Source organism: Aulonocara sp. 'chitande type north' Nkhata Bay, linkage group LG22, assembly GCF_057382095.1.
Source record: "Aulonocara sp. 'chitande type north' Nkhata Bay isolate Kocher_YH1m ecotype deep benthic linkage group LG22, A_spYH_male_GT1.1, whole genome shotgun sequence".
Classification (NCBI taxonomy): Eukaryota; Metazoa; Chordata; class Actinopteri; order Cichliformes; family Cichlidae; genus Aulonocara; species Aulonocara sp. 'chitande type north' Nkhata Bay.
In genome coordinates this window covers 26,754,760-26,826,339 of record NC_141364.1, presented here as the reverse complement: position 1 = coordinate 26,826,339, position 71,580 = coordinate 26,754,760, and the positions used below count along the sequence as shown (strand labels likewise).

Genomic DNA, 71,580 nt, shown 5'->3' with positions numbered 1-71,580 from the left:
GCATGTTGTCTTACCCCAAGCTGTATAGGCTCGAAAGCCTGCTACCAATTAAGCATATTAGGTGATGTGCATGTCTGTAATGAGAAGGGGTGTGGTCTAATGACATCAACACCCTATATCAGGTGTGCATAATTATTAGGCAACGTCCTTTCCTTTGGCAAAATGGGTCAAAAGAAGGACTTGACAGGCTCAGAAAAGTCAAAAATAGTGAGATATCTTGCAGAGGGATGCAGCAGTCTCAAAACTGCAAAGCTTCTGAAGCGTGATCATCGAACAATCAAGCGTTTCATTCAAAATAGTCAACAGGGTCGCAAGAAGCGTGTGGAAAAACCAAGGCGCAAAATAACTGCCCATGAACTGAGAAAAGTCAAGCGTGCAGCTGCCAAGATGCCACTTGCCACCAGTTTGGCCATATTTCAGAGCTGCAACATCACTGGAGTGCCCAAAAGCACAAGGTGTGCAATACTCAGAGACATGGCCAAGGTAAGAAAGGCTGAAAGACGACCACCACTGAACAAGACACACAAGCTGAAACGTCAAGACTGGGCCAAGAAATATCTCAAGACTGGTTTTTCTAAGGTTTTATGGACTGATGAAATGAGAGTGAGTCTTGATGGGCCAGATGGATGGGCCCGTGGCTGGATTGGTAAAGGGCAGAGAGCTCCAGTCCGACTCAGACGCCAGCAAGGTGGAGGTGGAGTACTGGTTTGGGCTGGTATCATCAAAGATGAGCTTGTGGGGCCTTTTCGGGTTGAGGATGGAGTCAAGCTCAACTCCCAGTCCTACTGCCAGTTTCTGGAAGACACCTTCTTCAAGCAGTGGTACAGGAAGAAGTCTGCATCCTTCAAGAAAAACATGATTTTCATGCAGGACAATGCTCCATCACACGCGTCCAAGTACTCCACAGCGTAGCTGGCAAGAAAGGGTATAAAAGAAGAAAAACTAATGACATGGCCACCTTGTTCACCTGATCTGAACCCCATTGAGAACCTGTGGTCCATCATCAAATGTGAGATTTACAAGGAGGGAAAACAGTACACCTCTCTGAACAGTGTCTGGGAGGCTGTGGTTGCTGCTGCACGCAATGTTGATGGTGAACAGATCAAAACACTGACAGAATCCATGGATGGCAGGCTTTTGAGTGTCCTTGCAAAGAAAGGTGGCTATATTGGTCGCTGATTTGTTTTTGTTTTGTTTTTGAATGTCAGAAATGTATATTTGTGAATGTGGAGATGTTATATTGGTTTCACTGGTAAAAATAAATAAATGAAATGGGTATATATTTGTTTTTTGTTAAGTTGCCTAATAATCATGCACAGTAATAGTCACCTGCACACACAGATATCCCCCTAAAATAGCTGAAACTAAAAACAAACTAAAAACTACTTCCAAAAACATTCAGCTTTGATATTAATGAATTTTTTGGGTTCATTGAGAACATGGTTGTTGTTCAATAATAAAATTATTCCTCAGAAATACAACTTGCCTAATAATTCTGCACTCCCTGTATGTGTTAATAGACCTCTCTGCATTGAATCATATCTGTTGTTAACCTCTGTCTCTCTTTCACAGCATGTCTTTTATCCTGTCTTCCTTCTCTCACCCCAACCGGTCGCAGCAGATGGCCCCGCCCCTCCCTGAGCCTGGTTCTGCCGGAGGTTTCTTCCTGTTAAAAGGGAGTTTTTCCTTCCCACTGTCGCCAAAGTGCTTGCTCATAGGGGGGTCATATGATTGTTGGGTTTTTCTCTGCATCTATGAAGCGCCTTGAGGCGACTTTTGTTGTGATTTGGCGCTATATAAATACAATTGAATTGAATTGAATTGAACTTTTTAATATGGAATTCTTTATCAGTTGTGACCTAAAAGGAAAAATTGAGAAAATGCTATTTTTTATTCAAAATTCATGCTGGATTAAACAAATATGTCAGAATCCTGTCTTCTCTAAATAGAATAAAAATGTGAAGTTTCTGATCAGCTAATAAAATGTTTGCTAATTCTTTTAAAAAGTGAAAAATAAAATAAAGAATTTTGTAAAGTATGTCTTTATTTTCAGAGCCTGTCGTGGGTTTTTGAGTTTGTTTAGACTTCTTGTTGCAGAATATTGAGAGAGCCTCTGAGTTTTGTTGAAGTTCTAGTTATTAGTTCTTGTTTAATTTCATTCCCTTTTCTTGTCCAGTCTCTTAGTCCTTCCTCGCTGCTCAGCGTCCAGAGTGTGTTGTCAGTCATGTATGTTTACATTTAACCCGTGTCTGTTGGCCTCGTCATGTGTGTGGTTCTCATGTTCTACTTTGGCTATTGCTTGCTTTAATGTCTGTTCCCCTTTTCGTGTCCAGTCTGTTGTGTGTTTCCATGTCTGTTATCAAGTGTCCTAGTGTCAAGCACGTCTCAGTGTGCTGGCCACTTCCTGTTTTATTTTGATAGTCCCTCATCTCATGTGCATTCCGTTTGGTTTTGCTTCCTGTGTTTCATTAGTTGGATTTCTTCCATCTGTGTTTTCCACCTGTTGCCCATCCTCTTTTTATCCTGTGCATTTAGGCCCTTAGTTTTCCCGTGTTCCTTGTCACATCGTCATCATTCCTTCCTTGTGTGTTTCCTATTTGTTCTGTTATGAACACAGTAAGTTCTAGATTTCAATTTAAGGTGTGTTTCTTGTTTTTTTTGTATTTTATTTTGTGAACTGTTTGATCTGTTTAAGTTCTTGTAAACCTGCCAAGTCCTGCATTTTGAGTGCTCTCTCTGCCTACCATACACCCTCACGCCACAGACCCCTTTTTTTTGTTTGCACATTGAAATCTGAGGCCATAACTGAAGATGAATATCAAAATCTATCACAAATAAAACCCCAAATTTTCCCTGTTCTTTCTTACAATCAGAGTAAACCAGAATCTGTCATTTGGGACACATTCATCAACAACTGTATGCTATGTTTGTGTTTTTTGATGAAATACGCATGTAATGAGTTTGTTAAAAAAATTGACCTAAACATGCACTCACGTAGAATACACAAGTGGTTTCACTGCATGCGTAATCATCAGCAGTTTATCCACTCATGATGACGAAAAAGATGTGCCTCCTCTTCCCTAACTGTATCTCCCTCTTATGTTCCTAATTATAATATTTTTATTAGCTTTTACCTCGTTTCTGTCAGTTACAGCCGTCTGATTTGCAGCCCCTATGAGTCAGATTTGATGAAAAGAGTCCCATTTGCCCCTTTTGTTAAATTGAAGAGAAAAAAAACCTCATACTGTTTCACATTTACTGCACATGAGTCCGTGTCTAAGTATAAGTGTAGGAATAAAGCCATCTCAGATATCTTTTCGCTGCTTGATGCCGCTGTTTGCTCAGTCGGAGTAACCTACAGTATATCCACTGTCGTCTGTCAGCCGTGACACACCACAGGATCATTTATAATTCATTGCAGAGACCAAGTAGAGCCAGAGGAGCCATACGGATAGCTTTCCTGCAGACAACGCCGCAGCCGAGAAACAACCACCATCCTGTCGGGCTCCTCTCCTCTCCACCCATGTGTGCCGCATGTGTAAACACGCCGTGCAAATTCGTTGATGACATTTTAGAGCTTTTAGATAAATACCGGGAGGACTGACAGTGGGAATCCATGTTCCATGAGAGAATTAATAAGGTTTCAGCTTACCCCATCTTCTTCCATAGGCCTTCACTAGTTTTTGTCACAGGCTGCCTTTCCTTCAAAAGCTTTGTTAATTGCTTTGGGTTCAGAAATGTGGTGTCAATTAATGAAGGCTCATCAACTTAATTGGATGCGCACGATTCACATACAGTCAATATAGCAGCTGACTGCACACATACAGATAAATGTGCACGCGCACATACTGTACGAGTTGAATGAAAAAGTGCACGATAACATATTTGCGTCCTGATTCAGGCTTTAGCCGAGCAGCTAGGAGGAAAATTTATTGTACAGGAAATAGTTTCTTAATGGAAGCTGTTCCTGTTTTTGGGAAGAAAATCCAAAAAAGCCATCATTTCAGCTGGAAGCCTTTTGCAAGCATTAATGAGCAAGTTTTCTCTAAAAGCCATTCTTCCTCTAAAGAGGCAGATCCATGCTTGGTATTGCAGGTCAGGATATCTATAAAAAAACAAAAGGCCTACTTATTTCGACAGTTTTCTCTTCTTCTGGGCTTTATCCCTCGACGCCAGTAGTTTTCTAAATAAGAAAAGTGATGCTGTTATATAACAAGTCCTGAAGAGGAGATGCCAAAGATCAGGACACGAAGGAACAGTTTGCGAGAATATAGCTGAGGGCAAAAACCTGGCTTCCCAGTGAAATACAAAATATGTTTCTGTATCTACATGTTTTCCTGAACGATAATGACACTAAAAGCAAGCAGACTGTTACAGCTCTGCTGCATTTTACATCCTAGGTTGACATGAGGTAGTAGTCACTTAAATAGATGACCCCATCTCGGTACAGTCTCATTACCCACCATTACTAAATGTGGAAATCGAGTCAGTTTTCCCACTTTTCCCTGTTTGACATCATGCAATTTGACTTCTGCAAAAGTCACAATGACACATTTAACACTGTTTGCAGTTCAGTCTACAGCAACAAGGTGACTGAATAATAAGAAGTGTCGTGTGTTCTGCCCTAAATCAAAAACGCCTGCCTCTGTTGTGCCAGGCTTGATGAAACTGATTCAGATGTTGTTGAGGGCAAAGCTATAAAATAATGTTGGCTGTTCTTTACTTTTGACTTGACCTGAATCTGGATGGCCTTCAGTATCACTGTGAGGAATCTTTGAGTCGTTTTTGACCACGATATGTCCTTCAATGTGCACATGAAAGAAATATGTAGGACTGGTTTGTTGCATTTGTGCAGTCTCTCAAATTAGAAACTTCCTGTCTCAGAGTGATGCTTATTGTGGTTCATTATTATCAGGATGTCCTAAAACCTCCCTGTTAAATTCAGAATCAAATGTAAAATCCTTCTCCTCACGTACAAAGTCATAGCACCGTATCACCTCATTAGAGGACGTCGCTGTTTTTGTGCTTCCTGGAGTATTTAAAAGTAGAATGGGAGGCAGAGCCTTCAGTTTTCGGGCCCCTCTTCTGTGGAACCAGCTTCCAGTTTGGATTTGGGAGACAGACACTATCTCTACTTTTAAGATTAGGCTTAAAACTTTCCTTTTTCATGAAGCTTACAGTTAGGGCTGGAACAGGTGACCCTGAATCCTTCTTTAGTTACGCTGCAATACTCCTAGGCTTGGGGGCTTCCCATGATGCACTGAGTGTTTTCATCACTCACCTTAAGTTTATACGTCACTCTCTTGAATCATTAGGTATTATTAATCTCTGGCTTTTTTCCACAGTGTTTCTTCTCATGTGTCTGTTTTTCCTTGTTTTTTAATCTGAATTTTAGGTTGATCAGATATTTTCTCATGTTGCATTATTATAAGTTGGACTACATGTTTGTACTTTTCTTATTAACCTCAAGCAGTAAAACCGTAAGTTCTTTTAATGGAGCTACGGGAACATAGCAGGAGGAGTATTGTTGTTTAAAAAAAAAAAACAACTTATAGTTCATGTGCCAAATCATGCATGTTTTGATGGAGCTGATCATTCAGTGTATGCTCATTGTAGAGAACCACATGGGTACGCTGCCATGGCTTATTTGGTTGGAGATGATGTAAATTTTGCATGTTTGGACTACCAAATAGAAGCAAGAGTCTGCCAGCTCGCTGGAGTTGGCTTGGTTTTTGTGACATTCACAAATTAGTCCCGAGCTGATGAGATGCAATTTAGCGAATACAAAACTAACTTGAATCTTTAGACTGAGAGGAAACATAGTCTTCTCAGTGAATACAAAATATAATGCCTTTTATTTGTATGGAAATGAAACATGCAAAACACAACCCACACTGAGTGTACTCTACATAGACTGATAACCACCGGCGTTTCAAAGTTAAATATGAGAAAAAGGCTCATTTACTACAAATCGCAGAGGACCAACTATGTGCTGCTGGAACAATGTGTTAACAGATGAGCTTATCATGAAATGTGAAAAGTGGAAAAATGAAAGCGCAGATGCTCCTGGAAGCCACGAGCTGCCTTAAGCTCTGGCAGCAGAGAAGCTTTTCAAAAAGCAGGTGAAACAATGTTTTCATTAAAGTGAATCCATACTATTGACCACCTGAACATCTTTTAAATAACAGCTAAACTATACCTGCTGTTAATGATTCCTTCCTTCCTCTTGTTTTTTTTGTTTGTTTTTTTTAATCTGAGCCTCTTCCTTTTGTCTGCTCTTTTCTGCTGTCTGTTTCCCCTCTTTTCACTCCTGTCGTCAGTTTAATTTAGAATAGAAAATGAACACCACAGAGGGAAATCAAAAATAAATTAGATAGCCAATATATTATATTAATTTCTTCCACCTAATACAGGGAGTGCAGAATTATTAGGCAAATGAGTATTTTGTCCACATCATCCTCTTCATGCATGTTGTCTTACTCCAAGCTGTATAGGCTCGAAAGCCTACTACCAATTAAGCATATTAGGTGATGTGCATCTCTGTAATGAGAAGGGGTGTGGTCTAATGACATCAACACCCTATATCAGGTGTGCATAATTATTAGGCAACATCCTTTCCTTTGGCAAAATGGGTCAAAAGAAGAACTTGACATGCTCAGAAAAGTCAAAAACAGTGAGATATCTTGCAGAGGGATGCAGCAGTCTCAAAATTGCAAAGCTTCTGAAGCGTGATCATCGAACAATCAAGCGTTTCATTCAAAATAGTCAACAGGGTCGCAAGAAGCGTGTGGAAAAACCAAGGCGCAAAATAACTGCCCATGAACTGAGAAAAGTCAAGCGTGCAGCTGCCAAGATGCCACTTGCCACCAGTTTGGCCATATTTCAGAGCTGCAACATCACTGGAGTGCCCAAAAGCACAAGGTGTGCAATACTCAGAGACATGGCCAAGGTAAGAAAGGCTGAAAGACGACCACCACTGAACAAGACACACAAGCTGAAACGTCAAGACTGGGCCAAGAAATATCTCAAGATTGATTTTTCTAAGGTTTTATGGACTGATGAAATGAGAGTGAGTCTTGATGGGCCAGATGGATGGGCCTGTGGCTGGATTGGTAAAGGGCAGAGAGCTCCAGTCCGACTCAGATGCCAGCAAGGTGGAGGTGGAGTACTGGTTTGGGCTGGTATCATCAAAGATGAGCTTGTGGGGCCTTTTCGGGTTGAGGATGGAGTCAAGCTCAACTCCCAGTCCTACTGCCAGTTTCTGGAAGACACCTTCTTCAAGCAGTGGTACAGGAAGAAGTCTGCATCCTTCAAGAAAAACATGATTTTCATGCAGGACAATGCTCCATCACACGCGTCCAAGTACTCCACAGCGTGGCTGGCAAGAAAGGGTATAAAAGAAGAAAAACTAATGACATGGCCACCTTGTTCACCTGATCTGAACCCCATTGAGAACCTGTGGTCCATCATCAAATGTGAGATTTACAAGGAGGGAAAACAGTACACCTCTCTGAACAGTGTCTGGGAGGCTGTGGTTGCTGCTGCACGCAATGTTGATGGTGAACAGATCAAAACACTGACAGAATCCATGGATGGCGGGCTTTTGAGTGTCCTTGCAAAGAAAGGTGGCTATATTGGTCGCTGATTTGTTTTTGTTTTGTTTTTGAATGTCAGAAATGTATATTTGTGAATGTGGAGATGTTATATTGGTTTCACTGGTAAAAATAAATAAATGAAATGGGTATATATTTGTTTTTTGTTAAGTTGCCTAATAATTATGCACAGTAATAGTCACCTGCACACACAGATATCCCCCTAAAATAGCTCAAACTAAAAACAAACTAAAAACTACTTCCAAAAACATTCAGCTTTGATATTAATGAGTTTTTTGGGTTCATTGAGAACATGGTTGTTGTTCAATAATAAAATTATTCCTCAAAAATACAACTTGCCTAATAATTCTGCACTCCCTGTACATTCCCATCTCTGTCATATGAGACGGGAGGAATAACATGGACCAAAAGAAAGAAAGAAAAAGCTTAACAGGAAGAATTTCTGAGCAATTCGCACTTGATAATATGTGTGAGCATGTCCATCATAGTGGGTCCATTGCTGCGGTGAGACGAGTTCAGTCTCATCAACCCATGTGTCAGAACAATTGATGGGAAGCAGGGTGTAATAGGTCTCCTTGTCCTGTCCGTGCTGGTGCTCCATCTCCTGTGAGATTCATTCACACGAGACGTCGCCTACGGTCCGCGAAGGAAAATGGAAAAGCTTCATGTGTAGAAATGAATCCTAAATGTCCAGCAAAGGGATGAATAAAATCTCTGTTTTAATAATGTTTCCAGTTTTTTTCACTAGATTTCTATAAAAGAATTGATTTAGATATATGGTCCGTGTATGGTAAGCTAACAATGAGATTGAAAGAAACTGAGATCTGCATAAGGATGCTGAGAAATGAGCTTTTACTATTCCCTTTTGAGTTTGTAATGGATGCAGGATTGGATGATTTCCTTCCAGGTATGCGCGTCTGCTTGTGTAGGTGTGTAAAAGGGAGCGCGGGGGCTCCTTCCTTGTCTAAATGCAGCCGAGTGCCCAGGTGTCTTTTTCATACTGCACTTGAAACTGAATTCATTGGGACTCGAGTGCTGCTGGACCACCTCAGTATCAGCACATTCATCCATAATGTAAAAGTATGTGTGCTTAAGCTGTTTCAGAGCAAACCTGCGGGCATACACCAGTGGGTGGTTGCTACACTGTTGTGTTGCTCTGCACTTGAACTGAGGTTGTAGCTTTACGTCATAACACACAAAGGGTTACTGAGAGCTGATGACAAGCACTGGATATGTAGTGTCATCTGCTGTTGTCCAAGACAATTACCATTATTCGTTATTTATCGAAAGTTTTATTGCAAAAAGCATAAGAGATGAGTCGCTGTGACTCATCAGTCAAATAGGATTATACATGGCTATGACAGATAACACAGTCTGGAACAAGACTTACGCCTTTACACATCAAGCACGCTGCGAAAAAACAGCTGGATTTAAATTTGTCATGTAACGCATGTGCCACATCATTTCTAACTTGCCACAATGACAAAGCTGTTATCACACAAACACTTTCGGAAATATTGTTGGAGGTTATATTTTTCCTTCTTCTTATTGACACTTTGGGCATAATTTGGACATTTTCCCTTAGCAGTATACTTACTTTTGTTGCCAGTTGTTTAGACATGTGTTGAGTTATTTTGAGGGGACATCAAATTTACACTATTATACAAGCTGTGCACTGATCACTTCACATTGTATCAAAGTGTCATATCTTCAGTGATGTTTCATGAAAAGATTTAATAAAATATCTACAAAAATGTGAGGGGTGTACTCACTTTTATGCGATATTGTATGTAGCAAAGAAAGAAATGATAAATAACTCTAAAATGTCTTATATTTTAGACTCCTGAAAGTAGTGACAGTGCTGCAAACCCTTGGCCTTCACAGGTGCGTCAGGATTCATTTGTGGAATTTCTTGCCTTCTTAGTGGGGTTGGGACCATCAGTTGTGTTGTGCAGAAGTGAGGTTGGTACATAGCTGACAGCCCTATTTGACAACTGTTAAAATTCACATTATGGCAAGAACCAATCAGCTAAGTAAACAGAAAGTCCATCGTTACTTTAAAAACTGAAGGTCAGTTAGTCCGTAAAATTGCTCAGACTTTGAATGTGCCCACAAGTGCAGTTGCAAAAACCATTAAGCGCTACGATAAAACTGAGGACACATGAGGACCGCCGCAGGAAGACCAAGAGTCAAAAAAGTTAACAGCGCAGATTAGAGCGCAGATAAATGCCCCACAGAGCTACAGTAGCAGACACATTTCTACATTAACTGTTCAGAGGAGACTGTGCGATGGTGTGGGGGTGCTTGCTGCTGACACTGTTGGGGATTCAAAACTGAAAGCACACTGAACCAGCATGGCTACCACAGCATCCTGCAGCAACAAGCCATCCCATCTGGTTTGCATTTAGTTGAACCATCTTTTTTTTTTCAACAGGACAATGACCCCAAACACACCTCCAGGCTGAGTAAGGTCTATTTGACCAAGAAGGAAAGTGATGGAGTGCTGCACCAGATGGCCTGGCCTCCACGGTCACCTGACCTAAGCCCAATGGAGATGGTTTGGGATGAAATGAGCCTCAGAGTGAAGGCAAACAGGCCAACAAGTGCTCAGCATCTCTAGGAACTTCCTCAAGACTGTTGGAAAACCATTTCAGGTGACGACATCATGAAGCTCAATGAGAGAATGTCAAGTGTGTGCAAAGCAGTAATCAAACCAAAGGGCGGCTACTTTGAAGAATCTAAAATATAAAACATGCTTTGAGTTGTTTCACACATTTTTGTTTACTAAATATTGTTCATTCAATATGTTCATTCATAGTTTTGATGCCTTTAGTGAAAATCTACAATGTAAATAGTCATTTAAAAAAAGCGAAACCTAACATAACCTTTCCTAAAAAGCTGATTCTGTTCATCTGGACGTAGCGCTTTCAGTGGGAGAAACGTTTCGTCAATCATCCAAGGGACTTCTTCAGTCTCAGCTGACTGCAGGTTTCCCCAACCTTAGAAACAGTACTCATGGTCATGACAATTTGCATATTAATGATCAAGGAATTGACCTCACTGTCCATTGTTCCTTCAGTGGGCTGGTTTCAGTCATTGTGCAAATGTACTGTTTCTAAGGTTGGGGAAACCTGCAGTCAGCTGAAACTGAAGAAGTCACTTGGATGATTGACGAAACGTTTCTCCCACTGAAAATGTCCAGATGAACAGAACTAACGTTTGGGATTTACTTACCAGAATGATTGAGCATAAATCAAGACACAATGACCTAACCTTTATTTTTCTTTCTTTTTTTTTTTTAAAATAAAACAAAAATGAGAAGGTGTGCCTAAAGTTTTGACTAGTAGTGTAGATGGCTAGTCTCTAGGCATGTCCATAAAATACCACTAGGCCACTGTATTCAACATGGCTGTTTCCATAAACTGCCACTCACACCTATTTATTTTTAATGGGTTTACTTTAAGTATGAGAAGACATGTAACCAATGCATATTTATCAGTACAATATCTTTTCCCCTGATCAATAAACTCAAAAATTGATTGACACTACCTTTAAAGCATACCATGTGAAAGTTATGTTTCTGTGTAAAGAGCTGCAGCATTGTTCGGATGAACTTGTTTTTTGCTCTTTTATCTTATCAAAAAAGATCAAGAGCCTGACTTCTTGGTTTGGTCGGTGTATGAATGCTGAGCTTGATTGTAACACCTGGGAGAACAACTACATTGATCATGTAATTGTAGAAAAATCTGGAACATTTTTACCTCTGATAGTGCCTCAGTCTGAGTGTGTTTGTTGAAGAACTAGGAAATAGCTTGTTATGTCAGGCATAACAATTAGCACCGTTGCTCTGGTTACGTAGTTGGAATAGTTATTTTTAGGGAGCTAAAGGTGGGGTTCATCTGTTTTCTAGAACAAATCATTATCCTTTTTTGTATTTGAATGACCTCTTTTTACTTGTTTAGACCTTAATTATGCAAACAAATAACTCCAGTTTGTCATGATCATGGCAACAGCAAAGCAGTGTTGCTAAATATAGTTTAATATTTGTTTTGGTTATTTTTACTCAGCTCATAGCCTCTCAAACAAAACTTAATACTGCATGTATATACCTGTGTAGAAATGATGGGTGGAGCATCATTTTTATGCTCATGCCTACAGTGTTAGAATCTGTAGTTGCATGCAAACTCATGTTTTAATTTTAATTGAAGATTTCTGGTTTAAAAGTCTACGTGGGATGAGAAATGTGAAATGAAAACAGTCATATTTTACCATGCACCATTGCATTTAAACCAGGGGGGTCAAACCTAAGGCCTGCAGGCCAGAATCCTCCCTGCACAGATTCTTATCGGGTACACTGGAAAACTTTTACAGCAGTTTTACAGCTTTTTCTGCTGATAAAGACCTCCCCCATGGCAATTTATACGACACCAAAGTAATTAAGTAATAGATCAACAATTAAATAACGGGAAAGTTCATGTTTCCCCCTATCTACTGTTTGTGTTATGTGGATCATTGTGCAAATTAACAAAAACTTTCTGTTTTATAATTACAAGACAGTCTGTGCCATGAGGTACCTGAACCTTTCTGTAACTTTACACAGTAATTTCTTACTACTTAAGCTCAGAGAGTCGTGCTGACAGATTTATTTATTAGAGCAGTATTTCTGTATCATGTAGAAAAACTGTACTGTTGAAATTCTTTGTCTTATATTAGGATAGCTGAGCGATTAAATGTGTAGTTAAACTTATTTACAGTGAGGTGACTGAGGTGGCTAAAGCACAGACTTTCTGTACTTAAGTAGAAGTACAGATGTTTTTCTTAAATAATACAACTTCTTCACTCAAGCAGAAGTGAAAATGTAACAGGCTCTGAAAGGTAGTCAGAGTAAGAAAGTAAAAAGTAGCTCTCTGAAGGACAATTCTACCTACCATTTTGGTACAAAGGTAACTGAACTATGTGCTACATTTCAATATAATAATTAAATAATATTACATGAGAATGCAAATATACGAATCTAAATTCTAATACAGTTGGTATAAAGTTGATATTCTAAGTGTCATTATCTGAAATCCAAATTCATTTCTGCTACCCTTTAATCTAACTCTGACCATGAGCACCACAGCTGCTGCGCACCAGTCACACACTGTGCTATACAGCAGTCCCCAACCCCCGGGCCGTGAGTCGTTTGGTACCGGCTGCGAAAGTTGAAGCTCACGCGTGAAATTTATGGTTTTCAGGGTTTTTATTATTAACTCTGTCTTATTTTGAAAGAAATATTTACGCGTTACCATAGCGACCAGAGAACATTAAGGGGTAGAGAGGAGGATGTTACTCTCAATTTTGTTGGCGCATTTCAAGAGGACACTGCTAATAAAGTTACACAATTACACAGTGAATTCACGTTTATTATTATATTTACAAAAAAACACAGATTTTGTCTTGGCCGTATCATTTTATTTTGTTGTATTTATCCGCGACACCTTAAAGGCCGTGAAAATATTGTCGGACATTAAACTGGTCCGTGGTGCAAAAAAGGTCGTGGACTGCTGCTTTACTATACATTTACCACATTGATGCAAACTAAATTGTTTATCCTGGACAAAACTACCAGGATTTTCTTGCAACATTTGAGCTGTTGGAAATGTTGAATTTGAAATTACCTGCCCCTTAAATTATGTCATTCCCTTCATGCATCCTGCTCTTCTGCAGCGCTAGCTAGAATCTGAAGTTCCTCAAACATAACTTACGGACACCTGCAGTCCTTCCGGCCGTATAAACCCTATGAACCTAAAGTCTGTTTTGTTAGAAGTAGAAAGTACAGATATTTACGTTAAAATTTAGGGTGTAAAAGTTGTCAAAAAAAAATACTTAAGTAAAGTACAGATACCTAAAAATTCTTCCCACCTCTGATACTGACAGATCAAAGTATGTGGCCCAAGGTGTAAAATGAGTTTGAGATCCCTGAATTAAGGTTTAAGAACATGTGAGGTGCAGGAGTGCGTCATTCATCCAGAGTGTATTTTCCTGCTGTCTGGCTATGCTATGGTCTTCGGCTTTTGTGATGTCATTGAATTTCGGTTCCTGTTTTATTTTTTTGTCTTTCAGTGGTTTTCTTTCTTGGTTTCCTTACATCTTGTTTCATTTTGTACTACTTGTCTACCTTTTGCTTTCTCCCTAATTGTTTCCACCTGTGGAAACCTCTTTTGTTCCCTCTCTGAGTCCCCCCTCTGTCAGATCATTGGTTCATCTCCAGTGTTTGTCCTAATTTGTCTTTTTTTGTGGGGGATTTATACAATAAGCTAAATAAAAGACACCTTTTCATTTCTTTTGTTTGGCGGATTTCCTGCATTTGTGTCCTCTCCACACCACACCCTGACAGATTAAGGCTGTGACTGTGGCAAGTATAGCATAATAACAATGTCCAGTCAATCAACAGAATGCCATTTTAGCCTGGAAGCCACTATAATTGGGACGTGAAGTAATGCAGAAGAAATTCCTTCAAGCATCTGTGCAGTGACTGCACAGAAAAAAACAAAATATTTTCAAAATGCTTACATGTTGCAGTTTTTCTTTTGTTCATGTGTGTATATCTGTGTACATATGTGCGTACATATAGATATTATGTGGACACTGAGATAATAACTACCAAATAACACTGAAAGGCATAAGATTGCATAAGTTTATATTTTTTCCTACTCCTTTTTCAGTATGCAAATTGTGCCGTATTTCTATTGGCTATTTGTATTATATTATTTTTGCTGACATCTTCGAAATCAATCAATTAAAACTTGCATAATAAAACACGTAAATATGTAAGCCATTTAATCGTGACTGCTCTAAGACGCTTGTTTGAGTGGAGCACAATGCTACTGAGACAGATGCATTAATAGATCTATGCATTATTTAGTGTGTTTACTAACTATATACCAAAGCTGTAGCAAACCCCTCAGTGAGGGGTCTCTGCCAGTTGTCTCTATAATTACGTGCTTTAAGAATAGTTACTTCTGGAAATCTCCTTCAGCGTCATCAGTTAAATTCTTCATTCGAAGCAGTAAAACCCGCCTGTCAGGCCAGATGTGTGCTGCAGATAGATGCTCAGCTCTTGGAGTGCAGACTTTTTGCTCACTTCCACTAAAACTGAGAGTGAGAGCAACAGGTTGCCTCTTGGCTGCCATCTCGTCTGTCCACATCCCAAACACACATACACAGCCCAAGAAGAGACGCCCAAAAGCAAGTGCCTGAGACAAACATGCACGCCTCCCACACCGCATGGTTAATCAATTCTAATTTGAACGACCGTAGCCTCACCTCCTACACTCATGCCTTCTGATGGTTCCTGGAGAAAATGTCTCAGTGATCTTCAGTGAGTGGAAAAGACGAGCAGAGTGAAGCAAAAGCATGAATGTGAAAATAGAAAAAAATGTCAGGGGGAGGTGATGTGATTGGCAGATACTCATTGTTCCTGTGTGGTGGCTGGGAGTCTGGCTCAATGTTTTAAAGGCAGCTTTGCAAGTGGCAGCCAGAAGTGCTAGCTTAATTGGATTGAGATGGTCATCAAATGTGGTGTTAGTTCTTGGAGGATACAACGTCAAGCTCGGCTGCAGTCAGTGCTAGGACACATCAGCTGATGGTGCAAATTTACACAAGTGATATAAGGTGCTTTACTTTGGCTGCTTTAGCCTGGCCACAGTCTAAGTTCAGAGAACTGAAGAAGCTTCTCGGATGAGAGGTGAAACGTCTTCAAGCTACTTAAAGAAGTCCAGACGCTTTTCTTTGCAAGCTCCTTTGACTACGATGACCTGGATGACTGAGAACCTTCACAGACATATAGCCTGACCACAGTTACTGTGCAAATGCAAGCCACTTTACAACCCACCGACCAAAAGCAAGGAACCCACTAGCTTTTGGTCAATCCATCCATTTTCTTCTGTTTATCCAACTCAGGGTCACGAGGAGGCTGGAGCCTTTTGTAATTATGTTCTAGCATTTCGTTGTTATATTGATTTTGAAAGTGATATACAAATAAATATTTGACTTTACTTACTTACCTCCACACACACACACATTCCCCATCCCCATGCTGTATGTAACTTAATCAGTGTTGTACATGTTGCCACTGATGCCTGATGTTCAGTGCTGACTTCTCGCCGCCTTATGAAATCCATGTGTGCACAAAAAAAGGTTGGGGATGTCCCAAAATGAAATCATGTTGCCACATAGATTAGATAATATTACAGTACATGGAAAAATCAATCTTCTTTTAACTACAGTGGTTCTCACTGAAGTACCATAATTTTTTTATGATGTCAGTAAACAGTTTACAACAGTTACACAACCTGGTGAGGTTATGATATCTAATGCAAATTATATAAAACATAAAACCTGATATATTTTTTTGGCTGCTTGGGGGCATTGATGTGTAAGGACAAGAAAGAGCTAATTCATTAGTTTGTGTGGAAACCTCGTGGCGCTTTTGTGGATCTATACCTGTAGATGAAGACTGGTGAATCACACTTTTTTGTTTATGTTTATTTCCTTGATGTACTGTAAGAAGTATTAGTGTTTTGAGTTTAAAGACTAACCACAGTGCGCCTAAAAGAGCTGTGAGAGATTGTACAAATGAGTAACGTTGCTCCATGTATATACATTTGCATCAGTAAAGGCGAAACTCACAAAGCTACACTGGTTTTGATTCATCTTAATCCAAGTGTGCAACAGATGAAAGCAGAAAACACTGAGAAATATCCCAGCAGTTGGTGCTGAATAATGACTTTTTTACACATCCAGCAGCTACATTGGATTTCTGACATTTACTTAGATTCATATTAATGTCCATCTGACAAATGTGAGGCCAGTTTTTACTCTTCATTTTGGTGCATTATTAATGCAGTTAAGACAAATAATATTGATGGCTCCATGGTTAATATAGTTAATGGCCCCTCTAAGAAGTGTGTGCTCCAGTGTGGGAGATTTGGGTATCTGTGTCTGTGCGTTGCATTGTGTATGGATGCATCTCGCTTACTAGCAAGCTTAGTAAGCTAGCTTATTAAGCCACTGACCAAAAGCAAGGAAACCACTAGCTTTTGGTTACATCTGGCCATTTTTTTTGTTTATCCAATTCAGGGTCACTAGCAAGCTTGGTAATAGAATAGAATAAAATTCAACTTTATTGTCATTGCACATGTCACAGGTACAGGGCAACGAAATGCAGTAACTTACTAAAGCTAGCTAGCTGATATGTTAGCACTGCACCTGTTCAACCAGATACAACCAACCAACGTGGCAGCTAACTAACTAAAATGCTAACTCTGGGGGTTCAAAATGCTCAATCCAAAACCAATAGCTAGCATCATGATAGCTACGTCCATGGTGGGATTTATTGGAGGTGTTGGGCTCCGTTCATCTGTTAAACCATTTTCATTCCTGGTGGGGATCAGTATTTATATCTTAAAACAGTTTACAGATCACACAACACTAAAACCAGGAACTCTCTTGGGATTTCAGCAGATGATGATGAGTTAGATTTATTCAGCTTTTTATTAAGCTACCAAGCACTGGCGTTTCAGAGTGTGCAGCTTCTTCTGTTAGCTATAGTTCTTGCAACATTCTCCAGGTAGAAAACCGTGTTATGAAGGATGTCTCTGAAGACATTACCCGCACAGTTTGTTGGCTCTGCAAATGATAGTGCAGCTGCTGTGATGAGCTGATATAGAGTAGCAGCCACCCTGCTTAATGAAAAGATAAACCTTAACCTGTCTGCCATTCACTTAATCAGTCACAGCTGGAACTCGGGCTCCATTAGACTGAGAGAGTCATTTTCACGTATTTATTGACTCTCCAACTCCAGAGGTTTGCAGCTGATCTCAGTAAATCGAGCACTTTTGTCCTCCTCTGATGCAGATGTGGGTTAAAGGGAGGCAACTCGCTGCAGGTGATGTTATGCAAAAAGCAGAAAGAGTACATCGTCAAAGTGGACTGTTTTCTAAGTTTGATATGTAGAAATTTACTCTGCAGGGTGATATTTATATATTTGTTTCTTTGGTTTTGAACCGACAGCATTTTGTTCTGGTGAAATATTAAATGCATTCAAGTGGCACAGCTGACCAAATAGCAACGAAGGAAGTGGGATTTAATTCAATTTTATTCATGCAGCGCCAAATCACAACAACAGTTGCTTCAAGGCGCTTTATATTGTAAGGTAGAGCCTACAATAATACATACAGAGAAAAACCCAACAATCATATGACCCCCCTATGAGCAAGCACTTTGGCGACAGTGGGAAAGAAAAACTCCCTTTTAACAGGAAGAAACCTCCGGCAGAACCAGGCTCAGGGAGGGGCGGGGCCATCTGCTGCGACTTGTTGAGGTGAGAGAAGGAAGACTTTTATGACTAATATGTAATTATTTAAAGCACACAGGATACAGTGAAATGAATATTGGTACTGATGACATATTTATTTCCTCCTGGGTCTTTGACACTGCGAGTGACCTCTTTCATATTGAACACTGATGATGTAAGCTTTCATCTGGTGCAGCTTTGCATATTTTACAAACCTTTCCACTTTGCTAATGCAAAAATATCAATTCAAACATGGTATTAAATGTGTGAGAAAAACTGCAGCAATTTTCTAATCTCTCTGTTACAGGGTCACACCATTAATACAGCTTCTATTTGTGACTTGTGGCTTAAATGCAGCTAACTCTCAGTGTCTTTATATATGTCTGGCAGTACAACTTCTGGACAGGACAGGTTAAAAATAAATAAATAAATGTATATAGGTCTACATTTAAAATCTTCATCTTTTAAACAGTGGATGGTGTCTTTAAAGAGATTTTTCATCTGCACTGGCAAAAAAAAAGCAAAGTAAAGAAGTTAAATGTCAAGAACAGCTATTGCTTTTAACAGAAACCCCTCAAAGAATCTTGGAATTGTGATTGTTTTTCACTTATTTGACAGCAAATAACCAATAATCCATATTTCATGGAGATGTAAGCATACTGTAAACTGTAGCTGCTTTGAAACATTGCTCAAGTACAGCTTCAACGTCCCCTCCATTTCAGACCCGCCACTCATGTTTCTCCAGTTCAATTGTTCACTTTAACCTTATTTAACAGCCTTATTGACGCTATGTTATCTCAGCAGGTAAGAAGAGCCCCGGCGCTCTAAGTCGTCCACCAGCATCGGAAAAATCAGCCTCATTAATAAAACTGTTAACCCATAACAGCTGATCCATAGCAATCAACCGATTTGCACCTGCATGATCAATGAGGCGGGTTAATACTGCGTGGTTAGAGAAGCAGAGAGGGTGGGGGGAGAGAGACAGTAGGTGGATGGTGAGGATGTCTCACTTCAAGATCGGTCAACTGTTAAATGAGCAAAACCAAAGATTCTCATTTGTGCTTCCGCCCACTTTTTAAGCAGCCACTGACATCTAACACATATGTGGGTGTGCACAAACACTCACACCTACGCATGCCTGGCCAAACGGCCCCCACTCACACACACACATGCACGTGTGCACACACACACACACATGCATTATGAATGTCCTCGATTTTCCTACATGGATACTGTAGAACTTCTCAACATTTAAATAGCAGTTTGAGGCTTTACTTCAGATCAGAATGATTCAATGTCGTGTGCAATGTTCACAGATACGTTCACGATTAAACACGCACACACACACACATATAACGCAGTGTCACTGGATGTCAAACAGGCAGCTCTTGACGTGGAGTTTTATGATAAGCTAACAAACAATAAAAGTGAAGCTCTCCGTTGTATCACTGTAACGAGCACGCTTGCGCACGGCTCTCAAACATTCAGAGGGATACACAGGATGCACACTCAAGGCAAATCACGCACACGCAGACACACACTCTGAGGGCGCTGAGCAGGGAGTATAAAAGGGGCATCCTTCCCACTCAGCGCAGAAGTGCTCTCACTCTCACACACTCCTATAACGCGCTGAAGATCTTTTCTCAAGGTAAGCTTTATTTGCTTTGTGGCAGGTGATTTGAGGCTTTTATGAGGATTGTTAAACTAAGAATTTCCTTCTTTTTTATTATTCTTTTGTTTTCTTTATAATCATTTCAAAATTCAAACACAGAGTCTTTTCTAAAACAGACAAAAAGTGAGGTACAGAGGATAAAATCTGATATTTTTGTGCTAAGCTTTAATTCTTTGAAAGCTACACATGCTCCCTCCTTATTTATACAATTTGATTAATATGATTTGACACGAATTCATAAAACAAATTCCAGAGACGTTTCCCAAAATCAAAATGGACATTTTTGTCTGCAATAAAAATCAAGTCACTTCCACCTGGTGAAGCTGCATTCATGATATCTACCCTCAGTTATCTAATGTGGCCAGAGTGTGTTGCGCGCGGGTGACTGTGTTAATATGCTGCCCTCATTAATGTGTTGAGTCAGAGTAATTTTCAGTTGTGAAGGAGCGCTTGTCTGGCAGATGGTCCAAGCTGTCGTTTCTCACTCTGGACTGCATCTCTGATTCCTTCTCATTAAACTTCTGTTTGCTCCTCTCCCACCGCTCTCAGATGAATGCTGGGCTGTGTGTGTGTGTCGTGCTGGCAGTCCTGTGTGCGAGCTGTTTGGGGCTCCCCTTCTCCTCCCAGCCATTAGACGAGGGCCAGCGCCCCATCTCTGCTCTCTCTGAAGGTAAAAGTTGCGACACGTTTCTCGCCATCACAGTGAGTTTTTGTGCCTGACTCGTGCTTTTCTTGCCTGTTTTGAGCAGCTCTCCTTGAGGCTGACACCCACACCTTGGGAGATCTCCACCTCCGACACAGGCGCTCTGCCCCCCAGCTGAAAGCTCTTCCTCTGGCTGAGGAGGATGCAGACTCCCGGGCCAATCTCAGTGAGCTGCTCGCTAGACTCATCTCCTCCAGGAAAGGTGTGTTAGTGAGTGTGAGGAATGTGGATTTAGGTGGCATCCTTTCCATGCCTGCAGCCTTAAATGATATATGTGTTTAGAGAAGTGTCTGTGTGCATGTGAGTGTGAAACGAAAAACATCTGGCAACAGTAGTATTTGGAGCGCAGTGCTTTTTCCTGCCTTCCCCCTCCCCTCAGTCATGCTAATTACGGGAATTAGTGCACAACCAGCTTTGTAAAATGAATTAGTGGCTCTGAAAAGCTCTTGTGGTTTGAAAGAGCACGTATTAGTGTGTAGAGCCTTCCGGCCACTTGCCTCATACCATCTTATTTCACTTTTGTTTTCCCCCTATCTGACTTCACATCACTTTTTTTTCTTTTTTTTGCTAAGGAAACAAACCCTCGACCCTGTCGTAGATTATAACGTCCAGCACTCACATCTCTTGGACAGCTGACCGGACAGGGGAAAACACACACACGCACAGACACACTGTCAGAATCAGACTTTTCCACTTGGCGTCCAGATACTGAAACTGACTCCTTGCGTGTCTCTTTGTAGGACAGTTTGTACAGACTGAAACATTTTGCAGAGCTACAGATGGACAGTGAAATCTTTTATTTCGGCATCAGTGGCTTTAGTGAGAAATCTGGATTTTGTTTTTACCCCGTTCTTTAGCTCATTTTTTCAGCTTAAATAAAACACAAATATGTATTTGAGTTACAGCCGTACTTTTACTTTGCTGTTGTGTAATATCGATTATAAAAGTTCCCCAGACTCAGAAAGCGTTGGGCCAGACAGTGAACACTCTAAAATGTCAGAGGGCGCCGTGAAACTCATATGTAATGCCTCGGGGAATGTGTGTTTCTGTTAATCGTGCGTGTGCGATTGTGGGTGTCTGTGCTCATGTGCATGCTGTTCACTTGCATGTTTTGGTGTGGGAGGTGTCGTTATCGAGTCTTTCTGCAGCCAATCTTCTCAGCACGCCAGGGAGTTGAAACGCAGTGTGTATGCATGTGCATGCCGCCGTGTGCGTGTGTGTGTGTGTGTTGTGTGGGAGGATGTGGGTGGAAAAAAACTCCATCTCTGTGAGCGTCCAATTGATTACCAAACGGAGAGCAGTTCTGCTCCAGTTCACTTGGAACAGAAATCAAAAGATCGGAAGCAGATGTGTTCTACAAGATCTGTGTGTCTGTGTGTGTGTGTGTGTGTGTGTGTGTGTGTGTGTGTGTGTGTGTGCGTGTGTGCGTGTGTGCGGTCATTTCTCTGCAAAGCACACACAAATTTCTGCACACATGCACTGATACAGCGATCATGACACACAGGAAGGGAGGCTAATGGCACGCTGTCAGGCTAGACTTCAGCCGTGTCTTTAGTGTGTGTGTGTGTGTGTGTGTGAGAGAGAGAGAGAGAGAGAGAGAGAGAGAGAGAGAGAGAGAGAGAAATAATGACGATGTGAGCTCAGAATCACTACCGGGCAATTACAATGCCCAAAAGACACCCAGTTTACCGCAAAGCGCTCACAAAATGAAGCGAAGATGAGAACATTTTTTCAAAGCCCAGCTCACCAGCCAAATATCCTCAGTGCGGAGAGCCAGTTTTCGAATATTGTGCGCACTTTTTCTTCTAGAAGGAACAAATAAAGAATTAAATTAAGCTGTAAGCTGGTAATGAACACAGCTAACTGCCAAAGTGCCCTTAAGTGCACAAAATGTGCCTTAAAAAGTTGGAAAAGAGATGCAAATTTAGATATTCAAAAGATAAATCCCTGAAAATGAGCTTTTGTGCAGAGTCTATAAACTGCTTGGTTTATGAGAGCACTTATTTGCTCAGCGTTTCCCACATTTTTAAATTTCCTGCATGTGCGAAAAACCTCTCTGCCCTGCTCAAGCTTCTCGCGGAATTAAAAGTCTGATTCATGTCTCTTACTTTGAAAATCAGAGCGTCTCTATGCAAAATAAGAAATCAAAAGTAAGATTTCACCGCAGAGAAGTTCTCAGCTTCTCTCATGCTCTCCTCACTCAGAGGAATACTAATTTCACTCATGCTCTTTTTCTCTCCTCCACCCACGCTTTTTTCCCTCCTCCCCTCCAAGGTTCTGTGCGCAGAAACTCCACGGCAAACAGCAAAGGCGTCGGACCGAGTGCCAACCACCGGATAGCAGACAGGGACTACTTAGGCTGGATGGATTTCGGCCGCCGCAGTGCAGAGGAGTATGAGTACTCCTCATAAGGGGAAGTCATGGCTCACACAACCACCACCATATGGGCACAAGATAAAAAGAAGAAAAAAAAAAACCCTGCGCAAGCTGTCTCACAATAAGAGTCTATTTATGATGTATTTGTTGTACATTTGTTTGTAAAACTGTAATAATGCAATATACATACAGTATGCCAAATTTTGCAGAAAAGCTCTCACTGTCCAACTTTCTTCGTTTTTTGGATTTCTCTGGTTTCTTTATCATTCAAAGTGGAAAGGAGTCGGATGGTGTCAGGGCTTGTGGAAAGTAACCAAATAAAGATTTAAACTATCGCTCTGCAGAAGTATTCTTCCAATGCACGCTGCTTAAAGTAGATGCATTCACATTCAACTGCTGTTACGTAACATGCGTGCCGAAGAACCAGATTATCTGAAACACTTAATTTCTAGTGCAATCATACTCTTTTATATAGCAAGGAGCCGAAATGACAACATAAGCATGGACAAATACTCAGTACATATTTACTTTGGTGACAGTTTGTGAGAGTAGACGGCTTGTAAATCAAAGGTGGCAGATAAAACATCCCAGTCAGGGTTAGGGTCTACTTTATTTAAGTGTTTCTACATCTAGGATTAACAGTTAAAAGGCACATTTGAACCCAGGATCTTCTTGCTGTGAGGCAACAGTGCATACTACTGCACCATTTAATTACTTAATTTGCCTAAATAAAGTAACCTATTGCCTCATTTAAATAAAGTTATATGTTGTAACTGCTATCATTTATTTTGAGTCCCGGTGATTAAAGTAATAAAACCACTGGCTGTATATAAAAAATGGAAGTTGCCCTCTGGTTTGTTGACTCACATTTCTAAAACCTTAACATTTTGGCTGCTGCAGTTTATTTTGAAGTCAGAAGTTGCTATGTTTAGATTAGCAAGTTATCATCATCAGTTAACGCTAGCTACTTTAAATATCAACATCTATAAACTCTACATGTGCAACACAGAGACTACTGCTAACTGATGTTCTTCAAAAGGCACAAACACCTCAAGAAATTATGGTGTGCTCCAATTCAGTGACCAGTCTTTGTGGAGTGAAACATTGCAGGCACTGATTTGCCACAGTTGCCTCTTAATCTATATATCCTTGCCTGTCAGTCCACAGTTTTAATAAGACATCACTCTCTGTGTATTATAAAGGAGAAAACTATCCATAGAGATCCTGATCGCTTTGAACATGTTAATGTGATACTTGAAGGTTGGAGTCTAACGCTGCAGTCTGTGGGGAAAGACTGGTTTTTCACATTAGCCTCAAGTGTTCTTTAAAGGAAGTGGGGATTTGAGCTTTTCCATTTTGAAAGAGCCAAAGGTTGATAGTTGAATAAAACTCAAACTTAATACACTATTCCAAAGTAAGCAAGCTCTGCTTGCATGTTAGTTTAGAGTTTAAGATAAATCAACTCAGAAAAATGTGATCATGAAAGGTTTTATTTATTTACTGTAGAAAGCTAAAAGTAGTTAAATGAACAACAACATTACAGATCAGTTGACAGAGATGTCCAACACACTGCACGGCTAGTGCAAACACTATTTTTATTAACATTTGGACATCAACTCAAAAGCAAATCTTTAATCTCAGAGTCCGAGAAAATCTCAGAGTCGTCTTGGTCATGGTCACTAACTAAACCTTATCCCTGCTCATGGCCAGAACTTTGGAAACCACATGATACATTCACTACAATTAAAGTTTAAAGGCACAGTGTGTAAAATGTCACCACTAGATGCTTGTAGATTGTAGACTGCATTCTCCTGAATTCAGTTTTCTCACCCCTCCCATTTTAAATCCATAATTCTAGCTATGGCGGTCACTGTAAGACAAACAACTGTGGCTGTAGTGATTGTAGACTGTTAGTCTGCTGTTTACCTCAGCTGACATTATTTACTCTGGAGGAGTCAGATATGAGTCGATGAGTCAGTGAAGTTCACTTCTGTTCAACTACAGCAATAAAGAGGTGAATTTTTGAGGATATCCTGAACTTCTCTGTCAGTAAATGCTGTTGTTTTCGCTACTGTTAGCATCTGTTAGCATCTTTTAGCTGCCTTTAGTGAAACTGTCGTTATTGGACCTAATATTGTTGAACTTGGATGCTTAGAGAATAAACTCTCATACAATATAAGAATGTAATCAAACTGCCTATCAGAGGGAAAGTGTTATTTTTAGCACACTTGAGCCTGACATTAGCTTCCTTAATGTTAGCTGTTGTTGTTGTTTAGCTGGCTTCCTGTCAGTTCATGTATGAAGCGCCTTGAGGCGACTTATGTTGTGATTTGGCGCTATATAAATAAAATTGAATTGAATTGAATGTCAGGACAACATGGTGGCTTCCATTAACTGGCGCCTTCTCCTTTGCATTTTTAATGGATTCTAAGTTTATGAGAACACGTCAATGTGTTGTAATACATAATTATGTTATATCTGTCAGTACAATACTCTTTTTTTCTGTCAAATAACCTTAAAAATGACTGACTGCAACTTTAAATTGGCATTGTAAAGCGCTTTGGGAGCCTTGAAAAGCGCTATATAAATCCAATCCATTATTATTATTATTATTAAATGCTGCATATGTGAAATAACATTTAAGAAAATCTTTATGTAAGGTTAAAAAGCAACATTACAATTATTCTTTTCAGTTGTCAGTGTGTAATTGTATATATTTAGAAAAACGAGTTATTAAAATATTAAATGAAAGTAGGTATGCAAAATGTACATGAGCCTGAGCATAAGAAAGCAAAGTTTAAATATTAGCATAAACTGAGCTAAAAGCACTAATTTGTTGCAAGCAAGCTGTTTATTTTCATTTATAGTGCATTTTTAGTGAAGCTGAACCTTCAGGATGAAGTACCGAAAGTGAGTCCCTTGGAGCTAGTGATAGAGAAAGACAATTACTATCTGATTCTGCCTAAAGAATAAAGATACAGACCACAACTGGACTGTAGCCATGGCCTTGGTGTGACGGGTGGAGTAAATCAAAGCTGGGAGTCTGGGGTCTGTCATTCCCTCCAACACTGAATTACCATTTCTGATCTCAGTATCTGCAAACATTGGCTCATCTCTTTTACTAATATATGCTTTTATCATCTGACTTTTCTCCTCACTGTACTGCTCTCTACTTTTCTTCTTTTTCATACACATGATGAAACTGTGTGAATAAAGGCCCGCTGCAGTGAAGTTGCTTGCACTTGCAAGAATATTATAACACTAATCCACTGTAAGCAAGTACAACTAAATGGTAAGAAACTACTGCTAATTGCATAAATTATATATGCAATACAGCATATATAGCGTACACTTCACTCAGACTTGATGTCCCCTAATAAATCAAATATAATTGTTGACTGGAGCCCATGCTCACCATTTCTGGTCCTTGGGAGAATGTGTAGCTAATTTGATAACTAAGATATGTTAGCAGGTGATAGCAGTAGATGACTGGTTTGCAGCCACATGTTTTCAGGAAAAAAAAACTTTCACTAAGCGGCCAGCTGGAACTACTGCAGCTCCTTTAGTGGCCATTTGAAGCTGGCTTAAAAATGAGCCGATCCCCAGAGACTGTTAAATGTTAAAATACACAGCTTTACAAGCTTTACAGCATGTTTACACCCTCATACAAAAACAATATTGGTCTCTATTGATGGTTTCTCCCTGGTGATTTTGTAAAATAACTACTCCTCCTGATTACTGGGAGATGGCAAAATGACTGCTTTGGTTAGCATCATTCTGACATAGGCAGCTTTAGCGTCAGCTGACAGCTGTGTACTTGCTGTTACCTTCACTAACTGGATGTTTCCACCATGTTTGTAGTGTTAGTGCCTTTTAGAGCATTTTAATTGAATTAAATTAAATAACATAGTCTCCTGTGTAGTTCAGACCATTGTTTGTCATCCAGATTGGACTTCGATGTCTATCTGAAAAATATGCATTACCTGACTGGTTGTGAGTTGTTGTTAACAATAACAGAAATTGCTGAGGGCCCATAGGTCTAGAGACCAGTCAGTGACTCACTGGTAACTAGGCAGACGTTTTTATTCTGCAACAGGTTGGCAAGTGGTTGGCAGAGGTTGCTGGCAGACTCTAATGTGAAACTGGTCGCAAAGAGGTATGTGGTGCTGCACCAAAACCTCCTTGCATTTGCTTTTGTCACAAGCAGGTTGCCGCAGTCAGTAATAGCATGCGTGCAAGATGCCAACCTGACTGCAAACACTTGCCAACTACTTGCAAAGCTGCACTGAATCTGTAAAAAGTATAGCGCCAATTGAAAACAGAGAACGTTCGCCTTCAAAGTAAAAGTTGCATATTTTGGAATTTGTTGGTCACAGCGACAAGACATGACACTTTTTTTGTTTCACTTCTCATTTGCACTGCACTCTTTCAAGTTTCACTACAGTTTGGTGGACAGTGATTATTTATTAGTATTTTGTTAAAAAATCTATAACATCAATCTTATGTTAAAGGGAAAGAGAAGTGCGTTGCAAGCATTGTATAATCACGCGAACACAGAGGTCATCCTACGCAGAAGATTCAATTCAATTTTATTTATATAGCGCCAAATCACAACAAAACTGGGAAGGAAAAACTCCCTTTTAACAGGAAGAAACCGGCAGAACCAGGCTCAGGGAGGGGCGGGGCCATCTGCTGCGACCGGTTGGGGTGAGAAAAGGAAGACAGGATAATAAAAAAAAACCTTGCAGGGACATGAAGAATTATGGGTAATGATGTTGTCTTTAGAATATGATGAATGTAAAGGAGAAAACGTCTAAGGCTGACATAAAGGGACAACTTGGAGCAGCACAAAGGAGATGAAAGTCTGAGAGCGTATCATTTAGGGAGCCAGCTGGAGAAAGTTCAAAAATATCTTCAAAAGAACAGCAAGATCGTTATGAGCTTTAACGTCTATGCTAAATATTGAAATGGCTTGAAGCGTCTGGGGGAAACTGGTATCAATTGAATTATTAAAGCAGGTCTGAATCTAAATCCTAATAATTGCTTTTGACTCTACTTGAGAGGCAGGAAAGGCTTTTGCGGAGTCTGGTATATTTTGGCGTGCTGTGAAAACAATGTAGGCAAAGAGAAAAGCTGATTTGATAGCTCGGCACTGACAGTTAGTCATATTGTTTACTCCAGTCTACTTGACATTTTGGCTCTTTTCTTTGAAATGATCTTGAAAACAATACCAGTGGTTACAAAGGGTTATAAAGTTGAGCCTGTAGAAAGTATTAGCAGACACAATAGCCACAGTGGTGGTGAATTATAATGAATGATGCCCATTATGCTGCTCCTGGCTGTGTGTGTTAAGTGAAAGATGTGTCTTTGTGAGTGAGAGGTGGAGAGGGCGATCGATGAACAAAGCAGGTTTGGTGAATTATTCAGAGAAGTGGGCTGGGAAACCCTGGGGGGAAAAGTTTGGTTTTGCTGTGCCTGTGTATGTGTGTGTTTTGGGCATTAAAGCCACTGGCTCGGACTGAGGTCGCACATGAAGCAAAAACCTACAGAGCCTTGAGATTCACAGCAATCCATGGGAATCGATTCAGCCTTCTGTTTAAAGAGCTGAGGCCAGAAAGGCTACAGAGCTAAAAAGGCTTAGGAAAGGTTTAAAGGCTTCAGTGGAACGAGCTGTGAATGTCTCCATTTGTATCGTGCACATCTGTATGTGTGTGTGGTTTCAGAACTGTCAGTGCAGAAATAAAAAAGGTCAAAGCCTACCATAAGCCTACCATATCCTATGTTAGGCAATTTGACCACTCCTGTATGGACAAGATTTTGTTTATGGGCAAAGCCACACAGTGATGAAAGGAACAGGCGTGAGGCTTTAATGAAGTTCCAGCCACGTTGATGAGCAGATGGTCTGAGCTCTTCCTGAAACTGGCTGAATATGCTGCGTTTCATTCTGTTCTATCCATCTCCAAAACTTTCCTTCCTTTGACTTCAGATCTGTCATTTGAAACACATTTCAGAGGCGTCTAAAAGAAAAGGGCTTGTGGCAAAATAGGGAGTCTTTAATGCCTCTGATGTTTGGAGTTGAACTCCAAAATGCTCCGATTCCAAGCTTACATAACGCAGATTCATCTAACAGCACCACCACCTGACAGTGCAGCAAAGACGCTGATCATAAAATGGGATAGCTACGCATTTTGAACTGTTAGAAAGATGTCTTAGTGTTGCTGCATAGAATACATATGGCAGGGGCCAGTTAGCTAATAGGACTCATTAAGTAGTTCCTGTAATGCTTGTTATTTTAGCATACTTTTGTTATTAATGGTTGCAATTTTAATTTATAATTATAAAGAAAGTTGAATACAATATATATAAATGGCTCAGCTGGTAAATTTCCCAGTACGAGAGGCTCAGTTTTGTAACTAAAATAGGAAAAAGATAGCTCTTGTGTTTTATTTAGCTTGGTAGCTATTGCTACCCAGTGATCATGGTTCAAGCAGTGACAGTTAAAAAGAACGAAGGACTGTAGGAAGGAATATTAATACAATAGAAGTTCAATCAGATCCTCCAGAGCAGTACACCTTAAACAGGCCATCGCAGATGAACTCAAAGTGATAAATAACCATTCATGCACACTTTCACACCTTTGGGCAATTTATAGCCACCAGTAACACTAACATGGATATCTTTGGACCAGTGTTGGGAAGGTTACTTTTAGAATGTATTCCACTACAGATTACAGAACACATGCTCCAAAATGTATTTTTACTGTATTCCGTTACGTTACTCAATGAGAGTAACGTATTCTGAATATGTTACTATATAAAATAATAATAAAGCCTGAAATAATTATAGCTTGTATTCATTTTCCTGCTAAAAGCATGTCTGTTAATGACTTTATTGCAGTTTATATTCACACATGTCTTTAATATCTTCGTAGACTCATCAGCCACCTTTTAATGCTTATAACCGACATGTTAAATCAGCCAATCACGTGGCAGCAACTACATGCAACATTTAGGCATGTAGACATGGTCAAGCTGACCTGTTGAAGTTTGACGTGACCATCAGAATGGGGAAGAAAGGTGATTTAAGGGAGTTTGAACATGACATGGTTGTTGCTGCTCAGAATCTGATCTACTGGGAGTTTCCCACACAACAATCCCTGGAGTTCACAGAGAACGGTCTGAAAAAGAGAAAATGCCCAGTGAGCCATTGCTCTCTAGTGAAAAGGCCTAGTTGATGCCGGAGGTCAGAGGATAATGGCCAGACTACTTGGAGCTAATAGGAAGGCATCTGTAACTCATATAATCACTGGTTACAAACCAAGTTATGCAGAAGAGCATCCTTGAGTTCACAACACGTCAAACCTTCATCATCTACACGAGCAGAAGACCACACTTAATGTCACAGAACAGGAAACTGAGGAAACTCATTAAAACTGGACAACAAGAGATTGGAAATATGTCGTCTGGTCTTATGAGCCTCGATTTCTGCTGCAACATTCGGATGACAGGATCAGAATTTGGCAGCAACATAAAGCATGGATCCATCCAATGGTGGGGGGGATATCTTCTTGGCACACTTTAGGTCCATTAGTATCAATTAAGTATTGTTTAAACGTCACAGCCTACGCGAGTCCATGTTCATCCCTTTATGACCACAGTGTACGCATCTTCTGATAGTTGCTTTCAGCAGGATACAGCTCCATGTCTCAAAACCTCAAATCATCTCAGACTGTTTTCTTCAACATGACCGGATGTTTACTGCACTTAAATGGTTTCTATGGTCACCAAATCTCAGGCAAGTACCTAAGGAGACACATTTAGGATGTGGTGGAAGAGGTGATTCCCATCATGGATGTGCAGCAGACAAATCTGCAGCAATTGTGTGATGCTACTGAATCAAAAATTCAGAGGGATGTTTCCCATCAATAAGTAATCTTTTCACTCACTGTAGTGCACATCTTTGCAATCAGGAAAAGCTACTAATCCCATTTCTCGAGAATATCATCTTGTTTGTTTTAGGTGCTTTTCCCCCACTCATCTGCACAAATCAGGTCCAGACACTCATTCTTCCACATTCGAGTGGGAAAAAGGAAACATGCACAGGAAAAAAATCTTTTTATTTAGGTGTTTGACTTTCAAGAGGAACTACTGCGAGGGGCTTGAATGTCAGCACTTGAACCGGTTAACAACCAATCATAGCCCAGCATTTATAAAGACCACCAAGCAGTCTGCAATCCAGGGGCTAAGCGAAGACATTACAGAGAAACAATGTTGTATGGTAAATTTTAAAAAACAAACAAATACCCCAAGCCTTTAATAAACACTAAATCCTGTGAGAGTAGTCTGGGTGTCAGTTATTGAATAAAAATGATGCTTCCAGACATCCTGTCCACTGTCACCTAAAATGAGCTCGTCTGGTATATGACAGGTACCAAAGCTCATCTGTTGGGGCTGTGTCATTACATCCAACAAAAATAAGGTTATGAAATAAGATTATCAAAATGCTTCTGTAAGATGACAAATATCTGACATGAGCGACGTCACTGGCATTTGAAACCAGTTTATTTTTTCTAATTAGACTCGCCGCCTGCCACTGTGACATTTTTTGGTTATTGCTCACCTCTCATTCACCTGTGGCCAGCCTAAGTTTAATAAGCAGCCTTCGTCATATCCCCTCCACGAGATCCAGATGGTGAATGGGTAATGGATGATGACTGTAGACAGACAGATGAACGCAATACACATTCCTCGCCGTCGCGTGTCGAGTTATTTGTGAGCACCATCTGCTGGAGGAGGCCAAGTAATCATTTCCTGCGTGTGTGGCTTTTCTTTACGTCGTTATTACCCCCTCTTCAATTCTGAGTCATGCTTTAAAACTCCATCACACAGAAAGGGAAACGAAATCCTATTAATAAATGATTGTTTGATGACTTTTTATTTGGAAAAACCCTGATTACATGCTCACCCAGATACTTACAGCAATGTGTGGTTCTTGGTTAAAGCACTACAAATAATGGTTCATCTACACATGACATTATAGTGACTGTGAACAGTATATATATACAGTCTGTAAGACGATGCTATTTTTTACAAAAAAGATATCTTAAAATCAGGATTTTTAAAAATAAATAAACACAAGTGCAAACTATGGTTGCGTGAGCGCCTTTGGACCTGCATGACAAGGGAAAAATCACAAAACACAAGGCTGAGGCACTGTATTGCTTCATTCTCTTCAACCATAAAACAATAAGGGAAAAATAGCTGAAAGCTTCCAACCACGATAAAGCAATCCCTCAGTGTATTGATCTCTCCAGTTCAGTGGAAGTACCATCAGCTTTACTGTCTAACGGCCATTTAGAAAATGAAACTGAAGTACCTTTAACACTGGCGTGAAATCTATTTGATGATTTAGTGAAAGTGACTTGTCAGACTCACACTTAATCCCTTCAAAAGAAAGGAGAGAGAGACAGAGGATGACATATTTTATGAATTCGGTGTACTTTTTTTAAAACCACTTATGAAATTTTCATCTGCTAGTATTGAAGTAGAAAGGCATGTTTCAGTGCTACAGTGACTACAAATAGCCAGCCAGTGCATGGAAGATTTAGCAGAGTGCACCTGTGTGAGTCTGGATGTGCGTGGGATTCTGTGGATGTGTTTCAGAAAAGGCAAGAGTGGGAGTACTACATCTAGCCAGCAGAGTCAGTCTCCAAAGCAGGAATCCGAGTGATATTTCAGTAGCTCGCTTTCAGTGTATTCTGTTTTAACGGGTCAGTTCACCCAATTATGTAAAATTAAGTTACATAAAACTGGCTTTGTGTGTCCAGAATTTTAGATATCTGAATATTAGAGAGTGAGCAGAGATTACAGCAGCTCTATAAAGAGTGCTTTGACTTACATGCAAAACTCAACATGCTAACAATGACAAGGAAAGACTTCCAGATGCTCAAAAGCATTTCATAGGGGGTGCTTGTGCATCCATCCATACATCCTCTGCCTCCTCCGGGTAGGACTTGTCATCAGGTGATCCTATTCAGATGCCTGAACCCCCTCAACTGCCTCCTTTTGATGTGGAGTAGTAGTCCTCCAAGTCTGGCCTGAATAACTAAGCTCCTCCCCTTATTTCTAAGTGAGACCCATTTCTGCTGCTTGCATCAATTCCACAGGGTGGGAACAGCTACCATTAAGGGTTCCTCCCTTAATGGCATGTAAATGCTATAAATTCTTTCCTGATCAATCCGTGGGCATTAGAAAATGACAAAATATTTATGTATATTATTAGCTTCCGATTAAGAAAACTTTAAGTAAATGTGTTTTTATTTCGGTGCAGACATATTGTCAGTTTTCCACTTTAGATTAATAAGAAGCATTTGTTGCTCACGGACATGGAAGAAACTAGTTACCATCTTAAGAGTTAAAGTCAAAATAAAGCTGAGGTGGGTGTGTTTGTTTTTAATTTTGCAGGAATTCTGGCAAAAATTTAAACTCAGACCTGTTGCAGCTAGAGAGAAGGTGAGCCTCTCCATCACTTTTAGTTAGTCTCATCATTAAAACCAGAACTACCGCAGGTGTTCGAAATATAAGCAGCTGCATGTATTATTCAGCACCTTCCCACTGTCTATCAGAAAACTGACTAAGTGTTCCTTCCTAGACCCGTCCTGTGAGATCCAATCAAATTCACATTTAGCACTCTTAGGGGGAAAAAAGTCATTTAATTATGCCGTTCAGGTACTTCATGCTTCTAAAAGCCAAAACTGCATTAGCCTTTTCCCCTTAATTTTTACATAATTAAATTAAAAAGAGTTCGCTTCTCGAAGAAAAACACTAATTTTTATAAAAATGAAGATGAATGCAGGTGACGTGGGAGCACTTGTTTTCAGTTCGGCAGGAATTCTGGCAAAAATTTTAATTCAGACCTGTTAAAGCTAGAAAGAATGTAAGCTTCGTCATCACCGTTTAATTTAATTTAATAACTGAAAGTCTTTAAATGTCACTGTTCAGTGCTTACACAGAAGAGCCTCCAATCTGTCCGGTCATTTTAGCAATATCTCAAAATCTGGGCACACAAAAGCAAAAGTACAGCACAGACAGTATAGAAGATGTTGCTGTGTAGTTTGGATGAACTAACCCTTTAAGTTATTTTTCTCTTCGTTCAAGCGTGAATCACCACTGTAAAGCACTACAGAGGTGTAGTGTTTGTGTAAAACTGTAGCTGTGATTAGAAATAGGTCAGTAGTGCCATGTTGCTGTTGTACAGTGGAAATATTTTTATGGGCTCCAGGTGACTGATCAACAGCCAGTCCTTGGCCCTGCTGGGCTCCTACTCATCTACCCTGTTGGCCAGCAGCTATCCAGACTACTCTTGGGGCCCTGGGGCTTTCATGACCATGCTGGCTCCTACCATGCCTGGATAACTCCGGTTCCTCCTCATTCCATCAGGTCCAAAAGGGGAGCCAGATCTACGCAGTCCACCCAGAGGCCCTAGCATGGGACCAGGGCTCATCGCTCTGCTTCCGGGGGCTCCAGCCACACCCAGACGCTTCACCTTGTCTACCAGGTTCAGATTGTGGACGGCCACGCTAACGTCTGTTTGGCTTTCACAGTCCCTGCCTCGCTGCCTGCCTCTCATCCCCCCTGTCACCTCCTTCAGGATGGAACGGGCTGGTTTGGAAGCCAGGAAGTTCTCATAAGAAGGACTCTTGAAGTCAAACCCAGCGGAGCTTGGCACAGCTGAAGCTCCCTGTCTTGTGGGAGAGTTTGGAGGGGTCGAGGGTCGCATAGGATCGGGATTAGGTGTTCGGTTGGGGGCAATGGAGGTGCTTAATAGGACTCCTCCGCTGCCCTGACCCTGCTCCAGGCCCTGGCTCTGGTGATACACAGCTGCTGAGATTCCTCTCTCCTGGAGAAGACGTACCAACCCCAGGGAGGTGCTGGTGGTGCGTGTAGCATCTCTGCACAGACATGAGACAAAATACACACATAATGTCCTTTCTTAGAGGAACAGTTCACACCAAACTCAAATGCATATAGTTTTACTGCTGATTATTTATCCAAATAAACAGCCAGCTATAACCAAGGAACTACACCTGTCAACCAAAGGAAGCATTCAGCCCGACAGAGAGGGAAGGCATTAATGCTTACAATACCACACGTCTGTGATCTCATGCAGTTGAATGCAAACTTACTTTTTCTATGCACTCAATTAAATATGACATTATATAAAATATGAAATTAGCTAAAACAATCTTTTGATTTTACTTTGTCTTTTAAATAAAAAGGAAAATGTCAGAATATGCAGTTTCTTGCCTGAGGTTAGTTGAGGATTCAGAGGGCCTGAGACTGAGCCTGCGGGACGTGCAGGGAGTAGCAGCAGGAGTACCCAGCAGAGTGCTGGTCATCACACAGGAGGACGATGCAGGCACTGGGTTTAAACTGGAGGGAATGAGAAGATTTCATCTAGGTTAACAAAAAAATATAAATATATAAATCCCACTTTCAGATGGTCTCATCATTAAAACCAGAACTACAGCGGGTGTTCAAAATATAAGCAGCTGCATGTATAATTCAGCACCTTCCCACTGTCTATCAGAAAACTGACTAAGTGTCCTGCCTAGACCCGTCCTGTGAGATCCAATCAAATTCAGAATGAGTGCACATTTAGCACTCTTTCGGCTTCTAGAAACATGATGCATCTGAACGGCGTATTTAAATGACTTTTTTTAAGAACTGCATTCGTTTTTTCCCACTTAATTTTTCTTGTCACTACAGTGTGTGAAGTGGCATTAAGTGCCGTTTTAACTTTCTAAAAGGGTGAGCTTCTCGAAGAAAAACATTTACTAATTTTTATAAAAATGAATTACTCGATTTTTTTTTTTTTATTGTAAGGTAAAGACCCTACAATAATACAAAGAAAACTCAGAGCCAGAGTTTCATTTTAAGCGTCGTTATAAGACCATTTTTAGCAGAAAAGCTCAACTCTGCAGGAGTCAGTTATAGATAAATTTAGTCAGGGTCACTCTAAAAAGAAAAAAGATATTTCCATGTGCAACGATGTCCATGGCTCTGGGAAGCATTCAACAAGCCCCCGGCTCTGAGTAGAGTAGCATTAAAAGGTTATGCTGGGGAGGAGGTGGGTTACAAAGCAGCATGCAGATGTGCACCAGGTATAGGCAGGCTAAAGGAGCTTAAAGAGTGTGCCCATAGTGAGAACTGTTATCCTCATCACCTGCCTGAACTAACACTATGTGTGACTTTCGGTGGCTCGAATAATAACAAAGAGTCGACTCTGATCACAGACACTTAATGATGCCACTCACCTTGGCGTAACCCGCGTCTGCTCATCAGTTGGATGGAGGATCCGACAGGTTGTAAAGGTGTAAGTGGAGCTGGTGTGAGCCATGCATTTACCTGGGTAGTATGCAGCTGGAAGTCAAACACACACAGCCCGTCACTGTCAGTCACCACATTTTAGCCTTTTACACATGTTCAACAATGTGGAAGTATTTATGCACTATACTGCCAGAAGTGTTTGCTCACCTTCACACGCATATGAACTTGAGTGAAATCCATTCTTAATTATACTTTTGGCAGTATAATGTATTTAGAGTCAATGAAAATTTGCTATATGTCCTCACCCAGAGCATCGGTGTTGCTGAGGTGTGGTGATGGTGAGGGCGGAGAAGGTGGGGCCAGGGTGACTGAAGGCTGTACGAGGTTGGCGTCACTTGTACTGGAGGTGGGGGCCACTGCCGGTGAGGCAGAAGCTGAAGAGGTGGGAAGATTTTGGAAGTATTGCTCTCCTGGTTCATCCTCCTCAAAGCCGCCCCATGGGTACGCCTTAACACAAACAAAGAGCCATGCAGGGAAGGGAGAGGAGTGCTTTACAGGTGATAAGGTTTGATTCTCGTTACCAGAGGATGGGCCTACGTTTAAACCAATACAGCGGTACATGTAATCAACGGAGATGGTTTAGCGTGAACACAACAGATACACGCAGAGAAACCTCACACACAGACCTGCTCCAGCTCTAGTTCTAGAGGTCTGTAGCCCTTTGGCACAACTCCTGGCCTGGCGTCCAAGATCACACCCAGGTGAGGCTGGGCTAACTGCTGCCAGTGGTGCAGAGTGGCAGATCCTGGTGGAGAGAAGTGGATTTAACTTAATGTACTTAACTCCACCTGCACCATCTCCAAACACACAGACAAAAAAACATTTAGGGGAATATGAAACGTTTTCAACTGGCTGCTTTACCTTCAGCAGATGTTTTATACCTTAAATCTCCTGAAAATACTTGTTAGCATTTTAAAAGGCATTCCTACGTTAACAGGTTTTAAGAATTATATGTAACTGAGAAGTAACTAGCAGTAACAGCAACAAAACCGATATTGTGCACACACATATCTCAGAGTGTCAGCCAGTAATTCATGCAATTAAGAACAAAAAGTATTTTAGATCCTTTTCTCTAAAGAGCTCATCCATTCAATAAAAAAGTGAAGATGAAGCTAATACTATAAGTGAAGAGGATGGCAGAGAAAGGTGAATATCAGAAAGCTATGATTATCAGAGGAATGATATGAAAAGGAAATGAAATGGAGGAGCAAAGCAGAATGAGAATCTTTTTATTAAGACAGCCACATGGATTAATGGCAGAAAATAAACAGACAGCAAAGAGGTGACAGAGTGAGCAGTGAAAAAATGAAAAAGCTTAAAAAATTCTAAGTTACGAATGAATATGGACAGAACAACGTGTATAAATATATAAGAATACATATAAACAAATCCACAATATCAGGGCTTCTGCACGGGGGATAGATTCAGTTTAAATAAAGTATAAAATATTACCAGCAGAGGGCAGCACAGGCCAAAGGAACATGTTTTGAGTGGTTCTATTCTACTTAGCATTATTTTCTATTGCATACAGAGTATACCATTACATATCATAATAAACATAGCCAAAGTTTCATATAAAGACCTCAGAGTATGTGCAAATAATCCCTGAAGCTCGCGATTCAGACTTCTCTTAATGGCCAGCAAGAGCAGGTTTCCTTAATTTTGTCAACTTTGACAGCAGTGTTGCCAACTCCTCAGTAAGGAAAATCGCTATTGGTTGTCCTAAAAATCGCTAGAAGTCGCTAAATGACGTCATCACTTAATTAGCATAATTGGTGATGCTTATGTATTTGCAAACTATGTTGTAGGAGAGAGAAATAACATTGTGGAAGAGACATAAAGTCAGTAAAAAACAGCCTAAATGCATTTAGGATATATTTAGAACTACAAATTAAATTTCTTTTAGCAATTATTGTTTTTTTATTATGTCACAATTCCAACTCTCCTCCTTTATCCAGGCTTGGTACCGGCAAAAGTAACCCGAAATAGGCAGTCTGGCGGAGTTACTTTTTGTGTTTGTTTGTGTGTGTTTTTAAAGTAGTTTTAAACCTTGTGATCCACAAAAAGTAAGAGTAAAAGAAGAACCGACTGTTATAGTTAGGGCGGGAGCAGCGGCTTCATGCGCGATTCATTTGCAGTTTGGACGCGTAGGGGTGAACACAGTAGCGGTTTTTGATACGGGCGACACAGGCGGTTTGCCGGGGCGGCATCGTAGTGGGGCGGCATCACGGGCATCGGAAAAAAATAAAAATTTACTCGTACTCATGCTGCTCCGACATCATGCCAGCGCATATTGGGAATGGCATAGGCACCGATCGGTTTTCTATCGCCCGTTTGCTGGGAGTAAGGGCGCCCTCTGTTTGCGAGGTGCGCGGGTTGTTGCGGCACAGGGAGGAGAGGGCGGGGCGGCGGGGGATTCTCTGGCTGGCTGGAGCAGCATCTAATAACCAACTCGCAAAATAAAACAAAATAAAAACAAAACAACAAACACGAAAACACCAGACATTATGATACAGACTTATAATATGCACCGATGTTTTTTCGAAATTCTATAAAGTGAGCGCGAGAGCCCTCGGTGCGCCTGCTTGCTGCTGAAGTCAAAGTAAACTTTATTGTCATCTCCGCTACATACAGTCCAGAGAGACGAGACGACGAGGCTCCAGTTACAGCAGTGCAAGTAAACAAACAATAAATATAAGAAGAGTAAGAAAATAAATATACACTCTAGGACCAGGGGTAAAGGGATCAGTAACAATTTAAAATTTATAATTTACAATTTGATGATTTAAAGTCTCACACACAACCCGTCGATAGGGGAGGGGGACCGGCTGCTTCCAAATAGAGCACATTTCATTCATAATGTTGTAAATCCAAGCCCCTTATCTATTCATGATTTGAATCCTGGGTTGTGTGAAATCCCAGAAATAAACCTTAGACAAAGTGAATCTGTGAACTGAGGTGTAGGTCTGTTAGGTTATGTTGTGGTGATCCTCGGGTTGGGGGATGGGTGTTCATACTGGAGTGCAAAATTAAAAACAATGGAAGATGGACAAGAAAGTTCAAAGCCATCAGGTCCTCAGTTTAGAAAAAATAGAAAAGAAGATGAGGAGAAACGAGCAAATGATACAGGTAAGCAGATGTGTCATTGGATAATGGCAGGTCATCCTGAAACAATCAGAATCAGAATACTTTATTAATCCCTAAGGAAATTATGTGTGTTACAGTTGGTCCAAGAAGAAATAGTAGCAGTAACAGACTAAACTCCAAACAATACATTATGTTACAGATTTTAATATTAATTAGTCATTGTCAATTGTTGATTCTTCCTGTTCTCATTGTATGACGAATTATGATGGCTGTTTGGTAGCCGTTTGCATACAATGCATACTCTCTCTCTCTTCATATATGTGTGTGTGTGTGTGTGTGTTTCTCTGGCCAGAGGGAGTATTCGCCCAGGGCGCCAAACAGGCTAGGGCCGCAACTGGGTGAACATGTCCTGTTTTGACAGCAGCTGGGGGCGACTTCTGCGTGAGGACGATCCGCCGCCTATGAGCGCTTTGGCACGGGTTGCTTTTTAGAAAAAAAGTCGCTAAGGGGATCTGAAAACTTACTAAATATAGCGACAAACTCGCTAAGTTGGCAACACTGTTTGTCAGTAGAGTTAAACCTTCTGTTTGCGAGGGACAACCAATCAGAAAACACGCGCCTTAAAAAGAACAGGCAGGAAGCCACAACAGTCCGATTCTGACAACGGTACCAAGGTTCAGTAAAGATAAATAAGGTTAGTTTGAACTGTGAATCATATAAAACTAATCTAGCACAGAGTCCAGTAATAAATATTTGGCACTGATCTGGAAATGAGCATAATCTTCTTTAAGGTTAAATCTAAGACACCAGCTCCTTAATTGTACATGCTGACTGAATACTACTGTGACTCTATCACACTGTATAGACCTAAGGTCTGCCTGTTTCCCCTTTTAGCCCCCGATCAGTTCATGAGCAGCAGCCAGTGATTTGGATAGACTCCGTCTTACTTCCTCCGTGTAGTGCATGAGTGCTCAAAGCCACCCTCTGGGCTGGGTTTCTTTGTAATAGCTGTGTGGAGATGCAAAGCTGCCAGACTTGTGATGATGCATCAGAGACCAGAAAGAGTTGAAGAGCATCAGAGACAGGGGCCTCTCTGTCCACTCTTGCGCACTCCTCATCTTCTTGCTGCCGGCTCGGTCTCTAGCCCACCTCCTTCCCCTCTCCCTCTCTATTCCAGCTCCAGTCTTCCTCGTCCATCCCCACACTCTCTCCCTTTCCCCTTGACTGCCATCTTGCCTCCTCTCCCCCTCTGTTCCCCAGCCCTGCCTGCTCCCTTTTTTTGCCCCGGCCCCTCGGTGCCTCTCTCCTTCCAGGTTCCTCCCTGCCTTGCCGTTCGTTCCGTGCTCCCTTTCTACCTCACCTTCGAGTGGTTTGACGATCTGAAGCTTGTCGGGGAGGTAGGGCCCTCGCGAGGCCCAGAGGTGGAGGTTTCCAAGGGACATGATGCTTTCGGATGGGGTTAAGAGACTCTCCTGGCTGAGGGCATCGTGGAGTCCAGGGTGCCCTCCCCGCCGTCGCTCTCGCTCCTCTTCAAAGAAGCGCCTTTCACTTAAATTGTTTTGTCGGCGCAAAGACAGGCGACGCAGAGCAAGCCGCAAGTCCTCTGCCCCACTTGCCTTCTTCTCCTGGCCCTCTGTGCTGTTGACAGAGCAGGGTTAAAACAAAAATCAATCAAATGTTTTAAAATAAAATCATTCTTGAGAAAACTGAGTTTGATTCATGCAGATGACAGCAGCTTATCTCGGTCTTACCTGTCCTGATTGGATGCCGTCTCCATTAGGATGCTCTGCGTTCGGTTATCAAGGACTACACTTTCTCCACTAAGGTCACCTCCAAATATGCTGGAGTGGGGTGTGGAGAGACCACTCGATTGGGGTGACGTTCGAGCTGACAGGGACTGGTTAGAACCCGGGATGTTGGAGTTGGTTGGAGTCAGAGAACGCTGACGAACTGTCTGGTTAACATTTTTGACCGTCTCAAATACACGTTTCCGATGGACCCTGCACACAGTCAAACATAGTATTATACTGATGCTCTTCAACAGTGGTTCACAAACCTTTTTACCTAAGTTACTCCCAAAGATGGACTCAAGAACGCTTCACCAAGGTTACATTTATTTGAACTCTTAACATTAAACAAATCCCAACTTTAAGTCGAGTGTTTAAAGCGACTAACAATCAGAGTGAAGAACACCATCCACCATAGCCATGTGAAAAAGAAAGTTTTCTTGTGACACTATGGAGTTCTGTGAAAAACTAATACTCCATGTAGCTTATAGAACCATCAGTAATAACCTGAAGCGATTGTTTTCTCTAGGACTTAAGCCATCTCTCACATTGTTGTGGAGGAATTTTGGTCCACTCTTCTTTACAATGTTGCTTCAGTTTATTGAGGTTTCCAGGCATTCATTTGTGCACAGGTCTCTTAAGGTCTTGCAACATAACTCAGTAGAGTTGAGGTCTGGACATTGACTGGATCATTACAAAACCTTGATTCTTTTCTTTTTCATGCTTTTGCACAGTTGTTGCTGTGCTTGGGATCATTGTCACTAATGCTAAGATTTAGCTGTCAAACAGATGGCTGTGAATTATGACCAGAAGTCTCCAGAAAGCAGTGGAGTCCAAGAAGTAGCTTTCGATTTTTGTGCAGTTTCTTAAGCATTGCATGGTTTGAACTTTGGGTGATTTTTTTTGGACGCCCACAACTAGGAAGACTGTAGTACTATGTTAACACATACCCGAATGCTACAGACCAGGAAACTGCCAAAAGAGAGATACCCACACTTGCTGATGATCAGTTAATCAAGTGCATTTGATTATAAGCACCTGGCTGCAACTTACCCTTTTAACATGGTGTGCTTAGTTTTTCACAGAACTTCATGACAGCTAATAGACAGTAGTGTCCATTATTAGCGATTTAATAAGCAATTTCTGTATGATTACCATTCATCAGTTACACTTCATTTCATTACACTTTACATTTTAACCAGTCTTTTCCTAGTTTAAGCTACTACTTTATTATAAGTGTATTCATTAGGTTTTGTTACTATTTTTTTTAACAATTTAACTATTATAGCTATCAATTTTAGCTAGAATGATATTTAGCAGTTTAGCTAATCCTCTCCTCTTGTATCAGATCTGGTATTTAGCACAAATTAACAGTGTCTGTGTATTTTAGCTATACAGCTTGCTAAATAAAAGTCTGCTAGCATTAGCTGATAATTTAATACACCACCTGTTCATCCAGACATGGTAACTTCAGGCTTCTAAAAAAGAACATGACAGTGGCTACAATGCTAATGCTAAAGCTAAACATTTCCAAAAGTCCAAACTCAGTAGGTGAGGTCACAGTGGTTACATTCCTCTCCTATACACTGTATTCATAACTTAGACTAGATACTATGCTTATGTACAGTGGCGGTGCTAGCCTGTTTGGCGCCCCGGGCGAACACTCCCTCTGGATTTCGCACAACCCAGGATTCAAATCATGAATAGATAAGGGGCTTGGATTTACAATATTACCAATGAAATGTGCTCTATTTGGAAGCAGCAGGGCCCCCCTCCCCTTTCGACGGGTTGTGTGTGAGACTTTAAATCATCAAATTGTAAATTATAAATTTTCAATTGTTATTGATCCCTTTACCCCTGGTCCTAAAGTGTATATTTATTTTCTTACTCTTCTTATATATATTGTTTGTTTACTTGCACTGCTGTAACTGGAGCCTCGTCGGCTCGTCTCTCTATATACTGGACTGTATGTAGCGGAGATGACAATAAAGTTTACTTTGACTTCAGCAGCGAGCAGGTGCACCGAGGGCTCTCGCGCTCACTTTATAGAATTTCGAAAAAACATCGGTGCATATTATAAGTCTGTATCATAATGTCTGGTGTTTTCGTGTTTGTTGTTTTGTTTTTATTTTGTTTTATTTTGCAAGTTGGTTATTAGATGCTGCTCCAGCCAGCCAGAGAATCCCCCGCCGCCCCGCCCTCTCCTTCCTGTGCCGCAAGCAGCAGGCGCACCTCGCAAACGGAGGGCGCCCTTACTCCCAGCAAATGGGCGATAGAAAACCGATCGGTGCCTATGCCATTCCCAATATGCGCTGGCTGATGTCGGGGCAGCGTGAGTACGCCCCCCACCATGATGCCGCCCCGGACAACTGCCCGTGTCGCCTGTATCAAAAACCGCTACTGCTTATGTATACTTTTAGAAAAAGTTTTGAGAAGACTTTTAGTGAGCTATGCTGGCTAGTTTATCAGTTTTTTTGACAATTACTTATGCATTTACTTTTCACCGTAGTATATTTATTTTGGCTATTTCTACTGTCTGTCCATTACTTATTGCCAACTCTTTTGATCAAACAATTCCAAAACCTGTTCCCATGTTTGGAAATTGGCATCTAGTATGCATGCATGAATACCTACTTCTGTTCTTCACACTCTGGGTCATCAAGACTCAGCTCCTTCCTCATCGTTCCCTCAATCTCAGCTGCCAGAGAGTCCTGCAACATATAAACTTTTAAGAGGGGAAGACAATGCCTACAAGCAAAGAGAGGCACACACACTTTTACAGTAACTCACCATCGGGTACAGTCCCAGCGGGTGATAGCGGCGTGGGGTTCCTGCAGGGTAGTTTCTGTTTCTCAGGTTCTTCAGCTCCTCCTGAGCTTCATGCAACATCTCAATGCACTCTGAGTACTTCTCTTCTAACTCCTGGAGCTGTTGTATTGTAAACACAGCAATTAAACTCACATTCACAGTATTTAGGGAACAAACTGTGATTGGGGACAAGCTTGGAAAGCAAAGAGAAGTTACCTCTGCTGTGAGCTGCCTTTGGGCATCTTTAGCTGCCAGCAGGTGTTGAGAGAGCTCCTCATTTTCCACTGCATACTAGACATACAAATGCAGCTTTGACTGAGCAAACAGCTAAACAGGACAAGACCAGTAAAAATATAACCAGTCAAAGTATATACCTGTGTGCTTATATACTCACAGATTTGGCTTTCTTTTGCAGATCTACTATCTGAGAGAGGAGGTGTGTGATCTCTTCTTGCTGTCGTGATGCGTCTTCAGTCTTACGGGCCAGTTCCTCCGCTATGGCAGAAATCTGAAGACTGGACAACCCTTAAAGTTTGACAGGGAGTTCAAAAAGAGCACAGAGAAAAATCGACCGGTAAATTGAGTGTTTCGCTTTTACACTCAGCTCCCTCTTCACCACAACAGACCGGTACAGCGTCCGCATCACTGCGGCCGCCGCACCAATCCGTCTGTCGATCTCCCGCTCCCTTCACTCGTGAACAAGACCCCGAGATACTTAAACTCCTCCACTTGGGGCAGGAACTTGTCCCTGACCCGGAGTGGACACTCCACCCTTCCACAAAAAAAAACATTTTTTCACTATATAGTTTTCAGTCTGTTGTCTGCTCTTCAAAAATGTTGATTAAATCCAATTAAAAATTAGATAAAGTTGTAACAAGATATGATTCTAAATGAGTTGCGTCATTGCCATAGACAATATAAAAGGTTGATGTAGCTACCATGACATCACTCAATGATTTCTGAAGTACTGCTTTGACGATGCATTTTCGCTGTTACTTTATTGCAAAGCCGCAGATGTGATGAAGAAGAAAGAGTCTCACTATGAAACAACAAACTCGAACTACTACCAACTACTTGACAAGATGTGACAAAATGTGAAAATGATCAGCTATTGAACTTGGAGTTTGTTACCAAAGATAACCCTTCACAGACTTAACTTTTTATCCAGCATGATCCAAACCAAGTCAAACTCAGCAGGAAAGTGTTTAAAGAGGTCAAGTCATAAAGCCATTTTCTCGTAGACTTTTGGGACAGTTACACATAGGACTGGAAGTCTACCACAGCTTTTGCCATCCAGTAGAATCCAGATTTAAGGCACTTCCACTCTGGCTTCAATATTCTGCCCTGGAAGCTGCAGCCATATTATATACTGTAGAGTGATTGCATTGTGTTTTTATTCAAATATTACGCAGCATGCAAACTCTCGGAGGGAGTTGTGTAAAGAAAAACAGGCAATTTCACACACAGAAGCTCCAAAAAAGAAATTGGTGGCAAGACAAAACTCACTGAGCTCTTTGACACAGTCGTTCACAAGCTGCTGCTCCTTTTCTTCATAAGTTTCGGTCTCTGACTTTAGATGGTTAGCCTGCGAGTAGACGTCCATAATTACACAAAATATCTGAGCCGTTTCGGTAACTCACCTCCCGTGTTTTCCTCAATACTGCGTGTGATACCTCTGAGCGGAGTGACAGGTTCTCCTCTTCCAGCTCTTTGAGTTTCTTTTGGAGCGTGTCGCTCACAAAGCCTCCTGAAGCAGTTTCCACTTTGCTTTTTTTACCCCTTCAGGAGACAAACACAAATTTTATCATGGAATTTACAGCCAGTACAAGTGAGGTTATATTTTTACACCTGTGAAATGGTAACAGTATTCACACATTTTAGGAGTGACATTAAGAAAGGAAACTAACGTTGGGGAGCTGCTGGATTCATCCTCGATCTCTTCAGCTGCATTGGTGTAAAACTGCAGCAGCTCATCCTTGAGGTTCAGCTCATGGTGCAGCTGGGCAACCTGCAGGAGGACAGGTACTGTTCAACACCTGTAGCACCAAAACATTTTTTCCTGGTCTAAATTTCTGTGAGGCATACCTCCTCTGTGATTTGTCCCACTTGTTCCTCCAAATACTCCTTCTGCTCTGTGAGAGTCCGGTTCTTCTTAAGGAGCGACTGGCCAATCTTTGCAGCAAGCTCCAGATCTCTCTCTTTCTATTGGTTGCAATGTAGGAGAAGCAAACAGAGGAGAGGAACATCTCATTATCATTTGGTCTGATTAAAAAAAGAAAAGCTTCAATTTACCCTCATAGAACTGGCAAAATTAAAATACCTCACCTCTTCCAACAAACGTGTGACAGCATCAATGTCATTGTAGGTTTTCGTCATCTGGCCCACTCTGTCTGCACATAGCACTGTGGAAAAAACAAAAAAAGAAAACCCAACCGAACATCAAAACACCGAATGACCTTCTGGTCATCCCATCACTTGAGTTGTGATCTGCAAACATGTGTGACTGCATGCAAAAACGGCCCCATTATGTAACACAAAGAGTATTTATACACTCAGAGGAAGTGGATGTACCACGTATAGCGTGCAACACTTCCATCACCACTGTTTGGAAATGCACGAGCAGGCGTTAAAGGGGAAAGGGTCGTGTTCCATGGCGCACAACGTGTGGCTCTGCTGCCGCGGGGTTGGCAGCAATTATTGACTTCAGAGCTCGAATCGATAACGTGCTGCACAAAGTTATCGAATCCATTATGGTAAGCCTCTGTAATCCTGTTGGTACTCTAAACAACACAAAAACTTCCCATTTCTGAAAGCAAATTTAGGTGATGGCACTGAAATAGTGATCAGCGCTGGTTTACAGGGGTACAACAGATAGCCGTGGAAATTAGACAGGAGACATGCGTCATCTTAGTGAGGCGAACTAACTAAGAAACAAACACCGGAGCAAAACTATCAGCAAGAAATAATACAGCTTTTCTGCATTACTGGAGCTCTGAAATGATGAGACTGCAGCCTGTAATCCACCGCAGTCAGGAAGCAAAGAGGAACAACGATATTCAACAAAAATCAGAGTGCTGAAAAGAAACTAATATCCCAATCATTTGATCGCATCTTAACATTGAGCAGTCCTCCGGCCCACACTCATCCCTTTCTAATCTTTGCTCTTGCTGTCCGTATCCTCCACTTGCCTTGATAACAATCGACCGCTGGTCCAAAACACTGATCCATTTGCTTTCTGTCTCTCTCATGCCACTGCTCAGCTACTGTATCACAGGCTCACAGACTATATTACCCTCCACCCACACGGACGTCCCTGTGTTGGTGGAGCGAGAACATGGTAGGCGGAGAGATGAGAGAGAGCGTGTGTGCATCCGTTTTGGTTCCACAGCTGCGGAGGTGAAGTGGAAGTTGTGTTATGATTGGACAGGCGAGGATGCATTATCCAGGACAGAGTCAATAGAAGTGACTCCCACTTCTCTCATTTTCACCTTTCTTTCATTACCTCACTTCCTCTGTCTTCTGACTCATTATTTAGCACCGCTGCTAACACAATAGACTGGCAACCTGTAATCAAACTTCCTCAGCAATTAAACAACTTAGCTGTATGCTAAGATGTCAAAGCTGAAATCATCTGAGCAAAGATCAGGGATGAGTTTATCTGAACTGTAAAAACTCAATCTTAGAAATTATAACTCTACCAATCAATCTCAGATACGCACAAAATAAATGAAGAAAAAAATTCAACAATGTTTCAGACAACATCCTTCACGTGACACGATCTAACGTCTCAGTAAGCCAGTCAGATTCTTCCTCTTTTCATTAGATGACCTAAATTCTTCTTCACATCTTTCCATCGTGCAAGTTTTCCATGTGGGTCAAGGAAAAAGTCATTTGCAAAAGCCATAGGAGAGATTTTACCAACTATACAACCCCAATTCCCAAAGTATTAAGTAAGTGAAAATATGAATAAAAAGATAATGCAGCGATTTCCAAATCTCATAAACCCATATTTTATCCACAAGAGAACACAGATAGCAGAAAAAATGAAATGTTTAAACTTAACTTAAATTTATCATTGATTTGCAGATCAGTGCATTCTGCCTTTATTCACATTTTACACGCCGTATTTTCGTTTTGTCCACTTTTTCAAACTGGGTTATTAGAGACAACCATGTGGACAGAAGCTGAAATACCAGCTTTATCCATACAGGACAAAGACAGACGAGACTAGATTAGAATAGAAAACAAACAACCCAAATCTAACATTAACATCTTATTGAAGATCACTCTACTCAAATGTATCTGATCTTCAAAATGTCAATCACATCGTGTTGTGTCACGCCCACCAGCTGCACGTCCTCCTTCATCTGCATCTTGATGATCAGCATGTTTGATTTTGCACAGATTTTATGGCGGACGCTTGGTGGCTCGGGTTATACTTTATAAACAGATGCCATCAAAGATTCAAAGAACAATGTAATGCGACGACAGCAAGAGTTAATATTGTTTAATATTGCACATTAATCTTTAATGTGAGAAAGCCTCTGCAGAAAGCGCTGTCCTTACTCCATAAACCTCTTCTGCCTACTCATAAAGCAGCGAATTAAGCAGAGTGCTGATATGATATACGGGGAGCGCAGCAATTATCCAGAATAAACGAAGATGCATTCATGTTTCAGGGCCAAACAGAAATAAAGGGCTTGGTATCCAAATGTTTTTATGGCTTAACTTTGAGCATTAAGTCAAACAGATTCATAAAAGACATCAAAGAGCTATTCGAAACCTGTCTTGTTCATCTATGTAGGAGGGGTTCTCAGAGGATTTTAAGGGAAAGACCCATAAAGGCAAGTAGAACACCCGAGTACCTCTTTATAACATCTACCCCATTTGAGTGCATGTCGACTACAATTTGTACTTTTTGCTGTCATTAAAATTATTTGTATTCTAAAGCTTTTCAACTGAAACACTTCTGCAATTTTAATATTGATAAACGACGTTTCAGTTTTAATCCTGCAGTTATAACCTGAAACCTTTAAGTAGAGAGTTCTATTATCATTGCCTTCGGCAGCTTTTCCTTCTTGCTTTCAGTCTGTCTCGGTGTGAAACATTTAAAGTACTGATCGCGCAGACTTACAGAAGTATTTTAGTGTCTCTTCGATCTGCTCGGTGGTCAGGTCGAGCCTGGCCTCAGGAGCGACGAGGGGCGTGTGGAGCCAGTCGTCATGGTCGTAGCCGTAGACGGTGTCAGCCCGCAAGCGGTACACCGGCAGCTGCTCCTCCAGAAGACTGATGATCTCAAACTCCGGCAGGTCAGTGCTGTTACAGACATCTGAACATTAGAGGGAGAGAGAGAGAGAGAGGGGATGAGGGTGGATGAGACGGGTGGGTTTTTTCTCATTCCCTGCGTGACCACAGCGAGTCAGGTTTGTGATGGCCGACATTAAATCTGATCAAACATTTGAAAGGCAAGTTTACGTTTAATCAGAGACAAAAAATATTCTGCTAAAATAAAATTAGATAACTCTTCACAAGACTCTTTTTTTTTGGTAAGAGGACCTGTTTTAAACACAGCCAATGTTTCAAATAAAGACATCAGACAGCACACGGCTCTGGCCCCTGGACACCTGTGGGTTCAAAGCTAATGTTTACGCGGAGCAGCCAATCAGGTGAAAGCCGGCTTAAAGGAAGCTGAGGGGCTACACCAGTAGCACAGGATTGTCTTGATCTGTCAATCATGCAAAGCTACTCTAGTAGAGTCCATGAATGAAACTATGGAGCTGGAATTTAACATAACACGTCCTATTTAATGTGAAATATTTTGAAAAACAAGCAATACTGTACTTTAAAAACAAAAAGAAACACTTGTGCATTTTAACTTAATTATGACTGCAAGCTTAGAATGGTAAAAGACTAGTTTCACCAACTGGTATCACTTTACTTTGATTGCATGGCTACATCCATGTGCAAATTGTGGAAAAGTAACTTTTATTTTGAAAAATTACGTTTGGAATTGCACATATAAAATTGCGTTTTTTAAGAAGAAGAAGAAGAAGAAGAAGAAAAAGCAATACTTTATTAATAAAACTATTTAAAAAAAGATTTATTAGAATAGTAATTTCAACACTGTCACCAGACGGTGAGCTGCATACTCAAAATTTTGTTGCTATATTTGGACTTTTGGATGATCTGAGTTCTTCTGCACCTGTGATGGTTTCGGCGTCCCTGCAGTCGGGAGGCTCCGGACGTGTCTCGGGCTGGTTGTACTCGCCCTCGCTCACATACTGCTCCTCGTGGTTGTGCCGCCGGTCGGGCTCAGGCTCTGACTCTGGGTCCTGGGACAAGGAGGGGGCTGGGGAGGCCAGCTTGGCTCACCTCTCGCTAGCGGAGAGAGACGGGGGCCATGGAGCCGGAGCTCCACTGTTGTAACGGTGACACGGGACAGACGATAGACAGCAGACACAGACACCTGCAGGGGACAGAAGAGAGGAGAAGGAGAGACCTTTACTTTTTCTGCTGCTGTGATCCAAAGTCCACTTCAATCAGTGTGTCTCTCTTTGCCTACAGACTCTTTACCACAAGTGCTGCTGTTGACTCTGCAAAGTGCTTCCTGCCAACAAGCTGCATAAAACCACAGCCTACCCACTGCAGACACCAGGTTTCATAAGTTGCAAGACTTAAATAAAAACAGACGGTGGTTGGAGGGGAACATTTATGCTTTTCTCCATTTCCTGTCATATATACAGTACAGTAGTGGATGCCCATATGAAACATGGCCAAAGTTTCAAATCATGAGCTCAGGATATGTGCAAATAATGTCTGTGGGTCAAAAGAGTGGGCTTCAGACCTCTAAACTCTCCATTTCTAACACTTTTCCTAACATCTCCAGTTGATGTCAGTGAGAGTGGACATCTCTGGGACAATCATCACAGGCATCCAGCTCTGGCTTGAATCACATAAGCTCCACCCACCTGCTTTTAAACCTTCTGTTTGTGAGGGACAGCCAACAGGAAGAAAAATGGTGCAAAGGCCTTGTAAGAGCTGTAAATCATGCAGATCTACTCCAGCAGACTCCAAATGAATAAAAATAAAATATGGAGCTGGAAATGAGCATAAGAGGTCCCCTGTGCAGCTCTTTATAAAGACATTATACCGAAGAAGAGAAGAAAGAGTGTTCTACCTAATCGATCCAGTAACTTTAAATTAAAAGGACAAACCTTTTAGCTTCAGCCTATTCCAGCTGACCTCACAGTCACCTTAGACGGCCTCTTTCGCAGTCACACACTGTACTGGGATCCCTGTCTGAAATAAACACACCGGTGCTCATTCACGGTGACCTTGTATATTTCAGTTTGCATCCTGCAGGGATCAGCGTGTCGAGGCAGGGTAAAAACACACACAAGCCAGATGAAACAAATTCACCTGAGCTCCAGATCAAACAGCCGGTGCTGCAGCTCTGAACAAAAATAGAGCCTCACTAAAAGTCTCTGTGAATATGCATGAGTGTTTGTGTGAGCCAGTTGCATGAATAGCCGGTTACCTCTCTTAAGAGAGACATGTCGGTGCAGAAAGTGTATGTATAAAGGGAGGGACACACGGGCAAGCACGGGTCTCTGTCATCACTGTAGCTGCAGTGCAACCTTGGAACGTCTTTCCCATTGCAGCAGTCTGAAAGCTGAACTCACACTGCTCACTGTGACAGCAGCATCTTATGGGAATTTATCTATTTTTAAAAACCTCACCACATACTCTGTGGGTGAAAGATGACTTCAGATATGAACTGACAACACACACATGCACCACATGCAGATTTGGGATTAAAACAACACATTAAAGCTGCAATCCCGTGCTGACGAGGATAAACGTGAGGTGCTTATTGGATGTCCTGCAGGCCCAGATATTACAACTGTCCCGCAATGAACGCTAACAGCTGCTCCTGCTGATTGTGCTGCAGTAAATAGGCCAGGGTTCATTCAAGCGTGGGGCATACACAATGCCATGTCTGAGGGCGTGGCTTCATCTACATCAGCACCCGTCACGGATGCGAATCTGTGTTTTTGCAAATCGTGTCACCGTACAAGTATGACAGTAAGTACCAGGACCTGATCAGTTGACCTTATGATGCACGGCATCGCCATTAAAAGCATTTAATCGTGACAGCAGTGCATCTGCCACTACACGGACACTCACGGTGACGGATCCAAGCACGGTTCCTTGTCCGTAATCCAGAGAGGACTCGGGTGAAGCTGAGCAATCCTGCAGCTAGGAAATGTTTAGACAGTGAAAATGTTTCCAGGATGGGCAGCCGAAGACGGTGTCTGCCACACAGTCCTCGGTCAGGCCGGGCTGAAGCGCCGTGACGGGGGATTTGCGCGGTCTGGACTCTCGTTCCTCAGCGCAGACACCTCTGGATGATCAAGATCACCTTAGACCGCTGTCCCGACTCGCTCCTGACCTGGTCCACTGCTCCAGCCTTTCAGCCATCTCCCTCTGTCTCTCTGTTCTCTCACTTTCCCTGCGATCAACCTCCCTCGCCACTGTCACACCACACTGCATTAGAATAATAGAACTTCTGGCCGAGACCTTCAAAATAAAATCTCTATTCCCTAACAGCTTTAAAAAAAACGTGGATGCATATTTTGCACCGTAGTAAGTATGCTGTTATCACGCGCCTGTAGAATACAGTGAAAGTGCACAATGATCATCTTGAGATTAACTTCTATTCCCACTTGATGATTTTAATATTTATTACGGCTTAAGTTGAAAAGTTTCGTACTTAGTAAACGCGTTGATGCTTTTAATTGTAAGGCGCTGCTTTATTTCGCACGGTTTCCTGGGTAACTGTATATGACTTCACTTTCTTCCCACCCTGCTGCCACCCAGAAGACTCCCAAACCAGAGACCCAACCCGTTCTGGACCGAGCATCAGTGACGTCACACGCGCCTAACAGGAAGAGGTTGGGGTGATCATTTGCGGGCAATTTAAAATTATAGGATCTTTACAGCTTTAAAAGCTTGTAAGGCTAGTTTTGCTGTAATCATGATAAGGAACACATTTAATTTCTAATTAAGAAATGTATTTGTCCAGAACAAAGTGGTCACGCTGAGCAATGATATTCTTACTTTGCGAGATTTCCTACACGTCAATAAATAAAATAAATATAATAAAGGAAGCACTGTGTACAGAAGGGTAGAGAGTGGTCAGAATATAAAGTGCAATTAGTTATCCATATTATTGTAACGTCGAGACATTTAGAGTGTTATTATATAAGAGTGTATTATTTTAGATTAAAAATAAAACTTGCATTTTGTGCAAAGTTACAAATGTACAGGTCACGACAGATAATCACGTTTCTCCCACAGGTAATTTTTTTTTAAATTTATTGTTGATGACACACAACTTCAGTTCCCAGCAATCCTCAGTGTTTTCTATTTGATCAACTGCACAAGTGAGAGAGGGGTAACTTAAGTGAGACCAGCCACTCAGGTCCTCTTTCTCACTGTTTCTCAACCATTTTTCATCCTGTTCTGAAAGCCAGCTGCATCAGTGCAAACGAGTAGGTCTGAAACCAGAGGTGCCACCCCTGCACCTCCATTTTTTTTGTCTCCACCAAGCATAAATTCTGTGATCATATCAGTGCAGCAATATGCAGAAATGACAGGAGGACAGATCCCCCTTTGAAATATTATATAGGTATGCGCTGTAACCTGTGGTGATTATAAACGCAAAACAAGATAGCCTTGCATTATCGGCTGCAAAGTAAGAAGTGTGTCCACAGTTGCATTACTATAAGTCATTTGTTAAATGGTTTATCTTGGTGTTTCTTTATGATTCCTTTTCTGATTTCTTATGCTTTTATTTTCTATTTTTCCCAACTCGAGCCCCTGAAAATGAAATCTTATGATATACTCTGGACTCCTCCACCTCCCTCTTTTCTATCCTGATGTTCATATGCCACTAATCACTAACTTTTCTCTCATCTTACTGTTTTTGTTTGTTTTGTTTTTTTTATTCGTCCTGATCCCTTTGTGCTCGTCTTTTTTCTGCCCCTCCCTGATTCTGAAGTTTCTTCCCTTTAAAACGGAGTTCTTTCTCCCCACCGTCGCTTGTCTAACACTTTATGGTCTTTACCTTTCATATCTAGCACTTTCAGGTGAATGCTATGATAACCCCCGCATCCCCTCCGCTCACAGAAGTTTTGTGCCTACCATCGCATCAAACGGCAGGTGGCAGCAGAGAGCCTCTTACATAACGCACAACCTGCTTTTTGCGAATTGAGAGTAGAGATGTTGTGTTTGAAGGCTGTGTAACAGCTGAGTGCTACACCTGCATCCACGCAGTGAACTGCAGCAAGTGAGATTTACACGATTTCCACATTGAAGTGCTTTAAATCCGGTAATCTGTGAAATCACTGCGCCTCAGTGGTGGCCCGTGATTCTTACACTGAGTTTTTTGTTTTTTGTTTACATATGAGATGTGGTAGCGATGCTATGGCCCTTCCCCTATAAGTCACGGATACGTAACACCACACGCGCTCCCCGCTGCCTTAATGTGCATATTTTGTACAGAGTGGAAAACAACACTGGCGTTTTGTTGGGTGCGTGATTTTACTCCCTGTGCAATATTTACAACGGAAGACTAATTGTGGATTTTTACTTGTTTACTTGTTACTTGGTTTGAGACTGAAAAACTTTGTCCGCGCGTCTCATCTTGGAGCATTCTAATCGATCTCTGTGAAGCCTCATCTGCAGACACTCGCTGCCCGTGAGGTGAGAGTGTGTTTGCAGAGGGAGGATAACCTTCTTGAGCTCGTTTCAGTAATTGTTAAACAACTTCACGTGGACTGACCACGGCAGCACATGGTAATTTATCTTGTTTGTCTCCATAACACCGCCTCAGTATCTGGTCGGTATTTACAACCATCTTCCGCCTCCATCTCCCCGGCTCATCCACTCCATTGGAGCCAATTTGACCTACATTTGAAATGAATTTCGATCAGATCCTCTCTGCCATTGGAGGCTTTGGCAGATACCAGAAAATTCTCTACATATGGATATGTCTACCTCAGATCCTCCTCGCCTTCCACATGCTGGTGAGCATCTTCACCGGAGCCACGCCGCCTCATCAGTGCCGCGAGGGCTCGAGTCCAGCAGCGGGGAATCAGTCCCTGTATTCAGCCACCCTGAACTTCAGCCTCTCCAACTCCTCCTGCTTCTCGCAGGATGTCGTGCTGCTGGGCAACGGCACTCAGCGCGTGCCGTGCAGTGACGGATGGGTCTACAGCAGGGAGACTTTTGAGAGCACCACCGTCACCGAGGTACAGAAACATGACCATCTGGTCTGTTCGGTTTGGGCTGAAGATCAACTTTAGTCATTAATCAGTTCACTTTCATGCTGGGAAAAGAGGCGGAAATCAAAAAAAGCGACAAAAAGGTGTCAAATAGTAGACGGTAGGCTATCATTTGATACTTTTTATTGCTTATATTACCTATTAAATACTTATTATAAGTATCAGAGTAAGGATTTTAATCTCACTAATATATAAAAAGACATATCCAAAGATCATTTGCTGCCAGTGTGGTTTTTAAGCTATGGTGTGGTATCTTTATCCCAAAGTTGGGACTTTTTTGTGTTACAGCAGCCAAAACTACCAGTGTTTAAAACATTTATTAGACCAACACCTAGTGTAGCGTTTATGTCTAAATTAACCGTATTGATATTTACCAAAATCATCTTCTTTTGTTTCTGCAAAGCCTAATCCAAGCGTGCTTAAATTCTTTTATTTAAATTATATTTTTTAATGCTAAAATATAATCGTTGTTGTTAGCCGTTGATTCCCAAATTTACTGTTTTATAAGCAGAAAAAAAGGGAAGCACTTAAAAATTATATTAAGATGTCAAATTACGGTTATTTACTTGCAATGTTGGCCTATAATATGTGAAACACATGTACAATCTGTCCCGCGTGAATGATATTAATTCGTTAAGTGCCAGAAAGAACATTTCTGTCACAGGGTAGAAGCCGCAATAAGTTTTTGGCAAAGTGACTTTCATCGATCTTTTATTTATCCAGTTAAAAAGTCTCATTGACTTACGACTTATGTGACCAAGTGGGTAGCAGAATTTGCAACAAATATCTAGAAGGAAATTTTAATTATTATTTTTTTTAAATTTCCTAGGAAGATATTTTAATTGGCCATAAAGGACTACACTGGTTATAATGTCGCAGTCATAAAGATATGAAGAGCTTGCATTTTTTATGTAACCCTTTGTAAATTCTGTTCACTAAACTCTATTTACCAATATAAATAAAGATATTACACATAGAAAACGCATAGAAACATTGGAAATCACTTTTTGGCAAAACCTGAATTTAGTGTTTTATGTAGGCTACCTATATAACAATATAGTTTTCTTTATTTAGCCTGTTTTTGACAAATATTTGTGTTGTTCTTATGACATGTGGTCATATGACAATGCTTCTTGGCAATAAATCATAGCTTATTTGTTTTCCCTTTAATGTCGTGACAATTGTCAGGAAAATGCATTTGTGGGTTGAGCAGCAGAGTTGAGTACGTGGGTTGTGCCGTGAAAAACTTGACAAATCTTAATCGCTGTTGCTACATTTTCTGTGACCAGCACAACAACATTGTCTGAAATGCGACAAATAGTGATTAAGACTGGGATGCCATGCCAAAGCAGTGTGTGGCCAAACTAGTGAGGAGGAGGTGCCGGGCTGTTGTGGCTGTGTACGGCTTTTCTACATGCTGCAGAGGCCCCTGTTTGATAAATGAATCAGTTGTTAATCTGCCAATATCTCTTGTTTCTTCAGACTTCAATCATATAACCCAATAAACAACACCAAACAAGAGTCACGATTTAAGAGAAGATTTGCAGGTTTTTCATCGGTGCGATCCACATACTCAGCTCTGCTGCTCAACCCACAAATGCATTTTTCTTACAAACGTGGCACCATTTGGCACCCAATGTGGCACCCAAATAAACTGGCTGTCCAAAGAAATAATCAACCAAACATAAATGTTCTTATTTTTTGTGCTAAATGCATGTAATAAAACAATATGGCAAGGCAAATATCTCAAAATCCATGGAAAAGAAAGGAGCTAAATAAGGAAAAACATGAATAAAATAAAATAAAATTCAAATATGTAAAAATCTGAGAAATTATTTCATGAAAGACTGATGTGATGATAAAGAGTAATGAACCCAGCACAGCAAACATCCACATTAGCTTTCCAAAGGGCCTTGGAGCCAAAATAAGCAACTGGCCCCACTCACACCCTGCTGCACCCCTGCTGTTCACGGCTGCTGTTGTAATCATACACAAATTAATCAACAACAGTTTGTATTATATTACATAAGAGTCTTCTTGGCATAAAGGTTCTTGTGTCCTTGATATTGTGCTGTAGTGCCACATATTTTCCTTGACTAACAGTCACTGTCTCAATAAAGGGATTCAGAAATGATTGCCATCATTTTGTACTGCGACCATATCCTGGACAGTTTTGCCACTTCTTCTTGGACTTTGGAAGGTTCAGTTTGTGTGCAAGGACTATTTTATGTTATACGTTTAATGAGCCAGAACAGAAACAAATGACAGTGTAATTTGAAAATCATCAGTGTCTGGTCATTTACAGCTGGTCAGCTGCCATTTTTGGCAAGTATAGACTGATTTAATCATATTTCCTTAGAGGTTGCAGTCAATCTGACCCTGATGCAGCTCTAACCCTTTCCTAAGATCCATTTGCACTTGGAACTTTATGACAGTGCTTTGTTTTGTCCAATGCCAGTTTGATACCATACTCTATAATCAATATCAGCAAAGAGCAGCCCAAACACACAAGCAAATTTACTTTGACAATACTCTACATAGACATAGGTACTGGGCCAGATACAGCTACAGGATCTGCACAAACATGTGCAAAGCTCCCATTGCACAGCTTTTGTGCTGATGTTAATGTCAGCAGCAGTCTGGAGCCCTGTAGTTACTGAGTCAGGAGAGCGTTGGCAACTTTTCCACAATATGCGCCTCAGCACTTGAAAGGCCTGCTCTGTAAGATTATATGGTCTGCCACTTTGTGGATGAGTTGCTGTGGTTTGGTTCCTAAAAGCTTCCACGTTGCAATGATACCACTTTCATGTTATTGTGTAGTATCAAAGGAGAAAGAAATTTCAGGAACTGACTTGTTTCACCGATATCATCCTACTACAGTACTACACTTAAATGTATTGAGTTCTTTTACAAAAGTGAGGTGCTTAAGATTACGTGATGTAGCCCGATACTTTGCCCACAGAGTGTATGTCACTTGCACCAGTGTGTGAATGTGTGTGTGAATGCGCTTTGGGGTCCTCAGGGACTAGAAAAGCGCTATACAAATACAGGCCATTTACCATTTGCATGGCCATTCACCAATACATAAGAAATAAACAAATGCACAAGGAGTAACTTCTTTTTCCATCTACCAGTGGGACCTGGTGTGCAGCAAAGCTGTGTTCAACAACATTGGATCATCTATCTACATGTTTGGCCTGCTGGTGGGATCGGTGGTGTTTGGAGCCATGGCTGACAGGTAGGCTTTTCTCACTCGGCGCACAGATAGAACAAAGTGTCAGATCCTCAGCATCAAAGCACGACTGTAGGGGTGGCCACTGCTGTAGGCCTTTGCATGTGGTAACTGTATGTAAGGGGAGCAGTTAATTTATTTGCTTCATCAGCTACAGATACACACGATAAAACTGTTCAGACTTAACTGTGTGACAGTAAAAATCAACCATACGTTTAACATTCTTGTTCATTCTCTGTTTTTTCTTTAAACTAGAAACAATAGAAGGGTAGTATCATCAATATCTTGGAAAAGTCTTTGAACTGACACAGTAGATCTATTGCAGAAAGACAAATGGGAAGTGGGAGTGGGTCATGAGACCTGTGCTTCCCTTTTATTGACGGAGCTGAAAGGGTTAAGAAACTGAAGAGTGAAGGCTGCAGTGGGTGGTAGTGAGCAGGTGGCAATATGTGGTCTTCCTGGTAAGTTAGGGCTAAAGTGAACAAAAGGAAGCGTTTGCACCTGAAAAGAAAAACAGCCCAGGGAGCAAACTGAAGTTCCCAGCTTTGTTACTAATTTTCAAACCTCAGATTTTCTCTGGTGAACATAAAGTTATAAGCACTTGGTTTCTGATAACTGCACCTCCTACACTAAGAACTAGATAAAGACTTAGTATTTTTTTTCTTTTATGTGTTTCGAGCTTAGTGTGATATCTTTACTTCTGTTTCGTTGGGTCTACTGGTGCAAATCTTTAATAATGAGGGAGGGCTAACTCACATTCCTGTGTCCTCTCTCTGTCTACAAGGTATGGCCGACGCTTCGTCCTGCTGCTGTCCCTCGCTCTCCAAACTGTGTTCGGTGTCGCTGTGGCTTTCGCACCCAACTTCCCGGTCTATGTGATTCTTCGCTTTGTAGTTGGCACAACAATATCTGGTGTCATCATCAATGCTTTTGTACTTGGTACTAAACAAACACACACACACACACATACTCAAACCCTGCATGAGTATGATGATTTGAGGCTGCTGTAGTGGAGCGTCAGCACAGAATACCCGACAGGCACTTACCTTCCTACTGTGATCATTGTAGTGTATGTATGCATATGTGTTGGGTGGGCCAATCGGAATGAAGCTGTGCACGAACACCGTCATGCATGTAGCAATTATTAACATCTATATGTTTTTAAAAATATTTTAAATAAATCCAAATTCTTTTGATTTTCATATAGATCATGTCTCATGAGTCATGTTCAACATACGTTGCCCATTCGAAACGTAATGTTCACCAAGACAACCATAAATAAAGGATGAAGAATTTGAGAAAGCGCTGCTAGTAATTATAAAAAAAGTGATGTTTTCATAAAACACAGTGGCTGATATATAATCTCAGGTTCATTTAAATGGTGAAAAAAGATAATTCATTAATATTTTTTTAAATTGTCAATTATTTAACAATAATGCCATGTATGACAGGACTGACATTTCTGTTGATGCAGGATAGTGTGTTTATGTTTTTTAAATGTTTAAGCGTTCCTATTTTAATTTCCTCATTATGACTTTAATTTTAAAGCAATATCAGATCAATAAGATGCATCTCAGACATATAAGGACCTCATTTATTCATATAGAACTTTTATACTAAAAAACAACTTACATTTCAATATTAAATATTTAATTTGGTAATTAATTTATAAATTAATTAATCTATTAATGTTATTATTATTTTTCAAAACTTTTCACACTTTTCTGATGACTTCAGGGTTTGTCATTTTCCGAAGAGTTTTTAATAAAGAAAACATAATGACATACGCCTCAACAAAATCATCCTCCTAGTCAGTGTTAAGACTTTTTAAGTTTTATTAATCGTCACAGATCCAGCACAGGCGTGTTTCTGGTTGAGTGTCCCAAAAGTGTGTGTATAAAAAAAACACGTTGGTATCTGTTGCAATGTGATTACATTTACTTTAAATGCAGATTAAATGCAGTTAAAACACTATTTCAAACCTACATAGTTTTATATCCTGGCTGATAAACTTCAATTTTATTTACTCAGAGTGGAAACATGGAAACAGCTAACGAGGCTCTAATTAGATACACTGAGAGACACCGCTAATACAAATTTATGGTTGGTGTCTGTGTGGAGTCTGAGGGATTGTGGGATTTGAGTCTGTGAAGATATATTTGTACACAGTTCTCTAAAAAAGCCAACAGCACATAAACTGACATTGGTGGCCCTGCAGATATGTTCACTGCTGACTGGTTGAAAGTATATATTTAAAAAAAACATGCGTGGGAAGCACAGATAGTATTTGCAGTGGTTAGTATTTATTCTTTCACTTGGTTTCACTTCACTACAAAGATGTTCTTATTGTCTTACAACCAGAGCCAATATCAGCACAAACATGAAGGGAACAGTACACACCTACAGCATGCTGATCAGTGGTTCCTGCAGGTTGCTGGTTCTCGCTGGATGAAATCAGTTACAAAGAGGATGCTGCACCATAAACCTGCTTCTGATTTGAGATTACTGTGGTTCCCAGTCGTTTGCATGCAACACGTCAACTTATTTCCAAACAGTCTGTGACTGCCAGCTGAGTGAATGGTAAATGGATTGGTTCTTTTATAGTTATAGTTAAAGTTTTCTACTCTACAAGCACTTTTTTCTACATCTGCATCTAACATTCACACTCACACTCTGATAAATGCACTGGGAGCACATCAGGGTTCAGTACCATGCCCATTGCCCAAGGACTGGAACAAGCACACTAAACAACAAGCCTACCGATTTGTAGAAGACCTGCTCTGCCTCCTGATGGCCAGGGTGGCAGCAAGCCTTGACAAAGCCAGAACCAGAAATGGAGAACGCTGACTGCAACAACCTGCCACTGACCAAAGCAACCTCAAGGAGGTTTTTGCCAACCCGCAGGGTGATACACATTTTTTCCTTGTGACCAGCGGTTGCCAGGTTTTCACTGAATGGGTCTAGGCTTGTGTGACTGGGGGTTTAGGAGTCTATTTCACAACAACTGCCAGCAACCTGCAGAAACCACTCAAAAACTAGTCGAAGAATACTCATTTTTCCCTCACGATTGGTTGTTGCCAGATGGTTACAGAGCAGCCTGTGTGACATTTAAATTATCAACCCCTTTTGTGAGTGTGGACTCTTCCTCTCTTTGCTCTTTAAATACTTTGCTTCTTTTATTGATTTTTATTGATTTTTATGCTGATTTTTTCCCTTTTTTCCGTATGAGCTTACCTGCGATAGCTTCTGGATACTGGACACTTATAGATCATCAGGACTAAAGTGTTCTTAACAGAAACAGCAACATTTTTATAGTTAGCTTATCTTCAGCGCTCCGTGTGTTTGTGGCCTACACACAGCTGAAGCCTGATTACAGCGTCTGGGCACTGAACAGCCTGGAAAGATGCTAACCGCTCGGCTAACTAGCAACAAGATGCCTTCCCTCTCCACAGATGACTACCACAGCCTCCTGCAGAAGATTTCAGTACTGGAGACAAAAATTCATCGCTTAGAAGTAAACGTGGAGGTAAATGGACTGTGTGGAAATGAAACAACCTTGCCTTTGATTCAAAACAATGGCGATGAGCAAGCTAGTACACAGCTAAGGAGCACAGATAACATAACCAAGAAAGTAGACTCTGTGCATTATAATAAATCCTCAAGCGAAAATCCCCCCTTGAACTGTCTTGGTGCAAAACCAAGACATAAATCATGTCTCCTGGAAGGGGGAGGACGTATCACAGGCAGAGCACAGCGAGCTGAAATCTCTGAAACCGACTGGCCTTCACTTCCTACAAGACAGGGAAGCTCTTCAACCCCTGTATATGGGAGGAAACAGGACTGGACAACCGTGAATAGGAAGGTTAACAACAAACCTCCAAAACAACTGAATGTGAAACTGCAGAACAGATTTGCTCCACTATCAAAGGACCCTGGATCTATATCGGACAACCATCCATCTAAAAGTAGCGAAGTAAGGACTGAAAATCTGTTGAAAAGTAAAAGGCCACAGGGAAAGCTAAAGGCTAGGCCTGAAACTCTGATTTTGGGTGACTCTGCCGTTAAGGATGTACAAAGGATGTGCGGTAAGAACACTAAAGTGCTCTGCTTTCCTAACGATATGGTCAACAACCTGAAGGAGAGAATTCTTCAAATTGCAGATGAATATCCAACTGTGACAAACATTGTTCTGCATACAGGGTCAAACGATGTGTCCAAACAACAGTTGGAGGTTCTGAAACGGGACTTTACTGGATTATTAAATACTGTAAACTCTGTGAATGCAGCTGTATTCATCAGTGGACCTGTACCGCCGGTCAGAGGAGGAGACGAGAGATTCAGCAGGTTGTTTGCACTGAATAAATGGCTTATATCAGCATGTACTGACCACTCAGTGCATTTTATCAACAACTTTAATATTTTTTGGGAACGCAGAAGCCTGCGTTCCCAACCCAGAAGAGCTTCGCCCAGAAAAGCTTCAGAAAGGAGAGACATCAGAGGCAAGAAGAGGGGTCCCTATTTGCCTCCAACTCTCTCAACAACACCAACGACCAGGACCAGGGACCATGACCTTCCCCAGTCCCCCAAACCCCTGACAGGCCATCACCCTCTCCCCCCTCCCTTTCTCCCTCCTCCCCACCCCTGAAATTCACTGAGGAGATGATGGAGCGGGTCAGTGCTGGGCTCAGATCTACCCCCCGGCCCAATCCCTTTTTGTCCCCCATAAACCCCCCACCAGAGCAGCCAAAGGTTTGCCATCGAGCCCCGCCCTCAACAAAGCAATCGAAGTTACATTGCCCAGCCTCGCCCCCCTTAGTTCCTCCTTACCACCTTCATGCTCTGTCTCCGCAGTCTGATGTGTGATGTGTGGAGGGTCCGGGCTGCGAGGATTATGGCAGTGGTGACTTTTCCCAGGAGAAGCTGGGACCCTGTTTACTAGAAGGTTTTAAAATCTCTGTACTTTTAGGTGACAGAAGGAGACATGTGGCCTGGTCAAAACACAGAGAGCTGCACTCTAAAAGATCTTTAAATATAGTAAACATACCTTGTGTGCCACAGACTGCTCCCAAACACAAGGGGGCAAATAATGCCTCTAAAACACTTAAGTTGGCTTCATTAAACGTTAGATCTTTAGCTGGGAAAACATTTTTAATTAATGATTTAATCACTGAGCACAGCCTTGATTTTATGTTTTTAACTGAAACTTGGTTGGACCAAAGTAACAGTGGAGCTGTTCTCATCGAGACGACCCCTCCTAACTACAGTTTTATCAGTGAGGTCAGGGCGAGCAGGAGAGGAGGAGGGGTTGCTGTCTTTATTTAATGACTCATTTCAATGTAAGCAGCTCTCTCCTGGAAGTTTTCAGTCTTTTGAATATGTGGCTTTACAGCTGAAGGCCCCATCCAAAGTTGTGTTTCTTAATGTTTACAGGCCTCCCAAATACTGCACAGACTTTTTTAATGACCTCAGTGAACTGCTGTCTGTGATCTGTGTTGATTTCGACTGTGTAATTATTGTTGGAGATTTTAACATCCATGTGGACAACCCTCAGGACAAAGGGACTAAAGACCTGAGTAACACTCTGGGCAACTTTGGGCAATTTCAGCACACACAAATATATCAACAGCAGTGATCACAAAACTGTGTATAACTGAATACAGTAGTGAGATCTTTAACCAGGTCTTCCCATTAACACCTGGCCTGTCCAAAGGTTCAGTCAATGAGCTCGTCAATAGCTTTAATGCAAAAATGTTAAATGTAATGGATACAATTGCTCCCATTAAGGTGAAGGTTATCTCTGGAAGGAAAAAGTCTCCATGGAGAAACTCCACACTAGTGAAAAATGAAAAAAGAGTGTAGGAAAGCTGAGCGCAGATGGAGAAAAACAAACCTCCAGGTTCATTATGACATCTATAAAGAGAAACTTCACAATTGTAATTTACAACTGAGGAGTGCAAGGAGGTCCTACTTCTCTGACATCATCACCAAAAACAGTCATAATGCTCGGGTCTTATTTTCTACAGTTGACAGGCTAACAAACCCTCCTGTGTCAGTAGCAGCTGAACTTCATTCGACCATGGCCTGCAATGACTTTGCCAAATTCTTCACAGAAAAAATCCAAAAGATTAGACAAGCAATTGGTACATCAACAGCAGATCCAGGATATGTACTGTGTCCACCAAAAAACTGTTTAAACACCATGAAACAGTTTCAGCCTATTAACAGCAAAGACCTGGAGGACATCTTAGGTCAACTGAACAACTCCTCTTGCTGTTTAGATGTCCTGCCAACAAGTGTTTTCAAGAAGGTCTCAAAGACTTTGGAGTCAGACCTGTTACAGATCGTCAACTTTTCTTTAATGTCAGGTGTGTTTCCAGAATCACTAAAAACTGCTGTAATCAAACCTATACTGAAAAAGGACAATCTTGACAAGACACAAGTGAACAACTACAGGCCGATCTCAAATCTCCCATTTTTAAGTAAGATCATTGAAAAAGCAGTTTCTCAACAGCTCAATTACTTCTTAAAACAGAATAACTGCTACGATGCCTTCCAGTCAGGTTTTAGACAGAACCACAGCACTGAAACCGCTCTGACAAAAGTGTTTAATGACATATGTCTGAACACAGACAGTGGAAAAAATGTCAGTCTTAGTTTTACTGGATCTCAGTGCAGCATTTGATACAGTTGACCACAACATATTACTCAAACGACTGGAGAACTGGGCAGGTCTTTCAGGAACTGTACTAAACTGGTTCAAAACTTAGAAAACAGGAAATACTTTGTATCAATAGGTAACTTCACATCTGAGCAGACAAGTATCACATGTGGAGTTCCCCAAGGTTCCATCTTGGGACCCCTTCTGTTTAACATTTACATGCTCCCACTGGCACAGATTATAAAGAACAACAAAATAAACTACCACAGCTATGCAGATGACACGCAAATATATATCACAATGTCACCAGGAGACCAAGGCCCTGTACAGGCTCTTGGTAAATGCATTGAGGAAATTAATGACTGGCTGTGCCACAATTTTCTCCAGCTAAACAAAAACAAAACTGAGGTAATAGTCTTTGGTGCCAAAGAAAAACGATTACAGGTCACCAGAGAACTTCAATCTATACACCTAAAAACCACAAACCAGGCGAGAAATTTGGGTGTAGTGATGGATGCAGACCTAAACTTAGAAAAACACATTAAGACAATAACAAAATCAGCTTACTATCACCTCAAGAATATATCAAGGATAAAAGATCTGATGTCTCAACAGAACCTGGAAAAACTAGTCCATGCATTCATCTTTAGTAGGCTTGATTACTGTAACAGCATCTTTACAGGTCTACCTAAAAAATCAGTCAGACAACTACAGCTCATTCAGAACTCTGCTGCTCGAGTCCTCACTAAGACCAAAAAAGTGGACCACATCAGTCCAGCTCTGAGGTCTTTACACTGGCTGGCTGTCCGTCAGAGGATAGACTTTAAAGTTCTGATGCTGGTCTATAAAGCTCTGAATGGTTTAGGACCAAAATACATCAGTGACCTCCTGACCCAGTATGAACCTTCCAGATCCCTCAGGTCCTCTGGATCCGGTTTTTTAACCAGACACGGAGAAGCTGCATTCAGCTTTTATGCTCCTTATATCTGGAACAAACTCCCAGAAAGCTTCAGATCAGCTGAAACACTCAGTTTATTTAAATCCAGGTTGAAGACTCACCTATTCTCAGCTGCATTTGAATAAAGCACCAAATCCACACCTTTAAGCTTAAATTTCAAAACTTACATTTTAACTACTGATTTTATCTGCTGTTTTTTTTTTAAATCGATTTTAAATCATGCCTTTTATTTGTTTTTGTTTTTTAATGTCTCTGTAAAGCACTTTGAATCACCTTGTTGTTGAATTGTGCTATATAAATAAACTTGCCTTGCCTTACTCACTTAAACCTTGTTACACATCCAAAAAAGCACACAGGTTATATCAGGTGATTAACGGTCACAAGATTCGTGGTCACATGACTCAAAACCTCATAGACTACTAATGCACCACCATGCCAGACATTTAAGAGCTCTGTCTAGCGCTTTCCTTATTTTCACCTAAGTTCTCATACAGTTATTTTTTGTGCTGAGTAAGCAAACATGACAGAACTTTTAGATGTAAATTCAGGCTTTAGACAGCTAGGCTCTCCTCATCTTTATGCTAACAACAAAGGAACACATTTGTGCAGACCTTTCATTATCTTCAGATATGCAAATAAACTGGTTGAAAGCTGTTTTTGCAAAACCCTTGCCACCATTACCCACAATTCCTCTCCTCTCCTCGCTTCGTTCTACAGGTACTGAGTGGACATGCACCAAGAGACGCATGCTGGCTGGTATCATCACCGACTATGCCTATGGCCTGGGTTATATGCTGCTAGCAGGAGTAGCATATCTTATACGAGACTGGAGAAAGCTGCAACTAGCAATATCAGCCCCGGGCTTCCTGCTTAGCTTCTATATATGGTGAGAAATTCAACTGACATCTGAATATAAAATCTGCCCTGCTCAGACATGAAAATACACCTGCATTTCTATGAGTGTCTTGCATGTTATCATTCCTCATTTTCTCCTTTTCTCTACCTCTCTGTTTGACCTCTCAATGCCAACAAGGGTGCTTCCCCATTCGGCCAGATGGTTGTTGGCCAACAACAGGAGAGAGGAGGCCATCGCGCTCCTTCGCAAGGCAGCGCTTGTTAATGGTCGTGTCTTACCTCCCACCGTACAGGTGTGTGTGTGTGTCAGGTTCAGGATCACCTGGTTCAAAAACAGTGTTTGTGACAGTGCTAGGCTTTATTTTTACAGCCACCTTTCTCCTGTTTACTCTGTAATCTCTAACAAAAACCTCGTACTCCTCCAGCAGCAATCGCACACAAACCTAACTGCATTTCAGATCACACACCAGTAGTGTGAGCATTCATTACATGCTACATTAAACCAAGGGAAAACAGTGAACAGGGCATGCTGTCCTGGAAGCAAATGTTTGCTCCTTTGATCTTCATGTGGCCTCGTGCGACTCTGTAACAAAATTAAAAGAAAATAATCACAGAGAAATCTCCTCCCCTTACAGCTGCCTTTATATCAGCAGCGATGATCTCGGAAAAGCCGCAGAGATTTCGTCGTCTTCATCATTTCCATGCGAAAAAGAAAAGAAAAAGCCATATTAAATGTTTTGTTTTGTCTCGTAGGACTCATGCTGCAGTTCTCTCATGAAACGGGTCCCTTTGGCATTTTCTATCTGGCAAGATATTCATAAGAATTAAATATGAATCAAGTGAAAGCTGAGCTTCCTGAGGAAAATGAGACAATCACGAAATGAGGAGTACAACTTTTATACAGTGAAACTTAATAAATAAATAAAAACATACATTTCTAAGCTGGTTTTCAAAGCTGAATCCTCTGATTTGATGATGGCCACATGAAAGCTGAAGGACTTGAGGTTTCGTGCTGAGAACACTGTTTTCTTGATTTGTTTTAATGCAGCGTGTAATGCATGGTCAGGATAGCAGGGATTTTCTCGGGCTGTGTGCTGAACACGTGCAAGTTTGTGGCACAGATGAAACTTCAATAACTGGTTGTCATGACTCACAGCTGGTGATACACTATTGCAGTCTAGTGACGACCTTCCAGACTAATCAGTCTTCCCGTTACCGTGGTTTCATGTACAGAGCTAGACGGAGAGATACGCAGTAACTATATTGTTTGATCAATATGTAAAAAGGCTTGAATTAATTCACTTCACATGTAATGAATAAAGAATATATGCAACTTTACCTTTTTGAATGAAATTACAAATAAACGTAAATTTTCCATGAATTCTATTTCAGTGCTATCAGGCCAAAAATGATCCAACAATGTCCTGTATATGGCTGTGAAAAAGGCCATCCTGCTTTACTACTGAGTATTTTATGTACTTTAAATTTTGATACTAAAACATGTTTTATTATTAATCATGTACAGGTGTTAAAATTGAAATTGACAGGTGGGGAACCCTGAGATAGATGGAGCAGTGCCACAGGGGGGTTAACTTAAATAAGTCACATGATGATGTGCACTGGGAGTTACAGTAGTTTCTTTGTGGACAGCCGGTGATCAGCTGACCTGTACTCCTGGTGTTGATGACTCAGAGGTTTACTGCTCCTTGTGGATTTAGCTAAATGCATTCGGCAAAGATATAAGCAGTCGTTACATGAGCCATCATGACTGCTTAAAGCCAGCGTGGCTAAAGGCACCTGTACCACAACACTGCTAAGTACTAGATCAGCCTACACATAACTGTATGGGGTTTGTAAGCTGAAGCATGCTCCACACCTTATAAAAACATCTGGTTTGAGGATTTTTAATGTAACACTTAGATTTAAATATAGTATATTTTGATTTAACATTTACAGTACATCAAGTAGTGTAGGGATGTTTTTAATGTACAGGTAAAATGTAAAAGCCTCTTTTGTGGTTTCTGATTCGTTTGTGGCGTCCACATCAGGTTGAGTGTGAGATATCGGTCGAGGGGAAGAGAAGTCACTCGGCTGTCGATCTGGTACGCACGCCTCAGATGAGGAAAAGATCGCTGATCCTGTTCTATGTTTGGTACGACTTCTTGTCGTTTCACTGTCATTTTCAGCAGAGACAATGTCTCTGTAGCTTTTTACCACTCCTCTCTTTCTCCCCTTTGAAATCACAGGTTTGTGAATGTGTTGGTCTATTATGGTCTCTCACTGGGCGTGTCCAGGTTGGGGACAGACCTCTACCTGACCCAGTTCGTGTTCGGGCTGGTTGAGATCCCAGCTCGTTCTCTGGTCCTCGTCGTGCTGCCCTTTAGCCGCCGACTCACTCAGAGTGGCTTTCTGGCAATCGGAGGCCTCGCCTGTCTGCTCATGCTTGCAGTGCCTGCAGGTAAGATGGAAACTTGCTAAAATGCTTTTTCTTCCTCAAAAAGCTAATATTAAAATTTATTTCATCACTTGAATGATTTTTCTCCTTCCGTCTGCAGATCATCCCAATCTCCTGAGTGGTCTCGCCATGGTAGGGAAGTTTGGCATAGCAGCGTCGTTTGCTGTGATCTATGTCTACACTGCTGAGATATTCCCCACGGTGCTTCGGTGAGACTTCTGTCCTAATCATCAAACGGTTATTTCAGTGACGCATTCCTGAAACAGTTTCTTTTCCCTTGCTGTGCCAAAAGGCAAACAGGAATAGGCGTATCCTGTATGTTTGCAAGGATAGGTGGTGTGCTGGCACCCATTATCAACATGCTGCATAACCACAGCCCGGCCACACCCCTCGCCATCTTCGGCATCTCTCCGCTTCTGGGAGCTGTCCTTGCCCTGGCCCTTCCTGAAACTGCCAACAGACCTCTTCCAGACACAGTGGAGGATGCAGAGAACTGGGATGTTAGGTAATTGTTTAAAAACCTGCTTGCTTCTGAGCAAAATACAAAAGAAAGGATGAAAGTAAAAACGCAGGTTAGCAAACTTTAACACACAGTCTTCAATTTGAACTCCAAAGCACATGAAACCTCTACACTTATGAGTGTCTACTTTTTGTTATTCCTCTCTCACAGGACACCTCCAACCGAGGAAAACCCAGAGATGTGTGAAGATGATAGCCAATCAGGACGCAGCACAGAGAAGCTGGAGTTATGCAATCTGGCAAGCCACACCTAATGCACAGCCTCAGCTTTGATGCCAGAAATACTACTTTTCACAAAACCCTCTATGCAATTACACGTCAGGTGTTTGATTCTGAGCAGAACATATTTCAAATGGAAAAAAAGCAGCACAGAAATATCTGTGTTTTACAATCTTTTAAATCCATCAGAGATTTACACCTTTTACTTGAGGTTTGAATGTGGCTAGGCAGAATAATAGCTCCTATTAGGATTTTGCACATGTGTATATATTCATCCATGCATGAGAGCACTCATACATCACTTCCCTGCCACCAGAACGTCTGCACTGCCTTTTGGGTGAAAACAATCAGCGTAAAAGTGCATTACTGTAGGGTCTTTACATCAATATAAAGCTGAGTTGGATTGTTCTGTAAGTATGTCATTTAAGTCAAATTTAAAGAGTAAACAGTCACATTTGTAAAATCTGCTAGTTTAATAATAACTCTATAGCAACAATGAAAACACAGCAAAAATTAATTTAATCTTCTCCTGTATGTAAGTCGGCTAACAGTTAGCTTGTCAGACATGGCCAGAGGTGTGGACTCGAGTCACATGACTTGGACTCGAGTCAGACTCGAGTCATTAATTTTATGACTTTAGACTTGACTTGAAAAAATGTTCTAAGACTTGTGACTTGACTTGGACTTTTACACCAATGACTTGGGACTTGAATTGGACTTGAACCGGTTTACTTGAAAAGACTTGATATTTTACCCCAAATATAAAATTTAACATGCATATTATATAGAGATTGAAAATGTGACGTCATTCACGGGTAGAACCGCAAAGGATTCTAGGAACTCGTGGCAAGCGGTACTAGCGCACGCAGGCTTTCAATTAAAATCAGTTAAACAGCGATAAAAAGAAACACAAAAATGTCAAGAAGCTGTTGTATTATTAACTGCAATAGCCGGTCGCATGACAGCCACGGGAAGCCGACGGGTAAAGAGATCGGTTGTTATCGGATTACGTCGTTGAAGAGAAATTGTTCAAGCCATGTTTCCGAAGTAACAAAGACGCGACGGATGGCCTGGATTGCAGCCATTCAAAGACAAAATATAACGTCCCAGAACACTCCAGCTCACAGGTTAATCTGCTCCAAGCATTTACACGAAGGTCAGTGTTTTTTAGTAGTTAATACGTCATTTTCATAACATAATTAGTGATATAGGTTACAAGCAAGTCTGGCGCTGAACAGAAATTGTCCCGCTATGCTCCTTTATTTATTGTGCATAAATAGTGAATTGTCCTGACACAATATTGCGTTTCGCTTCTGTTATTATGGTACATTGACAAAAACATATACTTTTATTCACAGGATAAAACAGGTTTTTTGTATCACTAATTGCCCAGTACGATTACAGACTGCGGTAAAGTGAGCCGTCATTTGTGAGCCGCGGTCAAGCCAGCCGCCTCCTATCCGCGCGGTGATTACAGCATACAATATTGTTGTCACTGCTACATTTCTGTAACGCTACCAGAAATTATTTCCACTACTAATTAATTACCGTTGAGCTCAAAGG

The 71,580-nt window shown here is 41.2% G+C and overlaps 3 protein-coding genes across 3 annotated transcripts; 2 read left to right on the top strand and 1 right to left on the bottom strand.

Moving 5' to 3' along the window:
- The first annotated feature begins 19,469 nt into the window (after positions 1-19,469).
- On the top strand, positions 19,470-23,039 carry LOC147304326 (cholecystokinin-like). Its single transcript, XM_086280703.1, has 4 exons — positions 19,470-19,600; positions 20,174-20,294; positions 20,374-20,529; positions 22,602-23,039. The coding sequence occupies exons 2-4, from the start codon at positions 20,174-20,176 to the stop codon at positions 22,736-22,738; spliced, it is 414 nt and encodes a 137-aa protein (XP_086136829.1). The 5' UTR covers positions 19,470-19,600; the 3' UTR covers positions 22,739-23,039.
- An 8,588-nt stretch (positions 23,040-31,627) lies between these two features.
- trak1b (trafficking protein, kinesin binding 1b) lies at positions 31,628-50,130 on the bottom strand. The gene is made up of 18 exons (XM_086281161.1): positions 49,976-50,130; positions 48,908-49,102; positions 46,099-46,175; positions 45,859-45,975; positions 45,681-45,781; positions 45,447-45,552; positions 45,280-45,358; positions 44,168-44,298; positions 43,990-44,064; positions 43,756-43,893; positions 43,600-43,676; positions 40,930-41,178; positions 40,539-40,816; positions 36,718-36,836; positions 36,337-36,538; positions 36,019-36,124; positions 35,009-35,134; positions 31,628-34,653 (listed from the first exon to the last, which is right to left on the bottom strand). The coding sequence occupies exons 3-18, from the start codon at positions 46,147-46,149 to the stop codon at positions 34,059-34,061; spliced, it is 2,550 nt and encodes an 849-aa protein (XP_086137287.1). The 5' UTR covers positions 46,150-46,175; positions 48,908-49,102; positions 49,976-50,130; the 3' UTR covers positions 31,628-34,058.
- Positions 50,131-54,158: 4,028 nt separating this feature from the next.
- LOC147304324 (solute carrier family 22 member 13) lies at positions 54,159-71,303 on the top strand. Its single transcript, XM_086281163.1, has 10 exons — positions 54,159-55,088; positions 58,256-58,359; positions 59,138-59,292; positions 66,687-66,855; positions 67,003-67,117; positions 68,873-68,976; positions 69,071-69,282; positions 69,380-69,488; positions 69,572-69,784; positions 69,950-71,303. Exons 1-10 carry the CDS (start codon positions 54,756-54,758, stop codon positions 70,050-70,052), a joined length of 1,617 nt encoding a protein of 538 aa, XP_086137289.1. The 5' UTR covers positions 54,159-54,755; the 3' UTR covers positions 70,053-71,303.
- Positions 71,304-71,580: the final 277 nt, after the last annotated feature.

What these genes read in the sequence shown, in the direction of transcription:
- LOC147304326 (XM_086280703.1), top strand. Translation starts at nt 20,174, where the DNA reads ATGAATGCTGGGCTGTGTGTGTGTGTCGTGCTGGCAGTCCTGTGTGCG. An exon ending in CATCTCTGCTCTCTCTGAAG is followed by an intron (nt 20,295 to 20,373) that starts GTAAAAGTTGCG and finishes TGTTTTGAGCAG; the next exon opens with CTCTCCTTGAGGCTGACACC. An exon ending in ACTCATCTCCTCCAGGAAAG is followed by an intron (nt 20,530 to 22,601) that starts GTGTGTTAGTGA and finishes CTCCCCTCCAAG; the next exon opens with GTTCTGTGCGCAGAAACTCC.
- trak1b (XM_086281161.1), bottom strand. Translation starts at nt 46,149, where the DNA reads ATGACGAAAACCTACAATGACATTGATGCTGTCACACGTTTGTTGGAA. An exon ending in TCACACGTTTGTTGGAAGAG is followed by an intron (nt 45,976 to 46,098) that starts GTGAGGTATTTT and finishes TGCAACCAATAG; the next exon opens with AAAGAGAGAGATCTGGAGCT. An exon ending in ACGGCATCCAATCAGGACAG is followed by an intron (nt 40,817 to 40,929) that starts GTAAGACCGAGA and finishes CTCTGTCAACAG; the next exon opens with CACAGAGGGCCAGGAGAAGA.
- LOC147304324 (XM_086281163.1), top strand. Translation starts at nt 54,756, where the DNA reads ATGAATTTCGATCAGATCCTCTCTGCCATTGGAGGCTTTGGCAGATAC. An exon ending in CTGCTTAGCTTCTATATATG is followed by an intron (nt 66,856 to 67,002) that starts GTGAGAAATTCA and finishes AATGCCAACAAG; the next exon opens with GGTGCTTCCCCATTCGGCCA. An exon ending in CATGCTTGCAGTGCCTGCAG is followed by an intron (nt 69,283 to 69,379) that starts GTAAGATGGAAA and finishes TTCCGTCTGCAG; the next exon opens with ATCATCCCAATCTCCTGAGT.